This window comes from Danio aesculapii, chromosome 20 (assembly GCF_903798145.1).
Source record: "Danio aesculapii chromosome 20, fDanAes4.1, whole genome shotgun sequence".
Taxonomy (NCBI): Eukaryota; Metazoa; Chordata; class Actinopteri; order Cypriniformes; family Danionidae; genus Danio; species Danio aesculapii.
In genome coordinates, this window is record NC_079454.1 from 24,154,114 (window position 1) to 24,226,202 (window position 72,089).

At 35.0% G+C, this 72,089-nt stretch overlaps 1 protein-coding gene, 1 long non-coding RNA gene and 1 other non-coding gene across 3 annotated transcripts; 1 reads left to right on the top strand and 2 right to left on the bottom strand.

Annotated features, from left to right (window-relative positions):
- Positions 1-22,573: 22,573 nt before the first annotated feature.
- Positions 22,574-24,395, bottom strand: LOC130248004 (uncharacterized). The gene is made up of 4 exons (XR_008839584.1): positions 24,302-24,395; positions 23,732-23,792; positions 23,473-23,501; positions 22,574-23,118 (listed from the first exon to the last, which is right to left on the bottom strand). It is a non-coding gene; the product is annotated as an uncharacterized LOC130248004 (long non-coding RNA).
- LOC130213950 (small nucleolar RNA SNORA26) lies at positions 23,569-23,690 on the bottom strand. The gene has a single exon (XR_008835597.1). It is a non-coding gene; the product is annotated as a small nucleolar RNA SNORA26 (small nucleolar RNA).
- Positions 24,396-25,334: 939 nt separating the features above from the next.
- Positions 25,335-58,734, top strand: usp46 (ubiquitin specific peptidase 46). Its single transcript, XM_056481336.1, has 9 exons — positions 25,335-25,663; positions 34,851-34,931; positions 41,829-42,042; positions 45,969-46,210; positions 48,853-48,929; positions 49,047-49,130; positions 50,470-50,667; positions 50,997-51,075; positions 52,931-58,734. The coding sequence occupies exons 1-9, from the start codon at positions 25,628-25,630 to the stop codon at positions 53,030-53,032; spliced, it is 1,113 nt and encodes a 370-aa protein (XP_056337311.1). The 5' UTR covers positions 25,335-25,627; the 3' UTR covers positions 53,033-58,734.
- Positions 58,735-72,089: the final 13,355 nt, after the last annotated feature.

A 72,089-nucleotide genomic window follows, 5' to 3' on the forward strand; every position in this document is an offset into this window, starting at 1 on the left:
TCTGGTAAAACATGGTGTACCCCTTAAACCACATCAGTGCAGTGAGAGGACAGGAAACGAACATGACAGAGATGCTCATCGCACTTCTGCATCACACTCACAGCCACTGCACGTGATTCTCAAAGTCGGCTGAATTAGTCTCCTTTGTCATTTCAGCTAAATAAACTAAAGATGTTTTGTATCCTCCTGCCACTCATAAACATCTGAGGAGAACATAAAAGTAGCACACTGTTCTGCTTGCAAACCACACATTGCTAAGGTTTGTATCAAAAAAGCTTGAATTCACAGCTTTAATTCCATCAGCATATCGCTGCAGACACTGAGGTGAATGAGAAACCTGTAGAAAGTGGGACAGACTGAGAAACCACTTGACACTGTAGCTGTCCATTCAATTAAGGTTGAGTGAATGAAATTTCATAAATGATAGTAGAATTGGCTTGTGTGCTTGCAGAAAGTGGGCTGGACAGAGACGAGGAGAGTGACAGAACAAGAGCAGACGATTTGGATGGAATCGAGGTCAAAGTCATTGCTAGTAAGTGGGTTATAAAAGGTGGATGTATGAGGTGATAATCTACACTGTAAAGTACTGACAAAAGGATGGAGAGAGAGACTGAAGCACGAGACCAGCTCGAGCAGTTCAGCTTTTATGAACAGCTACTAAAATGTGCTTTTTTTTTCATACAAAATAAATGAAACGTTGTTATATTTCTGTGGAAACACTGAATTGAAGATGAGGTTGTGTTATTGTTGATGTGTTTGCCTCATAAATGTAAGGCAAGGTTTGACAATAGAGATAAAAGATGTGTTAAAAAAGGGTAAAACTGTGATCACTTGGGATTTTTCTCCTACATTTGCTTTTAAAATCACTATTGATTGGGTTTAGGGAAGGGTTTAGTTCAGTGGTTCGATATGGTCTGTACTAGAAGCCCTACTTTCTCATGGATGTATATAAGAAGGGTGTGTATCTGAAACAAACAACAAAATGTACTACAAGTTTTTTTAAGTGTTTTTTTAGATTTGCAAACATGTATACAGCACCATCTAGTGTAATTGTCATCAGAAACGTACAGTGAAATGTATTCCGAGCAACTTATTTTAATATTCATAACCGTATAGGCTGAGGCATGTATTTTCAATGAGCCTGGGCTCAATTGTACACTGTATGACTGAAGTGATGGTGTCATTCATTCATTCATTTTCCTTCGGCTTAGTTCCATTATACATCAGGGGTCACCACAGCGGAATGAACCGTCAACATTTCCAGCATATGTTTTACACAACGGATGCCATTCCAGCTGCAACCCATTACTGGGAAACACCCATTTACACTCAGACACACTCATACACCTATAGTGCATGTCTTTGCACTGTAGGGGAAACCTGAGCCACAGGAACACGGGGAGAACTTGTGAAATGTCAACTGACCCAGCTGGGGCTCGAACCAGCAACCTTCTTGCTGTGAGGCGACTGTGCTACCCACTGCGCCACCGTGTCACCCCAGTGATGGTGTCCGTTTTGCCATATCATTTTGAGCTGGTTGAGTTTATTAACTCAAACCACCGTGAACACAACATGAGCTCCAAATACAGTAAAAGTAAATGTTGTTCGCAGACGAATGCTGGCTGACATGCAGATTTGTTATGGATCTAAAAAAGTTCAGAAGTAAAGCCAATTATTTATGACTCATTTCAGGATTTCAGAATTGATTGAGACGATGATTCATTTGTCATTTACTTTGATTTCTAAAATCTTTTATTCATAAATGGCCATTATAGATGCAATAGCATATTAATATACCATAAAAGTCACAATTATTAGCCCCCCTAAATTATTAGCCCCCTGTTTATTTTTTTCCCAATTTATGTTTAACGTAGATAAAAAAAAAAATTTCAACACATTTCTAAACATAATAGTTTTGATAACTCATTTCCAATAACTGGTTTATTTTATCGTTGCCATGATGACAGTAAATAATATTTGACTAGATATTTTTCAAGACACTTCTATACAGCTTAAAGTGACATTTAAAGGCTTAACTAGGTTAACTAGGTTAACCTGGCAGGCTAGGGTAATTAGGCAAGTTATTGTATGACGATGGTTTGTTCTGTAGACTATCGGAAAAAATATATAGCTTAAAGGGGCTAATAATTTTGACCTTAAAATGTTTTTAAAAAATTAAAAACTACTTTTATTCTAGCCAAATAAAACAAATAAGACTTTCTCCAGAAGAAAAAATATTATCAGACATACTGTGAAAATGTCCTTGCTCTGTTAAACATCATTTGGGAAATACTTAAAAAAAAAAAAAAATTCTAAATGGGGGCTAATAATTCTGACTGTAACTGTATACTTTACTCTCAGTTGCCATTTACACCAATGCGTTTTTACTGTAAAGCATTTTAGAATGAAAACGCTTCTTGTAGACTGGTGTTTTCCATGTTGTCTCCTTCACGATACATAACACAATGTAGTTTCATAAAAAAACAAACAATTATAATCCATAATATGATAACATTGAGAAGCCTGCTGGTGTCTCCAGCATCCACATCCAGTACACATCAAATGCAGCACAGGTTGAATCTCTTGTAGAACATTTGTTTATATAACCATAATCATTGTAGGACTGACCCTCTTTTTTTTCTAGGCCACTAAAATGAAAAGTCAAACTGCATCATGCCCTCTAACATACAACCCTAGAATTATGCTGACCTTTATGCACTCGGGCGAAGCACTAGCATTTATTTTTATCACTTAAATTGCTGTGACATAAACTCATATTCAGCTGATTTCCACTTCCTCTTTGAGCACACACACACAGACACATGCAGTGCCACTCTTCCTCCATGTGAAATGGTCATGGTGAACTTCTGTGCCCCTTGCACACACTGACTGAACCCTTTGTTACACTGTTTCTATGGTAGCCAGTGCTGATTTCAGGTGACTGAATCTTAATGTCACATTTCAGGTGCACCACAGGAATAACACACTCCTCTCTATTCTGAAACCTATTTTCTCTCCCTTTTATTTTAATTCACCCAAGCACTTAAAAATGAAATGCTACTTGTGACACATGTTCTGCAATGTGATTTCTCCAGGTGATATTCAGCGACAAGAATATATATCTGATTTGGAACTCTATAGAAGTTTACTGCTTTAACCTCTTAAGGCCCAAGGTGTTTTTTACATGCAGTTTATTATTTCTCTTTGCTATTTGGGCTTATTAGAACCTAGTTAGAATAAAAACTTAAGTATCATGTTTTGATACGATGTACTTTGAGAAAAATGATGTCCATATATGTGGACTCGTGGTCCGAATTTACATAAAACACTTTTTCCTGGGTTTTTTTTATGCATAGTTAACATAGAATTTTTTTTCTTTTGGAACTTGCTTTGACTATCAGAGAGTAAAAACATTTTTTTTCTGGACAGTTAAAAATAGTGTTTGGGACATTTAATATGCTGCAAAACAGTTGCAGGATGACACTGTATGTCTGTAACAAAATATAAAACATTCAAAGTATTTTAAATAGCCAGTTAATAGCTAAAATGTGCTGTCCACCTATGTGGACACTCAAGCCCTAGGAGGTTAATCAAAAGCCACGTGCATGAATAAATTATATTATTCCTGTTTTTTAATTACGAAAGAATCCAATTAAAACCTTTATTTTTTATTCTTTTATTTATTTATTTATTTATTTATTGCTTTTATGTGGTTTATCCCCAAAAAAGGAATTTAGCATTTATGCTTTCCCAAAGTGCTTATAAGCATTCATAAATTCATCATTCAGTTCATAAACCAATAATATTAAAACCATTAAAATTAAAACCAATAATATTGGATTGATTAGGATTTTGGGGTACAATAAAGTCTATTTAAAATCATACACTGAAGAATGCATTTTTATTTATTTTAAACATTTATTTGTGATGATTTTCTCAAGCTTTAACAAAACATTTTGTACATTTAAAGTTGTAACTTTCCCCCCATTTTTGAACATTGCCGCCGAAATAAATTAGCAAACAAATAAAATTAAAATACAATTACAACAGGAATAAATAAAAGTATAGCAAAATTGAAAATATTGTTAATAATAGTAAATAAATAAATAAAAGTAATAAAATAATAATAATAGTAAATTAATAAAAAATAAATAAACTTAAAAAAATTTTCAAGTAAATAATTACCTACAGTACATGATAATACAAATCAATATTCTGTTACATTTATAGTGGTCTTTTACATATATATCAAACTAAACCATATTGGTGATCACAGTTAAACCTGTTTGCACAGATTTATTTATATAAATCAGTTAAAGGAGAGAGCATTTTTAATAAACATTTTTTTTAAAAAGCGGCAGTTGTGTTTGACAGAATATAACCTAAATTTATGATAAATTACAGTATTTCATTGTTTTATACGGTGTTAATATACAAATGTGTTTAAATGTAATTGCACCATTGTTACACAAACACATTCAAACCCAAAAGCAGGTGGTGAGCCAGTCAATTCTAAAAAAAAAAAGAATAAAATTAATAGTTTACAGTAAACTATCAAATTTTCTTAATTTATACAGTGTTAATAAACTAATAACATACTTGAAAATAAAGTAATGGAATAAATATTATTTATCAATAATGACACTTTTGATGTTTCCAATCGGTTTGCTGCATTTATAAAGCACCCTTGTCTTAAGGTAGTTCAGTAAGATGCGATTTACTGTCTATGTGGGATTTGATTGGAGAGGAATCACAAGATAATTTTTTTACTCAGCAAATCACCATAGATAAGAAAAAAATAAAGTAGTACCTGCAGAATGAAGGAAAATAGTGAAGTAGAAGTACTGATACAGCACTAAAAATGTACTCAATGTAAAGTAAACGTACACAGTTTTAAAACTACTTAGTAAATTACAATTCCATAGAAAGACTACTCAATTACAGTAATTTAAGTCTTTGTAATTTACACCATTGTGTATACATCATCTGAAAGCTGAATAAAAAGGTTTTCTCATTGATGTCAATATTGATTATATATATATATATATATATATATAGAGAGAGAGAGAGAGAGAGAGAGAGAGAGAGAGAGAGAGAGAGAGAGAGAGAGAGAGAGAGCACTACACAACCCAGAGTTGAGCAACGTGCTGCACAATACAAATCACAAAAAAAAAACTATATAAAATGTTTTAAATACTTCAACAATTCTCACTGATAAAACATCAAATCAAAAAGCTATGTTTTCAACAAATATTTAAAGACAGATAGCGATGACGCAGATCTAATACACATGTGTATGATTGATGATTGATCCATTGGTTTTTGTAGTGCATGGACACAAATACTCTGGGTTCATAATGAAAGACACTAACAGATGGATTGCAGATAGGTCTTGGGAACATGTTGTCTTTTAGCCATAATACCACACCTCAGAGCTGTTGACTTAGACATGCGTCATAACTCTTTCTTTCTCTCTCTCTTTGTGTTCAAGCCTCCATTTGCAACTCATTTTTATATTTCTTTGTTTAATTGATTCGTTGTTGCATATTTTATCTACCTTTTATTCATTAAACATTCAAAATGTACTCTGATTTTGGGGGACCTGGGTTGTTCATTAAAAACAAAAACAGGCCAGTCTCAAAAATGACTCTGAAAGTAATTAACTGCTTAATAGTTTATAATGTACCTTGCCCTGATTTCATTAACTGAATAAATAAAACACATTAGCTTCCAAAGCACAGCTCAACCGGCATTGTCCCATAAACCTTATTTGAGCATTCAAATTAAATACCAGTCCTTTGAATGCTGTACACTTACACAACATGACACTAACTGACCTCTGCAATTCTCTCTACTTGTTGAGCCTAAACAAGGACTATAAGGGACCTTAATTTCATCACTGTTCCTAATCAGAGCCCATTAGTCTGATTAATGTGCTGCTCATATGCAGTTATTAAGTCTGTTCTGTCTGCATTGTAAATACACATAGTACACGTAGAAGAAGATCAGATTCCTGAATTTTATTTTAGATGTGGCTACAGCAAAAAAGGTGATTTTATTTTGTGGAAAACACAGTCATGTACGTTTGAGAACCACAACTTCAGGATAATAAAGATTATAGTTAAATTAGAATCTATGCATTATGCTGTCATGGCATGCATTTGTCTTTTGTGGACAACCAGCCTTATTGGGGGACTTGATGAGTTTGTGACTATGCAATATTCTTGTAAAGAGTATTCAAATTCTAGACATCACAGATTTGGAATGATCAACTTTATTTGAGACGGTTTCCTTTAGTCTTCATCTGGACAAATTGACGTCAGAAGGTTTCAGTCAATTCAGATTTTTTTGTGTGTAAAAAAGTGACGATTGGAAAATTAGGCTGTCAGTTAAATTTGATTTGTCGGATAATTCAGAAAATCGCCTCCAAGAGTCAGATTAACCCTCTCCCATGTAGCATTGCCAAAAAATGTTATAAGCCCTGCTTTCAGTGCACGTTTCCATAAATTATTGCAACTAGTTATAATTGTCAAAAAACATCAAAGGAATAGTCCAATAGGGAGTGACTCTCACTGTCATGTGCCATTTGCAACCCAGACTCATGACTGATATGTACCCAAATATGCATTTCTGGAGATCAAGAAATATGTCCCAGGGGGTACATTTTTTTTGCTGTTTTTGTTTCTGCGAATCCACCAGAGGCCGCTGTGTATGCTTTTTTCAGATCTCATATTTCTCTCACGAGTGCCATTCACTCCTGTTGTTCTAGTATAAATCCACCAGAAGCCGCTGTCAACTTAATGACTAACTGACTGACCGACCGCCTGACTGATCCCCCCCATCCCTTTCCCTAAACCCAGCCAACAGTGTTTTCAAAAGCACAGACTGACCTGATCACCCACTTCCCTAAACCCAGCCAACGGTGTTGTCTAAAGCAATACAGAAAAAGAAAAGCCCTCGCCTGATTTTTGCCACGTTTTCAGATCTTGCCACGTTCTTACCCAGTTATTTACTTGTTTATTTCATTTTTGTCTTAGTTTTACCTGCTTTCTGGAAACTCGAGGCTCGAACCCCATCGTCACGGTCAACTTTTCTCTGTGTCTCAAGTCCGCCAACGGACATGGCAAGCTACTGAGCAGTCTGGTAACAGCGGAAAAGCCATCCACACGGAGGTAAGTGGTCAGCCGGTAGTGCGAAAAGAAACAGAAGCTGTTGGCGGCATCATACCTTCCCATAGCATTCGTTTTAAAGACAAAATGCAGCCATACATAGCTCTGGCTACATAATTTTCAACTCTCCAGAAATGTATACAGGGGTACATTTATACAATGAGCCTGTGTTAGCCATTTAAAGGTGGGGCATATTTTTCTGACACATGGACCAAGGACTGCAGAAAAAGGCAAGGTTATCTGCTTTATGAAAATGACATTAAAATGTATGTGCATGAATGTGTAGAAAAACTTTTTATTAGGTTTTATTACTCGTGTATGTAATTTTTTAATTACATAAATTCAGAATTTCTTGCAATAAGAGCTATACTTTTCAATGATGTTTTTGCTGATTGTGTTTAGTAATTATCCCATATTATCCCAAATTCAAATCAATGCAAACCAATGATGGGATTTCCATTTGTATTCCTTTTTTTTTTTTTCTTATCTTAGTTTTATTGATGTTTATTAATAATTTCACAGTTTATTTAATAATTGACACAACAATGCCAATATGCAAAAAGCAAGTGAGAAAATCATTTTTATCAATAAAATGATCCCAAATGAACCCCAAAAAATGTTGTTTCATGTACCATATAAAATAGAATATATGGTTAACAAAAAATGGGAGGTATCTAACATTCTTAGCAAATTTTTATCAGTGTTTCTTTTGAGTATCATCATTTTATTCATTTATTTATTTTATTATTATTATTATTTTTTTATTTACTTATTTACTTATTTGGATAGCTTCAAGTAGGTCTAAGCAGTGACTTATATTTAGTAAATCTGTACTTTATATATACGTAAAAGTAAATACATGTGTAAAATTATCAATAGGTTGTATTCTTTATGCATATATAGGCCATTCAGTTTTATTCATTTTAATGCAAAATCAAATTTAGTTGTGGATCATGTCATGAAAAGCATGTGCCTGTAGCATACAGAAGACCACGTGGAAAAGCCATGTAACTGGCCTATTAAATACACATAAAGAAACTCATTAATTGTCTGAAAAGCTGGCAGACATCTGTGTTACGTTCAAGCTGGGACTGAACTATCGCTCACTCTCTGACTGACACTGACAGCAAAAGATTGAACAAATGAAATCATAATCTGTGATTTTAAGGATATGTGAGTTGTGAGTACTTGTTTGTAATCCAGAGAGTTTGAATGTCAAAAAAAGTGTTCCCTTCGTTCTGCTCCTTTGAACAATCAGTGCCCCTCAGAAGGTACAGAACATGAAATCAAAACCACATGTCCAACATACACAGAGTCTGTCAACATTTCTGATGATTGACGGTGCTTGCTAATGTCCTGCATTTTGGACTTTTCGTTCTGGCAACAACTCTTTCTTTCTCAGCCAGACTTTTGTAAGGAAATAAGTCTTAACTTTCCATTCTTATATTATGAAGCAATTCATTTTTCAGCTTGTTATTTCTTTCTTTTCTAACTGTAGTTCACTTTAGATTTACATGACTTGATCACATGAACTCTATGTAAGGTCTGCACAATGGCTCAGTTCAGAATAACGCAATGCTCATTCTATTCAAATACAGTCAGTTAGAATAATAAGTCAGAATTATTAGCCCCCTGAATTATTACCCCCCCCCCCCCCCTTTATTTTTTCCCAATTTCTGTTTAACGGAGAGATTTTTTTCAACACATTTCTAAACATAATAGTTTTGATAACTAATTTCTAATAACTGGTTTATTTTGTCTTTCCCATGATGACAGTAAATAATATTTGACTAGATATTTTTCAAGCCACTTCTATACAGCTTAAAGTGACATTTAAAGGCTTAACTAGGTAAATTAGGTTAACTAGTTACTTATTGTATAACGATGGTTTGTTCTGTAGACTATCGGAAAAAAATAGCTTAAAGGGGCTAATAATTTTGACCTTAAAATGGCTTCTAAAAAATTAAAAACTGCTTTTATTCTAGCCAAAATAAAACAAATCAGACTTTCTCCAGAAGAAAAAATATTATCAGACATACTGGGAAAATTTCCTTGCTGTGTTAAACGTCATTTGGGAAATATTTCAAAAAGAAAAACAAATTCAAAGAGGGGCTAATACTTTTGACTTCAACTGTAGATGCATTGTGCACCTCCATTTTAAATACATGCCAGGTTTTTATATAATCCTTTTGCCTAGGTTTTATAAATCTTTTTGACTCATCCAAACAAAACACAAATCATTTGGCTTGACTTTGTGTGTTGTTTCATTATTTACATTATTAGTTTAGATTAAATAAAATAAAAATAAAACCTCCATTGCCCCCTCTAAAGTCAGTTGAAGTGCATTGGAAGCAGATATTGCTACAAACAAAAGCAATTCCCTGACAAATATAACAAATTAGTTTCAATATTATATTTTGCAAATAGGATACAGAATTTCCAACCCAAAATTTCCTCTTCCTACTTTATAAACAACTAACTGACTTTGTATAGGTAAATTGGATTAACTAAATTGACCATAGTGTATGAGTGCACGTGAGAATATGAATGTGTATGGGTGTTTTTCAGTACTGGGTTGCAGAATGATTGACAATTGACAAATTCCACCAAAACTCCACCTTTTAATATAAGTTGTGTATAAATACTGGAGACAGGAAAATGCAGAGTTGTTGCAAACCTTCTGAATGCAATTCTTGTATTGCATTGGTGTAACGTAACCCAGAGCTAGAGAAAAGAGCAGCAGAGACTATTATGTATGAAACTTTAACAGTTATTGAGAAAGTCCCTGTCAAAGTCTGACACAGTTCATATGGACCAGTTTTTTCTTCCTCTGGATCATAACTTGCAAGTGTAATTAACATAGTTGCCTCGTTATGTGTAGTTTGCAAAATATGTGTGTAATTGTGTGTTGTAAGTTGTAATTGCTCCACACAGCTTGTAATCACTTATCTATTATAGATCAGTGATTATACAGTATCTCTCAGGTTAAATCTGTATGGGGCTGTTCACATATTGTGTCCAAAACCACATTGAAAACTCGACGCAAGCTTCTTCCTAAACCGATTTAAATGCGTTTCTGAACTTGCGATCCTCTGTCGTTTGTTTTTGCTATGGCCACCATCAGCTGTTCCTCATGCGTAGCGCGTTTCAGACTGGGTCATTGAACCAATCACAGCAGATTAGCCTCATGCAAGGGAGAAGTTTGGGAACAAATGAATTGCTGAAGAATCATATGAAAGGGATAATTAGGTAAAAATAAATGCATATTATAAGACAATAAAAGTGTTTTTGAAGTTGCATGCATATCAGCCTGTCGTTGGAGAACAAAATATGACCTTTTATAATGCAAAATAGGGGCTCTTTAAACCATGTCCAACAACGCTTATATCTGGAAACATGGCAGAGTAAAGGCAGCTTCACTCAGCCAGCGTTACAGCTTCAGTGAGACAATGGCGCTTTTATTTTCATTCATAGAGATTTACATTTTATTTTTGAACATAAAAATATTGCAAGCTCATTCCTACGGGTCTGGTCTGACACAGTGAAGCAAGAAGCTATAATATTGTCTGTCTACACACAAATCCTGTCTGCCCACATCTCAACCTTGGCTAGGGCAAGAGGAGGTGAAGCATGCCTACATGTCTGACAGCATCCTCTCACTGAGATGAAGTTTTGTTTTGTCCTGAGCAATGCAAGGGGATCCTACATAATTCAGCTCTTTGTTCCAACTGTGACCTGGAGAAGGTCAGAAAGTTTTTTTTTCCTCCATTTACTAGCAGACTTCAAAGTACTGGGGTGTGTGTGTTTGACAGAGAATATGTAAAACTGTGGGTTGCACTGGATGAAAGCGATCATCATTCAAGTGAGAGCAACACAAAGAGACAGATAGAAGGAGAGCGGGTGGGAAAGGAAGAAGCATGTTTCAGTGTTTGAGACAGTGAGGGACTTTATTTATGTGATGGCCTAGTCTGGTCCAAGCTGCTCTGTGCTGGTTTGGTCATGGTGCAGCAATGTTGTTTGCCAGCCAAAAAAATACATTGAATAGCACCGGTAATCCTAACATTGGCCATGTTTTCTAATGAAATTGGTGAACACAGGTTAAAGGCATAATTCACACAAACAAACAAAAACATTACCATCTGACAAACAATGCTTGATTATATTTTTTCTTCAGATTTGTTTTATTCCTTTAAAATCTTCACGATGAAGATTTTAGCTTAATCTGTGGTTCTTGGTGACTCACAAAATTAAAATAAATGGCTAATTTAATAGTACAAAATACAAATAAAAACAAAGTAATGTCAGTGGCTCATGACGATGCATGTCTTATAAAGAAAAACAATCAATTCATGCAAGAAACTGAACATTATTACCTTCAACCATATTAGCCTGTTAAGAATGAAATACCTGTGCCAAGCCTCTGCTTATTTTAACTTACTATTCACTAAAATATTCAAAAACAACCAAATATATATTTTCTGACTTACTTGTACGTGTTGGAATATCCAGCCAATTCCATGTGTGTTCAATAAAAAGGTCAGGAGAGTATTTTCTTCAATGTCAAAAATATTAGTCATTTATTAGATACAAATGAATAATACACCAATGCAATACAAGAATTGCATTCAGAAGGTTTGAAACAACTCTGCATTTTCCTGTCTCCAGTATTCATAAACAACTTATTTTAAAAGGTGGAGTTTTGGTGGAATTCGTCAATTGTCAATCATTCTGCAGTCCTCTGACGGTTGCACCCAAACATACTTCCTTTTTCTGCAAACTGCTCTGTGTACATAAGTTGACATTATTCTCAGGCATGCTCTGCAACATTCTGTCTTTAAGCACATCTCATTATATAGGAACAAAAAATAAAAGTTATTGTCATATATCAATGTCGCTCTATATTTCCAATAAGCTGTATCTACTTCTGTAAAAATGCTAATTAGTATTCTAACCGTATGACACTCAGAAAAATAAATTTGGTTTAAAATATCACTCAGCAATACAAAATACAAATGTTTAATGAAAAGTGAAAGAGACCAAAATAATAAAAAAATAAATTACTATTTTTACACCATACGATAAAAGCAGCACTGTTTCTTCCCTATATAATCACAGCCAGAAGAACAGGAAGCGGTAGACATAATAAAAGCTCCACTGCTTTCATGCTGCATTGTGCCTGTCTCTCATCAGCAGTCTTTTTTGCTTCATATAAAAATCAGTTTTGAATAATTTAGCTTATCGATGAACTTGATTACCCTTAGACCCATTGGGTGTAATGAAGACGACAATCCCCATGATTCATCAAACTACACCTTTGTTTGTTGCGAATACCTGCCCTCTAGTGGCAGAAATTACATACTGTGCCTTTAATGACAACTGTTCAGTCATATCTCACATTAAAATTAATCTTTTACAACACTTTTTACACTACAGTTCAGTATCAAAATACTTTCCAAATGTAATAAACATTATGTTGATGATTTATAAAAGGAAGACTCAGCACACTTGTTTATAAGTACCATTTGTTGTTTGCTTTTAACATCTGATAGAGCACTTGGATCCAGAAATTGCGATGCCTGATTTCAGACTTAAGCAGACAAAGTCATTGGGTAGCCTGAAAGTGAATAAATTTGTGGGTGAACCATGATTTTTGGATATTATGGACATTGAAACCTCTTTCCCTAGTAAAAGCTAAAAAAAAAAAAAAAAAAACATGTAGCTCTGGCTGAATGTGGCCTGTCCTGTCCAGTGTGAGCCATATTTCACATCTGGGTCATATCAAAGTCAGCAGACATGAAGCTGGAAAACAGCCGACTGGCACTCTGTCTAGATACAGGCTCAATCTTGTGAGCAAAGTCCAACACTTATACATCTCCACATCCATAACACAGACAAAAACAGAGCACAATGTTCTTGTTTAGGTTTCAATTTCACAGCATATTGGTTATTTGTTACTGACAGAGTGCAAAGCTAAGGGAACAGAGAGAGAGAGAGAGAGAGAGATAGAGAGAGAGAGAGAGAGAGAGAGAGAGAGAGAGAGAGAGAGAAGGAGAGAGAGGTGGAAATAAAATGGAATTACAACACAAATTCTTCCTCTGATGTTCACGAACTGCTCAAATACTCTGTGTGAATTTTGTGCAATTATTCAATGCAATCAGCACTCTAATACGTTGTCTCTTTAAATGAATCCATTGAACATGAAGAACTAATCTATGTAGTTACTGACAATTACAATTAAGTCCAGTTACATACATACACATGCATTTCTTCTATATCTGTTTAATGAAAATGATGGGGATGCATTTGAAGGTAAGGCAAACAACTAAACAAACATATGGCCAACCAAAAAGTAACTGTAAAAAAAGTAAAGTTATACAAAGAGTAGCCAACACAAAATACATACATTCCTGATATGCGAGTCCCATCTCACACTCAATACACTACAATTACTATGGTATAAATAAAGCACTACAACATACAAAAGAGAGAGATGGACTTATAATATCACTCACCAATTTTATGTTTTGATCAGCTGTAGTTTGAAAATATGCCAATCTTTTCTCCTCTAAGGGCATATTATGCAGTTTCTGTCACCATCTTGTGGATGGGCAACATCAACTGTCTTTGGTCTGCTCAATGACAGGCTGATAGATGCCGATGCACTGTATCTCAGAAATTATAAATATTTTAAAATAGGCACTATCCTTTAAAATAAATTGCATATGCGATCTAAACAACATCATTTAAAAACATTTAAAAGCCTCAAAAGTACAATATGTTGTCCGACAGCTGCAATATGTGTCAAACTGTAGTGAGTTTATTGATCTGTTTATTAATCTTGAGTTTATTGATTTGTTTATTGATTGCAAGGAGGCTGTATGAGTTCTGATATTGCAGAATATTGCACAGTTATCAGATTCAAGAACCAGACAGAACTGTTGTATAAATACTAATACATTATATAATCAATAAGTCATTATGAGAATAGTTCATAATTATTACATATCAATAATGATCGATACTATCATTCATTCATTCATTCATTTTCTTGTCCCTTTATTAATCTGGGGTCCCCACAGCGGAATGAACCAACTTATCCAGCATTTGTTTTACGCAGCAGATCCCCTTCCAGCCGCAACCCATCTCTGGGAAACATCCACTCATTCACACTCATACCCTACGGCCTACCCAATTCCCCTGTACCACATGTCTTTGGACTGTGGGGGAAACCAGAGCACCCGGAGTAAACCCACGCGAACGCAGGGAGAACATGCAAACTCCACACAGAAACGCCAACTGACCCAGCTGAGGCTCGAACCAGCAACTACAGCACTACCTACTGCGCCACTGCATTGCCCATCGATACTATCAAAGTATATTAAAAGAATAAAAGTCTTATGTTACCCTGAAGACTGAAAAGTTTCTGAAAATTCAGCTTTTAGCAACAGGAATAAATAGTTTTTTCTACATTTATTTTATTTAATAGAATTTTTCCTCAGTGTGATTAACTTATTTTTGTTATTTTTGTTTTTTGAGAGTATTTTGGCTAATGTTTATTTAAATTTTGCCTTAATGTGTTTGATTGGTTAGCTAGTTGATTTTTTTTTTTTTTTTTTTTTTTTTTGATATTGATTTGTATTTATAGTTTGCCTCAATTGACCATTGCAGTGTCTCTAATACACAGGCATGGTGCTGCAGGAAAGAATTTGTGCCCCCCGACCCCTCCCAGTTTTCATAAAGGATGGTTCATTCAAAAGTGAAAATTCTTTCTGTCATTAATTACTAACACTTCCGTCATTCCAACCTTCAGAACACACATTAAGATATTTTATAATATGAAATAACAATTAAATTATGAAAATAGGCATATAGTCCAGAGTTTTGGTCCCCCGTCAGGTCAGGTGTGCCCGTATATAGCCTTTAAAACATGCACACGGACAAGAACTGGACAAGTGGATGACATGTTCATTTGTTTCTTTTAATGACAGCAGTAAAAAACAACAATTATTTGAACTGTACAAGCTAAAAATTTACATTTATTTGTATATCTTTTTTATTCACAAAGTGTGCAGCTTTTGTCACTACAGTGTATCTTGAGCTTAATTAATTCCTAAATAAAGTATACTTTTATACTTGACCTTTACTTAAGTATACTTCTTTTTCCTAAGGGTGTATTTACTGACTTACCAAGATCAGTCTTGTACACCCAGGGGAAGTATTGCTGCTCTAACAGCCAAGTTGGGTCAAAGCTAGGGATGCTCCGATCAGGATTTTTGTAGCTGATATTGAGTACCGATTCCTTGTCATGGTGATCGGCTGATACTGAGCACCGATTATAATGCTTCAAGCTTTATAATGCATTGAGCAAAATTTCCCTCTAAGTATGAACCTTAAGAGAAGATCTTGTCTTACCTAAGAGAATAAATGAAGGATGCTGCATATATACCTTAAACAAGTCTCTTCTAACCATCTTATAATCGGGTGTGAACGTCTCATGGCCAGAAGCAGCTTTACAGAAAATAATTTATCCATTTATTTTACTCTAACTTAGTCCCTTATTTATCAGGGGTCGTCACAGCGGAATGAACCGCCACAGAAAATAATATAACACAGATATAAAAATTGTTATGAAAAATTTCAATGCAATTTGGAAACACTGCAAATGATGAAAGAAGAATTCATCATGACTCAATCAAGAACAAGTTTGGAGCGTATGTTTGATGCATAAGAATTAAAATGCACACCTATAAATCTAATACTTCTTTACTAAAAGAAAAGAGGTCTATAAACTACTGTTTATAGCAATGAGTGTATTACAAGAATTTCTATTATTAAATATTCATGTTAAAAAATAACATTTTATTTATCTAATAATTCCAGCCAGCTTTTAGTGAACTTGCAATATTGTCAAAACAGAACTGTCAGTTGTTATAAAAGGCCTAAATACATGCAGGACCATTCAAATATTTTGCTGGTCTGCAACTATTGACAGCAGATTGCTCAGAGATAGAGGGATTTGCACTCACGATATCTTTACTGCTCTATTCATTTAACCGAAGAAATGTAATGCTGAGAACATTACTGTGCCTCTTGCGATCTCTTGTCTTGCTCATTCACTCTCGTCGCCATGATTTCCGAGTATTTTAACTCATTTTGGGGGATCAAAGGGCCGGTATAAATGAATATATATATATAAATAATATATATAAATAAACTAATTCGTACGAATTAGCCACTAAACTGTCAAAACGTAAAATACTTACGTTTTCTCGTGAGATCAGGCTGCATATGTGGCCCGCTGTCTCATTCCCATACAGCAGAGAGTGGCTGTGTAGAACTCCACATGTCGTTGTGTAAATAAGATATTACATACGGCTATTCAGCTTGTTTATTAAAAGAAGTTATCTGGTCCTATATATAAAATAAAATTAACTTGACTTCGGGGGCAGGGCGCCCTCTCTAATATAATGGTGGGGGAAACACTGAAATGTATGCCCAAAACTGGAATATCGCATAAAAGACATGCGAATAAAGCAGCGGTTCTGTCCAACAAGTCAAAGAGAACAAAATCGCCACTTCCTGATTAACTGGCGACAAATATCAAAAGTAAAAAGGGAATTTGCTGCGGTAGGAGAAGCTGTGTGAATATATTATCTTCATTTAATAAATGACTAGCACCTCAGAAGCAATCCTAACGCGAAGCAGTGAACGTGCGCTGCCATTTCAAGGCACGAGACTTATGAAAGCCTAAGATAAATCTTTATTTTTACCTTTAAAATGATGAAAAAAGTGCCTTAAAATGTAACAAAATAATTTTTTAAATGACATTAGATTGTAACATTTAACCTTTAAGCTTGCATGTGTGGGCATAGTTTGACGTCTTTACCTAAAACTTTAAACATTTATAGGCCTATTATTTGAAATAAAACAGAAAGAAATAAGGAGAATTAAATATAATTTAAAGCACTCGTTTGGCGCTGAAGCCATGATCTGTCTGCGTTTAAATAAACGGTATCGTTGCATAACCTTCATTGATAAAATCAGTTATTGCAAAACTGTGCATATTATTATTGCTATAAAAAGTATATTACTGCCTTAAGTCAGTAACTTAGGCAGTAATGCAAAGTAATAATAAATGTGAATAAATAGCCTGAATGAAAGGAACAAGAGGGACCAAAATCAGTCACCAGGTCTAGTGCGCCCCTATGGGATTAAAATGCCCCCTCAGTTATCACATCCTGGCGCCAGGCCTGCTGCTACATATTGTTTAAACATTATGGCCACAGCCATATCACCCTGCAGCCCAAGACCGGTTACTCACTGACGCTAAGTAGGGCTGAGCCTGTTCAGTACCTGGGAAAACTAGGTTGCTGTTGAAAGTGGTGTAGGTGAGGCCAGCAGGGGGCGCTCAACCTGAAGTCTGTGTGAGTCCTAATGCCTCAGTATAATGAAGGGGACACCATACTGTCAGCTGTCGGATGAGACATTAAACCAAGGTCCTGACTCTCTGTGGTGAATTAAATTCCCATGACACTTCTTGTAAAGAGTAGGAGTGTAACCCTGGTGTCCTAGACAAATTCCCTCCATCGGCCCTTACCCATCATGGCCTCCCCATCCACCGAATTGGCTCTATCACTGTCTCTCCACTCCACCAATAGCTGGTGTGTGGTGAACGCACTGGCTGCCGTCGCATCATCCAAGTGGATCATGATTGTGAAGCACATTGAGTGCATGGCCTTACACGATAAATGCGCTATATAAATAGACATTACAGTAAATAAATGCTTTATGGACCAGAGCAAACACAAATTAACAATGAAAGGTAGAATTTTTATACGTTTTAATAAAGATCAATAAATACTCTAATAAATGTGTCAGTCAGTGTTAGTTAATGAGTTATATAACTAAAGGGGCTTTATTGTAATCATCTTACCATTTATTTTGTAAAATCATTATAGATATAAACATTAGACAGGATCCTGTTACTGAAGAGCTGTTGCTAGCAATTACTATAAGCTGCATTCACAACATTCAGTTGAACAAAACCCAAATTGGTTCATAATTGTGGTCCATTACTCCATCCAGCCTGTTGAAAACACCATGTACTCTGACACAGTGTTTCCAGACATCTTAATTGTTTATGCGTCTATGAAGTGTTTCACAAACAAAGCCACAAGCCAATCACAAAAGACTTAAATAGATAATTGGAACATTCCGTAACATCCAGCACTGTAGCAAGATATTCAACACATTTTTTTTCTTAAATTTAACACACCATTTCTTCACAATATGTGTCTTGATGAGACATGCTGAATGTTAAAGTGTTTGGGTGCTGTGCTCACGGATTTGCGCAAATCCTGTGGTTTCATTCTAAAAAAAACCTCATCGGTCTCTGTCTTTTTGAAAATGGTTTAATATCTCAATTATCATAATGTTTGAATTGTAATTTCCTATTCCCTCTGTCTGTTCCTTCAATCACAATGAATTCATAATGCGTAAAAACTGTGAGTAAGGAACCATTCTATGTAATGGAGCTATTAATCGGTTATGTGCACTTAACCCGGCATGTTAGATAACCAGTCTAGTGTGTCATTGAGTTATGCAGACATCAGGCCATTCTGTCTTAATGTCGTTCATAGTGTCGTCAGTCAGACCTCCATATGGGAAACCTACATCAACCCAGACGGAAGTATGTAGATACATTGTGTTGCTCATATGAACAGAATAACTAACTTGACTTCATTTTAATTGTTTATTTTTACTTCAGGTGCTTTAAGAAGTCAATTTTAAACTAACCTATTAGGGTATAGAAAACTTTTCTGTTGTGTTATATAAAGGGAAACTCATTTGCTTTCCACATTTCAAAATATGAAAACAAATTGTAAATTAATACCACAATAAAAACATTGTCAAATAAATTTGAAGTCTGAATTATTAGCCCCCTGTTTATTTTTGCCCCAATCTCTGTTTAACAAGAGAATTTTTCAACATTTCTAAACATAATAGTTTTAATAACTCATTTCTAATAACTGATTTATTTTAACTTTGTCATGATGACAGTAAATAATATTTGACTATATATTTTTCAAGACCCTTCTATACAGCTTAAAGTGACATTTAAAGACTTAACTTGGTTAATTAGGTTAAGTAGGCAGGTTAGGGTAATTAGACAAGTTATTATATAATGATGGTTTGCTCTGTAGACAGTCGGAAAAATATATAGCTTAAAGGGGCTAATAATTCTGACCTTAAAATGGTTTTTAAAAAAATGAAAACTGCTTTTATTCTAGCCAAAATAAAATAAATAAAACTTTATCCAAAAGAAAAAATATTATCAAACATACTGAGAAATGTCCTTGCTTTGTTAAACATTATTTGAGAAATATTTTTAAAAGCTTATAATTCTGACTTGAACTGTATGTTAACCCCGTGTTGGGTAGATTTTTGTTAATTTAATTAAAATTATACTTTTTAAGCCAACTGTTGGTTACAAAAACTTAGCATTTTAGTGCATGAATACGTTGGGTCAAAAACAAAACTTTATTATTATTAATTTGTATCTGATCGCAGTATTGACTATCATGTAGTTGAGTCATTTAAAGAACACACCCACTAAAACGTGGTGTAAGAACTTGAATCTTGTCAGCCATTTTGCAAGAATCATTTAATGACATATTAAATATTTAAGATTATTTAACAGATTATTACAGTGCAGCCCCAAAATACAATCCAAATGTAACTTTAAATCTTCATACTTTGCCACTATCCTTCAAACAACTAAAGATTTTAATGATTTAAAATATAAGTGAGAGGGGCGACACAGTGGCTCAGAGGTTAGCACTGTCACCTCATAGCAAGAAGGTCGTGGAGTTTGCATGTTGCTCATGTGGTTTACTGCTCCGGTTTCCCTCCGGCCCAGTCCAAAGACGTGCTATAGGTGAATTGGATGAACTAAAATTGTCTGTAGTGTATGTGTGTGAAAGAGTGTATTGATGTTTCCCAGTACTGAGTTGCAGCTGGAAGGGCATCCACTGTGTAAAACTTTTGCTGGATAAGTTGGCAGTTCATTCTGTTGTGGCAAGACATGATAAATAAGGGACTAAGCTGAAGGAAAATGAATGAATGAATGAATAAAAGTTAGAATTATAACATTATATATTTTAGTATAGATTAACTTGTTTGGTATTTTCATAAATATATTTGTGCTGAATAATGATGGGACATTATTTTATTCAAATTTTCACTCAAAACTTTTTTGAAAAATTTGTATCTCTTTGCCTTTGCAAACGCATTTTGATGTGGACGTTGTTTTCTTTGACTCATTTGCTAATTAAAAAATGTAGCCTTAGCAAGGCAGAAAATTCAGATGTCCAAACTAAATTAATTCATTCATTTTCCTTTGGCTTAGTCTGATTAATCAGAGGCCGCCACAATAGAATGAACCACCAACTATTCCAGCATATTATTTACGCAGCGGATTCCCTTCCAGCTGCAACCTAGTACTGGGGAAACACCCACACAATCATACACTACAGCCAATTTAGTTTATTCAATTCACCTATTCACCTTATTCTCCGCGTACGAGAGGGCGCAGCCATTTGAATCATTTTGGCTCGAGACTTCCGGTCTCATTCACTTCCATTCATTTTTAGAAGTTAAAAACAGCTCGTTTTGTTGCTTGATGTTGCAAACTGATATTTTCTTATTATATTATTCTATTTTGTCTGTATTGTCATGAAAATACTTGTTTGTAGAGTAAGTAGTTCAACCGTTTTCTGCCGTTTATTATTCATAATCATTTCTCCCATTGGCAGCTGAATCGGAAGTTCTAAAACAATCGCAAAAACGAGCGCACTTCCGCATTGTAGAATAAGCTCAATAGAACATGTGGGGGGGGGGGGGTGACATTCTTGCTGTTGAGATGAAAGTGCTAACCACTGAGCCGCCGTGTTGCCCCCTCAAACTAAATTTAACCTCAAAATTGATAAACAAAAAAAATCTTTTGATATTTACAAAGGTGACATAATGCTCATGCAATGTGTGCTGTCCACTGTTAGACATGGTTTGTGTATGTTATAAACATCCAGTCTTGTTAACTCATCCAGCGCTATCCTTACATATTAGCAGTCACCATTTATCTTGCTTTTCTGTGCACAAGCTAATATCAACAAGCGGAGGGCACATAGAGGACAGACCTACATGGCCATGTGTCTGTCTGAGCTCTATGTTGTACAATAGACCGACTGAGCCTTTCCTTGTGTGGTAAATGCTAGCTGTGCTGTGGAGCTCTTGAGCCTTGTTTAGTTACTTCAGATAATGTTCTGTCCCCTTATCAGGTGCTGTAATTCAGGCGTCCTGTTATTTTAATATCTGCATTCAAACTTACATCAGTTTCTATTTTAGAAGTGGTTGTAAACTGTTGGGTCATGATGCAAATAGAGTCATAGGTGTGTTCTGGTGGTTGCTGGCAGCAGGAGAAAATAATGCTACATGTAGCCTAGAAATAAATATGCAAGTAAATCTGAACATAGTTACAGTTAGGGCTGCTCGATTATAGGAAAAATCATAAATCACCATTATCAGATGAAGTCAAAATTATTACTTTAATCTGAATGCTTGTATTTTGAAAAGTATCTAGTAAAATATGTGCTGTCATCATTACACAAATGAGGATTAATATGAATAATCACTAAACACCGTGTTGACACCTATTTGACCATTAAAGCGCTCGCATTAAGATGACTTTAGATGTGTGTGCTCTGCTCGTCTAAGCGCACACACACACACCAGCATGTGGTCTCATTCGCGCTTTTAAAAACATGTATGATTCTAATGTACGTCAATGAATTTTGCACTTCCCATGCTGTCATTTTCACATGAAACTGAGCTTTGCAGAGCAACAAATGCGTACAACTGTAAAGGGGCTGTATATGATACAACAATTACTTTCTTGATTCAGGTTCTCATAATTAGAAGCTGAAATAGAACTTTCGATTAATTGCAGTTACAGTGCAAGTTTTCAAAATACTCCAAACTGAAGACCCTGACAATTTATGTGAATTATAAATTTGTGGCCAGCTGCCTCATGTAAACAAGCAACACAACCACACTAGGCAACTCTGGGGTGACCTTACCATTATTTGCAAAAGACTAGAATTAAAACATTATGTAAATCCAATGCATAGTTACAAATTCATCCATCACAATATTAGTCTCATTACATTAAAATAATATTTTCCCAAATTTTTAGTTTAATACATCTTGCCATCTTCTAGTCATTTTTATCCCCTAAAATGCACATATAGGTGAATGAAAACATATGGAGGTGATGCCATTGTTTATTTTTGTGGACGAACAGCGAAATCTTAACGTTGACCATTCAAAAGTAGAAAAGACAAGCTCCATTATAATTGATATATGGTTTTAGACAAACCACCAACAAAACTATAAAGAATTGACTTATTCCACTTTGTCAAGCACTCATGGAGTGATTAATATATTCACCAAGCTTACACCTGGAAGACAGGTTCTGCCGAAACTTTTCCAAATAGAAGCCAAAAAAAAAAAAAAAAGCCAAACTAACTTTGCGTGGTGGACAATCTATGACTGTTATTAAAAATTTGTATCTTTATTAAATTATAGCAGTAGTCACCAAATTGTTCTTGGAAGCGAAGAGTCCTGCAAAGTTAAGCTTCAAGTCTCCAATCCTAAAATCAAACAAACGATTCACAAGTCTTATTTGGTTTTATTTGAAACTTCCAGATAGGGGTGTTGAGGAGAGTTGGAGAAACTCTGAAAGCATTTATGTAATCATGTCCTTTACAACAAACTCCAGCACTTATTACGGAGTCTCCAAACAGATTAAATTCTTAATTCATTCTCCACCACAGGTACAGGCAAGCCATCAGATCACCGAACACATAAGGTCCAGAAATGCAACCATCGTGACCTGGTAATGAGGAAAAACAACTTTTAATTTAAGTTACCAAATTAAGCACTGCATTTGACATTAAACTTTTTATTCGCATGTGCCTTGTGACAGGATCCAGACTCAGAGAAATGTCCTCTGGCCTGTGTTTTAACAAGAGCAGCTCAATATACCCCCCTGTTATGGCCACTAGAGACACAAACAGCCTCCAGTGGGCAAAGCATAGAAGGGAACACCGGAATGGTTAACAGCCTGAACTTACAGATGCAGCCAATTGCATGGACAGATAAAAAAGGTGCTGCTCTATGTATTATCTGTGGTCTCCTTTCAGGTTCTTATATGTTAAACTAGCTCATGCAAATTAAAGTTACTCACCTAATGACTGCAGATATTTCACTTCCTAGCTGCAAACAAAAGAAAATAGACTAAATATGCATCTTTTTACACAGAAGTAATAAATATTGTCGTAAAAGTTGTTTCTCCCGACAGGATCCGAAGCATGGAATATCAAAGCCAGTACTTCAGGTTTTTGAGAGAATTCTTCTGCCCCCCTGTGTTATTCACTCAAGACATCAAAGGACTTGAATGTGCAATAAAAGGGGCTGACAAAACTAGAAAGAGGCACCACACTCACCAAGTAACTGTGGAAGAATTCATGAACAACTGCAGACTCTGGGACAAGCCAATCTTCAAGCCTAAACAAGAACAATCAAGTTATTTTTTGGGTTATGGCCAAGCCTCCTAGTGAATGAGAACTGACCCCAAGATTTATCTGGTTAAAAAAAAAAAGTTTAATGTAAATAAAAATTGCAGATACTTGAAGGGAACAGAACACTACATATAAAAATGTTAACAATTTAATTCACATTTGATCCAATCCTAATTTTACAAACAGGAACACAAAAACATGGGCATAACTTGTAACATTAATGTTTTCCTCAGCTTTTGTATAAATGCTGAAAAGTCTAAAGATGATTCATTTAGATAGACAAGGTACATTTAATCCTGACTAAAACACGAACTCCCGTTGAGAAACAAACGAGCAAGTGAATGCAACATTTAATGCATTTGACTTTATAAATGTAAGGATTTTATGCTTCGTTTTAGAATTGTGCAAGGGTGGACAAAGACATCTTGAAACGAACACAAAAAGCTAAAACTTATCCTTTTAGATCATAAAAATATATATAAAATACTTCCTTACCTTTATATTTCAGACATTGTAGTAATTGGTGATTTCCTCTTCAGTCAGGGGGCTCAGATGGCCACTCTGTAAAAATAAACATTGTTTAACGCGAGGCTAAACATTAGCAGATAGGCCGCAAACGCACCACGTGCTGTCTAGAGAACACGTGGCCTCTCTTTAACAATTAAAAAAAAGCTACTAGTGTTTAATACTAACTGTAACGTGACTTAATAAAACCCATAGCTTTATTATTTAAAAACTATTTATTATAAGAATATTTCCCTAGCCTTCTAAACACTTCTTAAAAGCCCACTATAACTGTTCAGGTAAAATAATCTGAACATTTAAAGTCCAAGTTGTAAATACATAAGTGAAACAAAACCTACCGTCTAATAAAGAAAAAACATACAAATGTGCATAAATCTGAGTGTTTTAACTCACCAGAGCTTATCTTGCCTCCGCTCATGCTTACTGCGTCCGATAGCAGAGACTGTGCAAAAGTAAAAGAATGAACACGTGTGACTGGTGCGAGGAATTCTGGGACATTTAAGAGGTCCGCCTCCAAATTCAATTTGCCTCTTCAGATGATTTGGGGAGTCACTTTGATCTGATTCACTCTGATGATTCAGTCGGATCAGCAAACAAATCGTTCTCACCGGTTTTGAGAAATGAACCGGCTCAGTAGAACTATTAATCATGAATCACACACGCTGTTTTAAATGGCTGCAGAGCACACGAGGCATTATTGTTTAAAACCAGATAAAAAGTTTGACGAATATTTTGTCAAAACAGACCTTTGTTGTCATAAATTCTATTAGAAAAGTAAAAATACATTTACTTTATATCTTGTGCATTATTATGGGCTTCGGAAGTGGATATGTGTGTTGTTTGATGCAACCCCTTTATCTATGTAATCCAAATTCTATTGGCCACAGCGAATGTTCGAACTGATGTTCTCGCCATTCATTGGTGAATCACCTGTCCATCAACTGACCAGCGTTTCGTGTCGTACTTCCCAAACACACCAATCGGGGCTCAATGGGCGGGGTTTGACCGCTAATCCAGGATGTGAATGTTTCGTTTAGGACGTGCAACTGGCAAAGATGTTTACAATAAATTTATCCAGCATTTTTATTCTCATTTGCAGTGGCCCTGAAGAAAACATCTAGATGAAAGCCGCAGACGTTTATCTCACGCTTTGTTTGCACTTTGCATGAGCGGCGGGAATTGAATGGTCACTGATTGCTGTCCTCCGTTGGGATTGCAGCTTGGCCTGTCAGTGTTCCGCTGTTACAATCATGTTTATTTCATAAAGATGGCAACGAGGGGCACCTTATAAACTAAATGACTGTCAGAAACATCGCCTCCATTTGTAATATGGTAAGTAGAAGTGTTTGGATAGCATGCTGGCTAGCTCTTACGTAATGATGATGGTTGAATGGCTTTCCTCAAAATCAGGTGCATGACCTCATTTATGAGCTGATGTATGCTTGGATCACTTCTCAAGTAAATGCAGCTATCATAACTAGACATGTTTACCTGCTCACGTAGTAAACTGTGACTGAAAGCTTAATTGCCCAAAAATGAGTTTTACAGTCAGTGATGTCCGCTTTGTTTTGTGATAGTATATGTGGTGTTAATCTTGTAGTTTTTAAACAATCAAGCAAGCTCAGTGAAAAATATCTGTACTGTTTTTGTTGCAGTAACTCTCTTTGTACACTTTGCAAGTATTTGTTTAGCATGTAAACAACGTGTTCCTTGCATAGTCGTTTCTGATTCTGACGTCATTTTGAATGTATACTAATATAAACAAGTGCTACAGGTTGGTCTTCATACAGAAACATTTTAACATTTTGGAGTTGCCCCCATAGACTGTAAAATATAGGTTGCCCCTTATAGCAAGCTGTTTTGACATTTAATCGATAGCCCGTACTAGTGTGTATTTGTATGTTACTAGTACTACTTTTTTAGATACTAGTATATTTTCCATTAAGTACTAGTGCTTATTCATTATACTGGTGCTTTTTGATTAGAAACTAGTGCTTTTTCTTTAGCTACTAGCGTATTTTTTTAAGTTATTAGTACTTATTCATTAGATACTAGTTCTTATTCATTAGATACTAGCACCTATTAAATAGACACTAGTACTTATTCATTAGGTACCAGTACTTGTTCATTAGATACTAGTACTTATTTATATAGTCACTAGTAACTATTATGTAGTAATACATTTAAAATATTTCCATTGGTTTCTATGGGATCTGTCATTGAGATATCAACTATTCAGTTTTGACTAGTGTGTATTCTGGGTGGGCCTAGTACATCTAAAAACAAAACAAAATGTGCTACAGGTCAAATGAACGGGCACTGGGTCCTTCAAATGTGAAACATACTGTAAAAGAAACAACAATTTAACTGAACATGTCTGGTTCATTCTGGCATTTGTGAATTAGGTGTAATAATTTAGTAATTATGAGCATCACAATGGCACAGTGGGTAGCACGATCTCCTTACAGCAAGAAGGTCACTGGTTTGAGCCCTGGCTGGGTCAGTGACATTTCGGTGTGGAGTTTGCATGTTCTCCTCATGTTTGAGGGGGTTTTCTTCTGGGTGCTCTGGTTTCCCCCACAGTCCAAAGACATGCGCTATAGGTGAATTGAATAAGCTAAATTGGCCTTAGTGTACGTTTGAAAGAGTGTGTATGGATGTTTCCCAGTACTGGGTTTTAGCTGGAAGGGCATCCGCTGAGTAAAACATATGCTGGATAAGTTGGCGGTTCATTCCGCTGTGGTGACCCCAGATTAAGCCGAAAAGGAAATGAATGAATGAATTCAGTAATTAATTTACTACAGTGTAATTATAGTATAATACAACATGCTTAATTTGCATTCATTTTTTCTAAGCATTGTCATTGACATGTTTTTATTTTAATTTGAGTAGATTTTTTTGTTTAAGTACGAAGTATTAATAATTCAAATTAATTATCTTCTAAAATGTCAGAGTTACATTGAAAAATTGTTGTAGAGAGGATTTGCATCTTATGCAGAATAATTTATTGTAACCACTATAGTCAAGTCAGATCAAGTCAGTTTTATTGTCAAATATGCTATACATTTAATATATACAGCACAGATAAAATTACAGTCCTCCCAGCCTACGGTGCAAACAAGCAATATATAAATAAATATACAAAACAGAGAATACAACAAAAGTGACAATAGTGCAAAAGCAGGTAAGTGAGGTAGTGTGTAGTTGTGCAAAATGGGGGGGGGGGGGGGGGGGGTCCTTAGTCTGTGTTTATAGTAGCTGGGGTTAGGAGAAGAGAAGGTAGAGCTTGTAAAGGCATAATTTACATAGTAACGGCATGTAATGTCAAGGATGCTGCAAAATAAAACTTTGTATTTTAAAGTTGCATGGTATCATGGATAATTCCATGATTAATGAATTAACAATAACACCTCTTTGCTCAGAAAAATGAGTTTAGTGTTTCATGTAATTTTCCTGATGTTTGTTTCAAAAGTTTGCAATGTTGTGATTCATCTCTGGTTGAATGTCTTTAAAGGACATTTTTCTTTTTTTAAGAAAAAAATATTGCGACAGTCAGTGCTGCTGAAAAGAGAATATGTGCTAATGCAATCTATGGGATCAGAGCCCATTGTTTTATGTAATACTTTAGTTTCTGCGGGATATCTGACATTGCATGAATATTTCAGTGCCTGAAACTGGCCTGAAGCCTGTAACCACAGTCAGCTCATCCTTAGATATCTGCAGGTGCTGTGTCAGCCTGGGCTAGATGTGGTTAGGAACATGAAGAGTGAATTATTGCCAGCGTGAGGGGGCTTAGACTTAACGTCTGACTGCTGTTTAGTGCTAGTTATGTAACCCATGTCCGGACAGGGTTCATTTGTTCGTTGGTGTGTTTGGGGCCACATCTTGTAGTGGCTCATTGGCCATGGATTCAAGGCAAGCTAATGAAATGTTCTCCTTTATGTCTTCCAGGTTCAGTCCTGTTAAATGAACTCATTATTGCGTGTTTGGCGTGCACAACTGTAGGCCTGACCTTCAGTTTGAAAACATGCGTCTTTTATTACATGTACTTTAGGTTGAGAACATTGGTGTGTTAGTTGCTTTAGTCAGGCAATATATTGTCTCATATGTTTGATTTGTGTATGTGACCTTTTATATATGGAATGTTGTTGTTGGAGTTGTTGGAGCAGTTGTTTAAGAAATGTATCCCACAAATCTGACTTTCTCCTATTTATGAATTTACATCTCACAATTATTTTCTTCTTAAATGGTGAGTTTATATTTAATAATTGCAAGCTATATTCTCTCACTGAGTACATATCTGCAATTCTTGACCTTTGCAAAAAAGACATCTCACAGTTTTGCACATAATGTCGCAATTTCAAAAAGTTTTAAAGAAGTTTAAAGAAAACGTTTTTATGAGAATCACTCAAATGATTCCGTCTGCTTGGTGAACAAATTGTTGTTATCAGTTTCTGCAAAAGATCAGCTTTAAGTGGAAATTCAACAGACAGGGTATATACAGAAATCACAGTGTGAAATTCAATACCTTTTAAGACCGTTTTTACGACTCTTTCCATACATTTTAAGACCTCATCACTAGGCATGGGACGATAACCGTTTTCAATATATACCGCAGTTTGGAAAAGTTAAGGTTTTAAAACCACCAAAATATTCTGTAATACCGTTCCTAAGGTATGCATAAATATTTTTCAACATTTTTTTAAAAAGTAAAAAAATATATGTATGCAAAGATGCCGTTTTAAATTGTAAATAAATCTGTTTTTGAAACAAATGAAGACAGCAGAAGTGAATGATTCATTTGAATGATTAATCCTGACATGTTTACTGCTCCAAAATATTATAAATCTTTCAAAAAATAAAATATATCGTTTTTAATGGGGAAAAAGTTTTAGTTTTTTTACCCAGACATTTAAAAAGAATATATTTTAGAGCAGTAATCACAATACCGTGGTACTGTGATATTTTTATCCAAGGTTATCATACCGTCAGAATCTTAGACCGGCCCATGCCTACTCATCACTACTTTAGGTTTCAACCAGTAACATTGGCGACATTTTAACTTGCAGCATATTTATTAAATACTGGTTGTAAGAAACGAATCCTCAATCAAAACTTTGTTTATATACTGAACCAAAAGCTTATCCAGCAGGTGGCACCTATAGAACAGCGGGAAAAAACAGTGTCGCCTTGGTTACTGCAGTAAACAAAGCAGTGTGATGTGAAATCTAGCAGGATTTAATTTATTTTATAAAGTACGCAGCATCCCGATATTCACAGATTAAATTCAGGCAAACTTTAGCATGCTGATACGAAATGTATATACCTTATAAAATAGCAGTTAAGACTTTTAATACTTTTTAAGGACCTTAAATTTCTATAAATTGACTTACCAACTTTTACTACTTAAGACCTCGCCGACACCCTGAACAGAGTATGCATGAATCTGGTGTTGCACTATAAGTTTTCTGCCACTGAATTTTTAAAGATTTTAAAGGAATTTATCTTACAATTCTGACTTTGTTTCTTGGAATTATGAATTTGCATTTCAATTCAGATTTTCTAGTCTGAACTTTGACTTTATGTTTCATGATTGCAAGCTATTCATTAGATTAAAAAAAATGCTGTGTTGAATTAACAAAAATTGTGACAGATTTTTAATGCTACATTTTTAACGTAACTGTTGATCCAGAAATGTTTATTGAGTGTATATATGTGTATATATCTGAGTGTATATTTCTGACAACTTTAAGTTACAGTTCAGACTTGGTGACCTCTGGAAAAAAAACATGTTTTTCACATTTTGACACTCCACATTAATATATTTAAGACTTATTTGGAAATTTCAGTGTGATTATTAAAATTGCTTCTATTGGTTTTGGAAGGAATTAATTTGTGACAAATAGAGAGACAAAAACTCAGAATTCTGGGAAGAAAAAGCAAAACTTTAACTCTTCAGATTTTTACAAATATATTACTAATTATAAGTATAATGCAAATATGTCTGAATTACCCAATTCACGTATATTATGAGATTAATATTTTAAAAATTGTGAAGAAAAAAAAGCCACAATAAATATATACATGCATTTTTTTAACCTGTAGAGGAAAAGGGCTTCCATATATATGTGCTGTGGAAGTTGTCAAAGCAGAAATGAAAATGACTAAGCTGACAATTGTGTAGACTATGAGAAAAATAACCCATATTTAGACAAATGTTGGTTGAAAAAAAAAATCTTGACTTTGTTTAGCCAATATAATATCACTTCATTGTTTTGGAGACTATGAGCTCAGAGGATTTGATAGCCCCCACAAGTGAATGCAGCCCCCTTCATTCACCTGTTAATTATTATGGCCTAAAATTGCTCAGGCTCCTAAGTCTGTCTTTGCACAATGCTCTATTTATATTTTAATAGGTAATACAGATCTATTAGTGCTGGAAATGAAGGTCTTCTGGGAATTATATTTCCTCCAGATAAAAAGCTTGCTGTCTCAGTCGGGTTAATAACACTAAACCAGACAATGCTTAGATAGAGAGAGCAGCTATTTCCTATCTTTCTGCTGTCATTCATGGCCTTGAATTGACCAGTGCTTGACTTTGATCCCTGGATCCAATTGTGGTGTTTAGTCATTATACCCGATCTACTCATTCAGAGAGACTCAGCTTCTAAAGATATGTGCTGTACTATAAGGGCAGCCATTTATACTACTATTCAGAAGTTTGGGGTCAGTAAGGTGCGAGTATTTAAGAGCATTATGCTTACTTACAGCTGTGATTGTTAAAAATACAACACTAATACAGAAACTAAAGAAAAATTATTAGAAATTAAACTGTATTAGAACCTCCAAAATAAACAAAAGTAGCTTCAGGGGTAAGTCATGTACTGGTGCTCTTTGGATACAGGATTCTTTTAAATATGCAAACAAATCATCAGTCCAATGCACTCAAATGTACATGTTAAACATTTTAAAACAAAGAGTTTTTTTTTGGATATACCCGTTTTCCACATTTAAATGGAGATCTAGTTTTTTTCTTGCATTTTTTTTGTACTGCTTCCATGTTGTTGATATTGTAATAGATTTTTCTCCTTTTCCGCATTATCTGTTTTACTTTGGAATTATGCTGTATTATAATGATTCTTTTTCTCCATCTCTCTTCTTACTCCATTAACTATTAATCTGATGATTGAGTCTTAATATTGATGTTTATCTTATCCTGTCATCTATTGATTATTTAAATGTATATGTTGTCATCCTTATGATAGCTGCAGTAGGTGAACATGCGTGCTGTTTCTAATGTACAAGTCAAGTCAAGTCTAATGTACGAGTCAAGTATTGTCGTTCCGCTACATGTGGAAATACAGAGGAACAAAATGTCATGTCTCACAGGACAATGGTGCTACATAAATTAATCATAAATATAAACGCAACACTGGACATAAGAGCTATTTTAAAAACCTATGCATAACTAACGTACTATACTTAACTATACACATAAGACAGGCTATACAAGTTCTTTTACATGAGACTGAATAATGTGCAAAATATGGTGTAGGTATTAATGGTGAATATTGTGCAAAAGAGGTATTTAAGGTTGGTTATTGTGCGAACGAGTTATTTGAGGTTGAAGCAAGCATTTATAGTAAACAATGTTTACGCTGTTGAGTCTGTGTAAGATGGCGTTTAAATAAAGTGTCAGGTGCATAAGATAGAAGAGTTTTTCTACAGCGTTTCTACAGGTGGTTTGTCAAGCTCGCCTCTATAAAGCACAATTTCACATGAACAATGTTTCTAAGAGACGTGGAGTGATCAAGAATGTGTCTATTGTGCAAAGGTGCAGGTAATGAAAATAAAAGCTTTTTAACTCTTTTCACTACATTTCAAGTGCCTTGTTTCTGTACTGGCATTGTTATTATGTTCTTTGATGGTGAAGTTAAACAGGGTCCTTCAGAAATCAGTTGTAATCTGCCATCTTTAAAGGATGCAGAGTCTGAATTGGGACACAGATTATAATCGTCTTCATTTTCACTTTAGATCTAATGTCCTGAAAAAGACACGGCTGTTAAAACAAAATTAATTCTTACTGATTAGGCCTGCACAATATATCATTTCGACATCAATATCAGAATGTGCGTGTCTGCAATAGTCACATCGCAGGATATGCAATGTTGAGTTGGGTTATAATTAATCAGTCACAGCAAAGTATAACCATAACAGAGTAAAACTTTATTATTTGCATCTATTATAGGAATTTCAAGAGAGTTTAAATCATTCTGGTGCAAAAAATACATTTGTAAATTTAAAGAGAAATTCTTGTACTGAATTAATACAATAAAGACCATACAGTGTTATTTTCATTTTATTTTGTAATTCAGCTTTTAGACTTGAATACTGTTTGACTCTACTGAAAAACATTAGGCACTGTTTATTTACTTTATATTACTTTTTCGTTGCTCTATTGTAATTATTTTTGCTCACAATATGTTTGTTAGTATTTATACATGATCCACACCCTTAGGAATTCACCCAAATCAATCCTAATTAAGGATTTTCTTTCCAAGCAGAGCTATTCAACCCATCTGGTGAAATTGTATTCATATTGCAAAATATATCACAAAAAACGAAATATCGCAATGTCACATTTTTTCTATATCATGCAGCACTATTACTGATGTTAAACCTTAAATTAGCCTGTTCAGTGAATGTGTCTTGGTTGTAATCTGTCACTGCTTTACACTGAAGAGAAAACTGCTCAATTGTACTGAGGCCAAAGTGAAACTCTGAGCTTCTCCTGCTGATTCAGTTACATTCTGTGATGGATTCTTATCCTGCTTCACATCTTGGTTAGTTGTTCTTTCCATTATTAAAGCTTTGTGTAGCTCTGTTACAACTTCAATGTCATGTCACTTAGTTGCTGGTAAAATTAGACCATTACAACACTTGATCCTTGAGTATCAATTGGACTCCAAAATCAAATGCCTAAAACTGCTGAAACTTAAAAAGAAAGGTAACTGTAAGTTTATGTTGTCTTAACTTTACCTTTGGTGACAACTAACTGAAATAAATTTGTAGTACTAAAACAAGTAAAGAAATTTGTAGTACTAAAACAAGTAAAGAAATTTGTAGTACTAAAACAAGTAAGGTAAGTGTAAATTTAAAGGAAACTACATATAATAATGTCGAAGTTCTGTAACTTGTAATTGGAAAATTAAAATAAATAAAAACGAAATTTTGTTCGCCTCGCAACAAGAAGGTCGCTGGTTCGAGCCTTGGCTGGGTCAGTTGGCATTTCTGTGTGGAGTTTGCATGTTCTCCCCGTGTTTGCGTGGGTTTCCTCCGGATGCTCCGGTTTCCCACGCAGTCCAAAGACATGCGGTACAGGTGAATTGGGTAAGCTAAATTGTCAGTGGATGTGTGTGAATGGGAGTGTATAGGTGTTTCCCAGTTATGGCTTGCAGCTGGAAGGGCATCTGCTGCGTAAAACATGTGCTGGATAAGTTAGCGGTTCATTCCGCAGTGGCGACCCTAGATTAATAAAAGAAAATGATTTAATGAATGAAAACGAAATTTATTGTACTACATAAATAATGTTGATATATAATAATATAATGCTGATTTAAAGAAATCAAGGGAAATTATAATGTTAAAAATAAACATTATTTGGTTGTATACACAATGTTGAATTTGTCATACAATACAATACAATTAATGGACATGAAAGCAATCTGATTTCTGTAGGAATCTCCTGGGTGTAAAACGTATTTTAATAGAATGATCGTTTAGAAGGACCAGATGCTTTAATTCTGAAAATGTGTTGATGGATATATTTAAAAAAGGTTTCTCCCTCAATAATATTAGGATTTTATTGTTATTTGATTGTTATTACTATTGCGTGTGTCAACATTTGAAGTGGATCAAAAACCTAATAGAGTAAAAGTATTTTGAAATACGTTTTCAATTTGAGTGAAAGTTGTCGACTTTGATGAAGGCTCTCGATCCACTTCAAATGTTGATTACTGTGTATTTAATTATGTTTTTTATGCTGCCCATTTTAAAGACTAAATTGGTCAATTGTGATATTTTATTGAAATGATTTTTCTTGAATAGGAAAACAGAACTTTTTTCCCATTAAGATATCCATTGCTACTGAGAGGTGCTTTTAATGCTTTAAACTATTTGTAAAACAAACAGCAGGTGTCATTCATCGTATCACTTGTAGCGTCATATTCAATATGAGTCTTTCTCCAGCTCTCATCTCATAAAAATATGAAAGTACATTGTGTTCTAATTTTCCATACAAGTGGCTTAATGTGAGGAATATTTCACGTGTCACTGCATGAAGTTTTAAAGAAAAAAAAGGCTTTTTATAAATAAACCTAAATGACTTGGTGGAAATTTAATTATAGCTTTGAGTGTTCTCACTTAGTCTTAAAAGCTCACGTAATGTATGAGAGTATTGCATTTAAATGGAAGTGCTGTAATTAACAGATTCTTTTTCTCTTTGTTTCTGTCGTTTCAGGGCACCAATGCCTCTGCTCTGGAGAAAGACATCGGTCCAGAGCAGTTCCCCATTAATGAACACTATTTTGGATTGGTCAACGTAAGTATCAAAACTCTCCAAACTAATCCTTAAAGGGATAGCTCACTGAAAATTCTGTCACCGTTAGCTCACTCTTCATTTGTTCCAAAAAGCTTTTTCTTTTGTTGAACACAAAAAATATATTTTAATTTATATTTTTCTACCCCTTAGCCCTTCCCCTTACCCCTACCCCTCGTTTTGCGCGTTCACGTCAAGGTGTGGGGGTGTCTCAATTCTCTTTAGCTTGAAGGCGTAGGGCTAAGGGGAAGGGGTGAATAGCCCTTCGAACAAAGATTTTTCAGGACCACACTCGAAACCAAAGGGTAAGAAAATTTCCCAGAATACACCAGCCACAATAACAGAATCGCTGCACCTGGAGTAAGGAGATCCACAAATTAGTATTTTTTTTTGTCATTATTACAAATTTTTCCAACAAACAAGCACATGTTTTAATATATTCATAAACGCGTTCGTGTTTTACCATCATGCTTTAAAAAAATGCTAAAATAAAAACAGCTAAATTTTGCACTCTTTAATCCCTAATAATAACTCCTGTACAGCAGTCCCACAACATTCTGACACTCAAATACCCTGTCAGTAAAGTCTAGTGGCTGGAAATGAGCTTTTTACAGTGTCTGCTATAATTTTAATGTTGTTTTTGGTGTGTTTACATAGATGAATATGGCCACTGTGTAAATACACAGTATAGTTACGATCTTATTGTCACATTATATCATTATGATAACATGATATATGCCTTCAGTGATTTACTGAAGATAAATACCAAAAAATAACACAACTGGAATAACTACAGCAGTTGCGATCGTCTGATCTCATAAGAAGCATGAGATCGCGATGACACGATGACATGTGCAGGTGCTGTAGTGGTGTCCCAAATCTTAGTGGTAAATTTTAAAGCCCTTCCCCTTCACCCTCGGTTTTAAGCAGGGGCGTAGCGGACATTTTAAAAGTGGGGAGGACGGCTGTATGAGATCAAACGTTCATATAACTATTAATCACCTTTTTCTAAATGGTCTGTCTCTAAAAGTGAGGGGGACATAACCCCCCCCCCCTTTATTTGTTTCAAGAGAAGCGAGTGGTTTATTTATGTTGTTCTGCAAAATATATTTGCACGTGATTTTCACATCAAAACAGGGCAGCTTGACAACATAGAATTCAGTCCTGTTTCCATTAGTGCAGCTTGGATGATTAATGAACTGTTCAGTGTTAAGTATTTCAGGTCAAGCTGCCTCTAGTTTTGGCAGAACGATTTATTCAGCTTTTCACTGAATCATCAGGAGATCCACAGAAATCAGTTTACAGTTATTGTTTTTTTTACTGCCTCTTATTTATATTGGAAGGATCCTCAAAATGTAGGTCACAGTTATTGTTATATATTGTTCCTTTATTTCAGTTCAAATGAGAAATGTAATAAAAATCATCACGGGATTTAATTATGATTTTACTGCCATTTTGAGGTGACAGTAAAGCAAAACAATGATCATTTTAAAGAGAGCATGCTGCTCATGAGGAAAATTGTTCTGTTATGATCTTGGCATGAGAGTCAGAGAGGATGACAGTTAAACTATTTTTGATTAAAATGTGCTTCTACCTAGATGAATCCACAAGTAATATTGCAAAATAATAATAAGTGAAAATTAACTGCTGTGTAAACCTAAAATTTAAAAAAACTGACCTAATAGTTTTTGAATTTTAGCTTCACACAGCAGTTAATATCACATTTAAAATTGTCAAAAATATGAACACTTATTCTAGCATAGGTTTTAACCCAGCAAGCACAATTTGTCAATCAAAATGACAAATAGATAGCATTACACAATGTTTTCTTTCGTCACATTTCACCAAAAAATAACATTCTTTTTAATTCACTGCAGTTTGTGTTACATGGTACATGATTTCAGTATGTTTTTTTCTTTATAAAATGGCATTACATTGCCTGTAAGTTAATTGATTACAGTTGTAAGAAATATTTTAATATGGTGTTACTATAAATGTTGTCTTTTATCACATTTCTCTACAAAAAAAAGACTCTTTTTATTTTACAACAGTTTGTTGCAGTGGTGTAGTCCGAAAAAAAAAAGGTGGTGTACTATAACACTCGAACCAAATTTTAAATGAACGCGGGCAAAGAAACGACGAAAGTCAATGTTTCTTTGATTCATTAGCTCTATATATATATATATATATATATTTTTTTTTTTTTTTTTTTTTTATGTATATATATATATACATACATACATATACATATATATATATATATATATACATACATACATGCATACACACATACATATATACATTTTTAAGTAAGTATTTAAAATAATACACTAAAATTACGGACGTTTAATCAGAAAAATAAGTGAGTATACCAAGGGTATATACAATTATTGATCCTCAGAAGTGGTAATACCCAAACAGCTTGTGGAAAAAAGTAGGCATACTGAGTATACGTGCGTGTAGCAAGGACTACACCACTGGTTTGTTGCATAGTCCAGGGATGTGATTCTTCCGTATAAATATAAATTTCCATATGTTCCAAACTCAATGGGATGACCCCTGTAATTTGCGTAAATCAGTTTTTTTTTTGTTTGTTTGTTTTGAGGAGAGGGGGATAACATAATCATATGGTATAGTCCTATATATAATGTGACGAAGCCGCTGACAATATGCAAGATTATGAAATCGCTTTGAAAGTGTACACGGCTGTGCACTTTTCACATTTGCATGTCACAACCATGTGCGCTCTATCTACATTATAAGTAAAGCCGCAGGACGCACATTTGTTATTATTCTCTGCAAGTCATTTGTCCTTATGTCTTCATTAATCCAGTACAGCCTAGCATCTCAAATTTAATACATGAAAGTGTCATTAGTTTAGATGATATTACAAATTTATAAAAATATATTGTATAATTAATTAACTAAAAACAGGGACTAAGCTGAGGGAAAGTGAAAGTGATAAACTCTAATTAGTGATGGATGATTTTTTTTTTTTTCAGGGTGAAATGTTAAAGAAGCTGCTCATTTCAACTGGATTTAATATTTTTAGTCCAAATTGTAGACTGACTATTAGTTTATTTATCACGCTGGAATAAAGAGTTGAGTAAATTACAGGGAAAGTTATATTCTGTGGACACAAAAGAACTAACCGATTTAGTGGCGCCATCTAGCGGCAGTGTTTGGATCTGTTCCGACATTGAAGTACGAAGTATAAACCTATTACATATTTTACTTAGGTCATTATTAAACTGCTAAACATTTAAACCGATAAAACAAAAAATGTATCTTAAATTGTGTGGCAAATATCAAATATTCATATAAAGAATATTATATTATTATTTTTTATTATTATTATTATTTCTATTATTTAAAAACACACAGGCACACGTCTTCCTTCTTTTTTCTTCTCTGCTGATTGCATTGCCTGTAATTTAATTGATTACAGTTAAATGTAATGTTTCAATATGGTGTTCCTGTAAAAAAAATCTTTAGTTTTGTATTAACAAAAGTTAAACAGTTATAAATGTCAAGTTGCCCTGTCTGTACATAGACTTTTAGTAGTGTTTGTGGGAACATTTAAAGTTTTTAATTTTCAAGTTTACTGAGTTAACTATTCAGACTGGTACAAGTTCCAATTTTGAAGATTGTTTGTTCTTTTTGGGTTTATTATGTGTTTGTTCTTGTTTGCAATTATTATTTTTTTAGATCTGGCAACTCTAATGAGTCAAGACATGCCTCATTACCTGTGATTTCTTGCACCGCACATCCAGAATAGAAAGATATATCTGATAGCTTTTCAAGTACTTCATGAACAACTAGTTCTTCAGTACAGTTCAGTACACACACGGTGTATTATTTCCGCAGTTGTGGTTAACTCTGCCTGCAGTTTTAAGGAGTTAATTAGAACGCAGTCTTGCTCCTGTAAATTATTGAACTGTGTGTGTACAAAACAGGATTAAACTCTGAAAGGAGAACTGGAATACAGGACTTTTAAATGACAAATCAATTCCAAGTCGATTCCAAACAATGTTGCAATTCTTTTTTTGGTTCTTTTTTTTCCCCATTCCATTAATACATATGGAAAAAAGCCTTAATTAATGCTCGTTAAATGCAGCAGGCATTTAGCACAATTTCTTTCAGAGGTACAAAAAGCGGGGAAAGTAGGTCAGCATTTTAATTAAAATGAAAAGTCTTTCACGTCATGCTCATTCATGGAATTTGACTAAACCTAATCATTTTTTATATACTTTAGATACACGGTACAAAGGCGCATTTGTATGAATTGAGCCCATTAGGTGCAGAACTTGTCCAAAATATTAGTGTGTTTTAGGATGCAGTACTCAATAGAATTTAGTTTCAACCGTTGTATAGATGGGCATTGACTCCCAGCCCTGCTGACATTCAAATTTAGTTTGTAACCAATAAGTATGGAGCCAAATCAGTCTCAAAAATAGTATATTTACAAAATAAAATTCATGCAGCTACATGACAATTACATTGTGACACAGTGGCTCAATGGTTAGCACTGTCGCCGCACAGCAAGAAGGTCGCTGGTTTGAGTCCCGGCTGAGTCAATTGGCATTTCTGTTTGCATGTTCTCCCCATGTACATGTGGGTTTCCACCGGGTGCTCCGGTTTACCCCACAGTCCAAAGATGCAGTATAGGTGAATTGAATAAACTAAACTTGGCCATAGTGTATGCGCGTACATGTGAGAGTGTATGGATGTTTCCCAGTACTGGGTTGCAGCTGGAAGGGCATCCGCTGTGTAAAACATACGCTGGAAAAGTTAGCGGTTCATTCCACTGCGGTGACCTTGATGAATAAAGGGACTAAGCTGAAGGAAACTGAATGAATGAAAATCCGATTTGTAACTTCAAACCACTATTCAAAAATACATAAAGCCAATTCGTAAATTCAAAACATGATTTAAAAGTACGCAGATTCAATTCGTGAATTCAAAACATGATTCAAAAATACACCAATCCAATTTGTAATTTCAAAACAAGATTTAAAAATACACAAAGCCAATTCATAAATTCAAAACACGATTCAAAAATACACATTGTCACATCCCCGGCTCGTTCATGCTGCTCCAATCACCGCTCACTCTCTCCAGTCACCTCCCATCACATCCGTGCGCAATCACCTTAGTTCTAATTACACACAACTGCACCAGCAATCACCTCTCCCTATAAAGAATCACCTTTTCCAGTCGTACAACAGCTGTAATGGAGGTCAGATGGTTTCTCCTAACCTGTGGATGCACATGAGATTAAGGGAAGTGACTTTATACTCTGATGGTTACATGAAGATCCTTGTTTACATTGTGAACAGCTTACAAGTCAACTCTCCATCCAAGAATGTCACTTACCTGCTTCTCCTGTTGAACTATCCACTTTGTTTTGAATGAATTACAAAAAAAGATAACCGTCCTTATCTTCATTGTGTGACCGTAACACAAATCCAATTCTTGAATTAAAAATACGATTAAAAAATACACAAATCCAATTTGTGAATTCAAAACACGATTCTAAATAACACAAATCCAATTCGTAAATTCAAAACATGATTCAAAAATACACACATCCAATCTGTATATTCAAAAAACGATCCAAAAACACATAAATACAATTTGTGAATTCAAAACACGATTCAATACACAAATCCAATTTGTAAATTCAAAACACGATTCATTTCCCAGAGATGGGTTGCGGCTGGAAGGACATCCACTGCATAAAACAAATGCTGGATTTTGGCGGTTCATTCCGCTGTAGCGACCCCAGATTAATAAAGGGACTAAGCTGACAAGAAAATTAATGAATGAAACACGATTCAAAAGTATGCAGATCCAATTCGAGAATTCAAAACACGATTCAAAAGTACACAAATCCAATTCGGAATTTCAAAGCATGATTCATAAATACACATATCCAATTCGTGAATTCAAAATACGATTCAAAAATGGACAAATCCAATTTGTGAATTCAAAGCATGATTTAAAATTACACAAATTCAATTCTTAAATTCAAAGCATGATTTAAAAGTACGCAGATCCAAATGGTAAATTAAAAACATGATTCAAAATTACACATCCAATTCATAAATTCAAAATAAAAATTCAAAATACGCAAATTAAATTTACAAATTACATTTGGCGAAAATATTTATGATCTTTATTTGTGAATTCACAAATAAACAAATTGGATTTTGTAAATGTGAATTGAGCTGTGCATGTATGAATTTTATTTTGTAAATGTATTGTTTTTGAGACTGATCTGGCTCCATAAATAAGTTGTTCACTTTCCAGTTGGTGTAAATCTAAGGTGTTTATGTGATCCATTAATGCTGTAATTTTTGAATACTCGTGAGATCTTTATCCTAATCCGGTTCCTCCCTTTTCCTCTGGTTATTATGTATCATCTCTCAGCTTACACTGTCAATAAAAATACCAAAAAGCATATAAAACAACTCTATTGTCAGTGTGGGCAGAAAGGAACGACCTTTTTGGGAAGGGAAACGATGCTCTGCTGTCAGAGTAACAGCGAGTGCTGCTCTTTCAGCCTGTGCCGGTCATGATTTTAAAGGGCTTTTGATTTCACAATTAGTCTTCCAGCCCTTTGATTTGCTTTTAGCAGTGAGCAGGGAGGTTTTTCTTTGCCATTTTTATTGTCAATCTCTTGTGTAGATGATCCACATTTGGTCAGCATCTCTGTTTTTGACCCATGAGTGATGCTTCTCTGGTGCACCTCCAGCATGCACTGTTCCAGATTGTATCTCTTGGTTTCATAGATCAGTTTTAATTGCATCCAAAGTGTGCTTTGTTTGTTTCCCGCTCAAGAATTTATTAGCTCAACCTAAATTAATTCCCCTCTCTGTGTATATGTTTTTCTTCTAGTTTGGAAACACATGCTACTGCAACTCAGTGTTGCAGGCTCTGTATTTCTGCCGGCCTTTCAGGGAGAATGTGTTGGCGTATAAAGTCCAGCAGAAGAAGAAGGAGAATCTTCTCACCTGTCTGGCCGACCTCTTCCACAGCATCGCCACGCAGAAGAAGAAGGTGGGCGTGATTCCTCCCAAGAAGTTCATCTCACGGCTGCGCAAGGAGAATGGTGAGGGAGACAAAGGGTCCAGGTGTGGCTGGTTAACATGGCATAGTTAAGCCTTGTTTGCTACTATGAACTATCAACAATCCATATTAGATTTTTTAATTTACTGTATACCGCAACACTTATTATGGCCATGACTAACTCGTTTTCAGAGTAAGATCAGGTCAGAAATCTAAGGTGAACTTTTACCTGTGATTTAGGTGAACTCTTTTTGTACAGAATAACTCTGTGTACAATATCCCTTAGTACGTTAAACAGTGCTTCAGTGCAGGGTCTAATACCACAGGATCTAATTCCCTTCTGGTAACACAACTGATTCACATTAGACTTAGTAAAATGAAAGTAAAATACACAAAAAATGAGAAGTTATGGCATAAATTGATTAGTCTTGTTTTATATATTTGTGAAAATATATGAAAAAGGAAGTTACTTATTTATTGTGACACCAATCTTAATTCAGTGTCTGCTCTATTAATTCTTTTTCTTTACAATATCGCTCCCAAGATCCATTCAAATGTAGAAATAAATGTGTTGCATCACATATTATAAAAAGTTTGGCGTCAGTAAAATGTATTGTGTGTATAAATGTAATGCATATATTCAGTTGAACTCAGAATTATTAGCCCCCCTGAATTATTAGTCCCCTGTTTATTTTTCTCCTCAATTTCTGTTTAACAGAGAAGATTTTTTTCAATGCATTTTTAAACATAATAGTTTTAATAACTTATTTCTAAAATTTTTACTTTTTATTTTATCTTTGCCATGATGACAGTAAATAATATTCTATTAGATATTTTTCAAGACACTTCTATACAGCTTAAAGTGACATTTAAAGGCTTAACTAGGTTAATTAGGTTAACTAGGCAGGTTAGGGTAATTAGGCAAGTTTTTGTATAACGATGGTTTGTTCTGTAGACTATCGAGAAAAAAAATAGCTTAAAGGGGCTAATAATTTAGACATTAAAATGGTTTTTAAAAACTGCTTTGATTCTAGCAAAAATTAAAACAAATAAGACTTTTTCCAGAAGAAAAATTATTATCAGACATAGTGTGAAAATATCCTTGCTCTGATTAACATCATTTGGGAAATATTTAAAAAAGGAAAAAAAAATCAAAGGGGGGCTAATAATTCTGACTTCAACTGCATATCTTTTTTGTTTTTGCACTTTTATTCAGTAAGGATTCATTAGAAAATTTATAGTTAACATTTTGTAGATGTTTTAAAATCTTTATTAATCAAAGAATCTTGGGGGGGGGGGGGGGGGGGGTACAAATCCGGCATTGAAAGTAGTAGTGTTTTCTATGTTGGACTACAATCATCGACAACCTTTTAGTAATAAATGGTTTTTAAAATGGATACTTTTGAATATATAATTCCATCTCTATAAATGCCTCCACAAAGAAAGTGAAATAGCGCTGAAGATAAATGTGTGGTTGCTCCTAGTTTAGAACCCTTAATGAAAAATTATCTTGTGACAAAAATATTTGTTTGTTTCTGTCAGCTTCATGAACATATAATTTTTGCTTTCTCATGTCTCAAGCTTTATATATGCAGCTGAAGTAGATAACAAATGCATAAAAATGTTCAACCGGTTATAAACAACCTTATTTTGATGCAAATGAGACCTCTCATCTTTGATGGAAATGAGACATCTCATCTTTGAGCCAAATATGTCCTAATTAACAAGTTTGACCAAGTTTAAATATATATTATTAAATATTTGTGTATGCAAGGTGTGTTTGATGGTAAAGATGGTAGGCAACTACTAGAGTTGTAGCTGGAGTTTAGACAGGAGACTGTGAAAAATCAAATCTGTGCGCACTAACAGTAAGCCTCTGTGTGAAATGCTGAATGAGAAGCAGGTGTAACGGATCAGGTGTGTGTTTTGAGGGAGAAGGGAGGGATAATATGTGGCATAAAAGAGGATTTGTTCTTCCGTCTCATTCCAAAAAATGCCCTTGCTCTAAATTAACAATACAGACCTCTATCAGAGAGAGATACGTCACTTCACCAGATACACGACTGCACAGGCTGTGGCATTTACTGGCAGTGTGCTCAAGTGTGTGACCAGAGAGTTTCTCTCAGTTCATATGACAACATTGCAAAATACTGCCTCCACTACACTAGAGAAATTGCATTTCTCTAGTCCTGCATTTCAGTAGGATTTCAATTGATTACTTTTTGAAATAGAGTTTGTCGTTTACTCTAGCACACACAAGCAGAGTGATGCAGCGATATAGAAATAACACTTTATATTTGAAAGCTGATAACTGATATATGTATGTGTTTCGTAACATCTAATTTTTTCATTAGCCCAAAGCTCAATCCCCAACCTGAAGGACCATGACATGCACACATACACTACGGACAATGTAGCTTACCCAATTCACCTATAACGCATGTCTTTGGACTTGTAGGGGAAACCGGAGCACCCAGAGGAAACCCACTCAAACACGGGCAGAGCATGCAAACTCCATACAGAAATGCCAACTGACCCAGCCGGGACACGAACCAGCGACCTTCTTGCTGTGAAGCGACAGTGCTACCCACTGTGCCACCATAAAATTTTTTTTTTTTTAAAAAGAGTAAATCCCGTCAGTTATCTTTTTTTCAGTGTACAGTGCGGTTCCACCACTTTTGTTTTGGTTTTCAAATATTCACAGATGCTTGTAGACTGAACACATGCTGCAATACATATTTCCATATGGATCAAAGTTTACGCTAAATCTTGTTCCCGTAGATCCCATAGACCAATGTTCAATTTTCCATTGTTTTTATTTATAGGCTCCCAAAATGCCAATGCAGTGTTAATAATTAGCCAAAACATGTGAAAGGTTTTTCATTTTTAGTGTTACATTAGAGCTGTGTGACTATTCGAAATCGAATCGCAATTTGAAACGTTGCGATTAGCTAAAAATATTTACAGTTGAAATCAAAATTATTAGCCCTCCTTTGAATTTTTTAAAAATATTTCCCAAATGATGTTTAACAGAGCAAGGAAATTTTCACAGTATGTCTGATCATATTTTTTTCTTCTGGAGAAAATCTTAGTTGAATAGAATAGAATAAAAGCAGTTTTAAGGTCAAAATAATTAGCCCCTTTAAGCTATATTTGTTTTTGATAGTCTACAGGACAAACCATCATTATACAATAACTTGCCTAATTACCCTAACCTGCCAAGTTAAGCTAATTAACCTAGTTAAGCCTTTAAATGTCATTTTAAGCTGTATAGAAAAATATCTAGTCAAATATTATTTAGTCATCATGGCAAAGATAAAATAAATCAGTTATTAGAACTGAGTTATTAAAACTATTATGTTTACAAATGTGTTAAAGAAATCTTCTCTCCGTTAAACAGAAATTGGGAAAAAAAAATAAATACTGGGCGAATAGTTCAGGGGGCTAATAATTTTGACTTCAACTTTATCTATAATTTAATTTCCCCCACCCAGAGCAAATGCGTGACTGCTGTCTGTGTGTGACAGTCTTACTAGCCAATTGAGTGAGCACACTTTTGTTCTGCCCAATCAGAATTGTGCAACCGAACTATGCAGAACGCCTACAAAAAAAAAAAAACAGGAACTTGCAGACAAGTGGGATTATAGCTGCTGCTTCATTAATAGACAAATTAACATCAAAGAAAAACAGCATTAGTAATATGGGAAAGTTACAGACAAAGTCACAATTCACAGTCACAGACTCTGAACAAAAATAAGTAATTTTTAAGAGCTGTCGCAGAATTGTTGCCATGGCTGACAGATTATTGAGCTGAAGCTTGACTACAAAATTAATTCGCAATTGCAAAACCTGTCCAAAAAATCTCAATCAGATATTTTCCCCAAATCGCACAGCCCTACACTACATAAATGGCTAGTTAGTCTAAAGATTCTAGCTAATGTAGCATTTTCTGTCTGGCTCCTCCTGTAGACCTGTTTGATAACTACATGCAGCAGGACGCGCACGAGTTTCTGAACTACCTGCTGAACACGGTGGCTGATATCCTGCAGGAGGAGAAGAAACAAGAGAAGCAGAATGGACGATTGAAGAACAACGGCACTGCCATCGCCACAGACACCGAGCCGGAGCAGAACAAGACCGAGCCCACCTGGGTTCACGAGATCTTCCAGGGCACACTGACCAATGAGACGCGCTGTCTCAACTGTGAGACGGTACGAGGGTCCTGATACATCGAGGGTTCACTAAAGTTAATTCGTGTAATGTAGGAATTCTGGCAGATTGTGCAAGGTTTTTATAATTTTAGGGGCCGATCACACCGAACGTGCTTCTATGTTCTAAAAACGCGAGGCGCACCTCACTGCCTTTTTGTTGACAAAAAAAAGTGTGGTGCGCTTTTTATGTCGCTAGGCAATGACTGAATCAGCTGTGTATTGTGCGCGAGTGTTGCTGTTGACATTAAAGGTGCAGTAGGTGATCTGTCAAAATACTAACCGGCTAGCATATTATCTATGGACAGCAGGGGAGTGACTGTGTTTCAAAGCCGCACCTCCTGAAATCGCAAACCCGCACACCGCGACATGACAGCAGACAATGTCATGTCATTCGCCAGTTAGAAATGTAGTTAGTGGTTGGCCAGTGGCATGCAGGAATTACATTCATTACTAAGCCATACTTACATGCTATTTCAGAGCGAATATTCTGAGTAGCATGGTAAACAGCAAGGGAGGCTGTCATTGTTCATAACTGAACCAATGTGATGTGAATATAAAACCAACGTCACCTCAGTAAAGCAGACTAAGTGGAACAGCGCTATTTACTGATGTTTTGTTATTAAACTGAATAAAAATCTACATTATCGATGCTGTAAAAGGACCTCATGAAACTGAAAGTCACATCAATATTTCGCCGGGAGATTTCAGTGGCTGAACAACACTTCTGTGCATATAACCCATTTATAACAACACAATCTACATAAGCTTTGCATGACTAAAATAGTTTTAAAACAGATCCTTACCTGTCTAAAAGAAATACTTCAGTCATGGTGTCATCGTCCTCCAACGTGCAAAAGTAACTCCAATGTTGATTCAGGATTTTTAAATGTTTCAATTCAGCATTTGATTTTACCGCGACTGTAATTGTCTACGCTAATGGCGGATATGCATGAACAGAGATGCGCAGAAGCCTAAATCTACATTTGTTGACAGACAGTCAGTTTGGGCTACTTACCGGAATAATGGGAAATGTCGGCCCGACATTAATTAATTGGATGAACATTTTTTTAGTTTTTGCCTTACTCAGAATATAAAATTACATATAAATAGATTTAGATCATTTACTTAAATCATTACTATTAGAATGTGAAGAGACTTTCAACCAGCACAACAAAAAATGTTTCTGAAGACAATCACCTACTGCACCATTAATATAATTTTTAAATTTACTAATATTGTGATATTCAAGATTTGTGAGTCGTACAGCACCGGATAACTCAAAACAGTAACCACAAATCTCTCCTTCATCTTCAAAAGTCTCCGTAGTTGTCTTGACAACACAAACACTGCTGTTACCTCAACAGAAACCCCGCCTCTGCTTTCATTTGATTGGAGAATGAAAAGGTTGCGACTGACATAACACATTTTTTTCCACTCAGAGTTTACTTTTTTTCAACAGCGAGCGTGCAGCACAACTTTTCTCAACGAGAACATCGCGTTCGGTGTGATTGGCCCCTTAGGATGTTTATAAAAACATAAAAAGTATGATAAGTGATGATTTTAGAGATAATATTCATATTTTATCATGCATTTTTAATGGCAGTTTAAAATTCTGTCGCTTTATGGTTCTGTTATCCTATCTGTTGTGCATGTTTGTGATTTTTATAATTTAAAGTAACCTGTGATTGTTTCGTTAGTTGCCGTAGTGTATGTAGACACACACAGATTTGAATAATTTTTCAGATTTCACTTTGAAGATTTAGTCATGGGTCTGTGTGTTTGGTAATATAATTTTATTTAGATTATTTGCCAAAGAAGTATTTTAATTTAGTCTAACTTAAAAAAAAGAATAAAAAAAAAAAATATATATATATATATATATATATATATATATATATATATATATATATATATATATATATATATATATATATATATATTTTTTTTTTTTTTTTTTTTTTATATTTATATATATATTTATTTTTATTTATGGGCTTTATATTGTTTTAAAAAGCCACAAATTACTACTATTCTAACTAAAATTAAATCTGAACAATCAATTACTTTAATGAAAACCATCATTTAAATAATAAAAACTAGTCACTCATATTCAAATAGTAATGCTGATATGTAACGTCTTCAGGGAAGCAGCAAATAAAACTTAAAGTATTTATAAATAATTAAGAAACAAATGTGATCGTATGTTAGATAGCCACAGTAATGCTCTTTGGTTTTTGCTAAATCATCATGAGTGGTCCTTATACAACACCATTCAATCATTCGTTTGAACTTTGCTATTTGATGAAAGTAACTTCGGTCTCTCTGCCGTGTGGCCCACTTTCCAGTCTTCATTTAACCCACTTTTTTCCACTCTACCGCTCAAGTACAGTGGAGTGCTAACACCATATCACACCTTCGCTCGCATCTTTCTGCAATAAGTGCAAAACAACAGGAGACAATCAGGTCATCAGAGTTCAGTCCATTCTGATGAAATGCTTCATAGAAAAAGGTTTACGCAGAAATGACTTTCCCCGCTAACACTCAAAGACAGCTAATATTGTCTCTGTGGGAAAGAAGATCATAATTTCTGAAGAGATGTGTTTTCTCTTCTTTGTGAACTTGCATGCTCTCTGTTTTTGCAGGTCAGTAGCAAGGATGAGGACTTTTTGGATTTGTCTGTAGATGTTGAGCAGAACACTTCAATAACACACTGTCTCAGGTAGACATTTGCACACACACAAAACACAAAACAGTAATCACACACGCTGATGTGCATAACTAGCCCAGTTATTTCCACCGGGTTCATGTGTGTTTTGTCTTATGATGTTGTTTACAGGGACTTCAGTAATACAGAGACCCTGTGCAGCGAGTATAAATACTACTGTGAGATGTGCTGTAGCAAACAAGAGGCACAGAAACGGTGAGTAATATTACAAATCAGCCTTTTAACAACTATAGCTAACTGCTTAGATCAGGAGTGCCCAAACTTTTTCGTATGAACGTTGCCATGGGTAATTTCCTATTTTATTTCATAATATTTCAAATAAATAAAAAACCTTACTTTAAATTGTATTAACTAATGCAGTATAACTGTTTAAATGATAACTTATTGCAATAAAAACATAATCACATTTATAACACAGTGGAGTTTAATGCTTAATACATCAGTAAAGCAGAATCTGCCTTTGACTTGATTTGCTCACCAAAGTCTATGCATTGTCAGGTGACCGAATGTACATTTAAACTAAGTCTGATTAATTTACACCATTTAATTGAAACAATTAATTTTAACTAACTTTTAATGATAAATCAAACAAACATTTTGCATAAAATTTGAATAGAAAGAAAAGACAGATGTTGTCAAGCCTGCCATTAGAGAAAATAACTTGCATGCTAAAAGCTAAACAGCATATATTTGAAAACATATGGAGTCATAAAAACATATGTGAAATTAAGAGGAAGAAGTTGATGAATCATTTTTATGTGGACCATGTAGTTCCAGTCTTACTGGAACTTACTTTGCAGTTCTATTTTGATACACTCTTCAATCTATATATTTATATATATGTATGTATATATATATATACATACATACATACATACATACATACATACATACATACTTACATACATACATACATACATACATACATACATACACATATATATATATATATATATATATATATATATATATATATATATATATATATATATATATATATATATATATATATATATGTGTGTGTGTGTGTATGTATATGTGAATATATATATGTATATTAGCGCTTGGACCCGAAACTACTTTGTGTGACATCACACTTAACAAGTGGATAGGCTAGTAAGCACTAAAATACCTAAGAAGAAATATGCATGCAAAACGTAGTCTCAATTATTCATAATAAAATTATGACTCAGTTATTTTGATAACCTCATTCTGCACTTCAGCTAATCATCAGATTTCCTGTTCGGTCAAAAGCTCTCTAGAATTTGAAGTGTCCTGACCCAACACTATAAATAAATACTAAAGCTGCAGTTAAAATAACTCTGTTGATCACAGTTACTATTTTTGTTTTGTAAATTAACTTGCATATATAACTTGCGTATAAAGGCAGATCATATACTATTATATATATATATATATATATATATGCTGAATCCCACACAGAATTCTATATTTTAAAGCACATTAAAGGAGATTGGGAGACACTGTTAGACTCGCTCTCTTCAAACAAGCAGTGTGTTTGTGTGTGTTGCAGTATGCGTGTGAAGAAATTACCTATGATCTTGGCTCTTCATCTGAAGCGCTTTAAGTACATGGAGCAGCTTCATCGGTACACTAAACTGAGTTATCGTGTGGTCTTTCCACTGGAGCTACGCCTCTTCAACACCTCCGGGGACGCCATCAACCTCGACCGCATGTACGACCTCGTCGCTGTGGTGGTCCACTGTGGCAGGTATGAGAACTGTCAAACACGCACATCTGCAACGTATAAACACAGACGCTGCTAACACTGTCTGCCAGTTAGGTACATTAAATCATGTGTTGTAAATGCTGACCATATAAGCAGTTGGGAGTCTCAACATTCAGTGATGCCAATGTATTTTCAGTAGTAGATTATAATATCTTTTTTTTCTTCTTTAAGTGTAACACTTAATGTGTTATTCATGAAACATTACATTTGGGTTTTGTGTTTTATTTATATGGAAAATATTGTGGAAAATATTCAGTGTTTGCATTTTTAAAATAGAAACTGAATATAAACACTGTAATCATGTGTATTAGTGGCCCAAACAGAGGGCATTACATCACCATTGTGAAGAGCCATGGCTTCTGGCTGCTGTTTGATGACGACATTGTGGAGGTATGCAACTATATTTATTTATTATGTAATTATAGTCATTGTTATAGATTTATTATAAAATTTATATTATATTAGTTATATTTTTACAGATTTATTATAAAATGTTAATTATATTAGTTATATTATTGTAGTTAAATAGTATTATAGTGATAATAATTGGAGACTTGGTAAACATTAAAAAAATTCTCTCAAATGAAGGAGCGTACTCACACCATATTGTACTTGTGAAGGGTTACATAATACACACCACCAGTCAAAAGTTTGGAATCAGTAAAAATGTTTTAATGTTTTATAATGAGTTTATTTTGCACACAAAAGTTGCATTTATTTTATAAAAAACAAAGAACCATTAAAAATACATTTACTTTTATTCGTCAGCGTGAACCTGATTTCATCAATTAGGACATGTTCCTGGATCAACATCTATGTTGATCCTGGAACAACTTTACAATCAGCCAATCAGATTTAAGGGAAACGTTTACAGTTTATGTTAAGTTTAGGCTTACGGCTAGGTTTATGCACTTCTACTCGATTGTTATCCAACTATTATTCCCCGCTGATTTTTGGAATAGTTTACAGTTATGGTTGGGGTTACAGTTAGGGGTAGGGAATTAGGTATGGGTTACATTTTTGAACAAAATGATGTTCCAGGATCAACATAGATGTTAATCCAGAATCACATTGTACTTGGCAAAATCAGACTGTGCTATCCATCACAATAAATTGTTCAAGCATGAAAGTGTATACATTTATAATGTAAAAAAAAAAGATTGCAAATAAAAGCTATTATTTTGAACTTTGTTTTTAGAAACTAATCCTAAAAGTAAAATTATCAGGCTTCCACAATAACTAGAAGCAATACAAAAAACAAAATCAGCATTGTTAATAATCATTATTAGTGAAATCATCATATTATAACGATTTATAAAGGATCATGCAACACAGAAGACTGGAGTAATAATATTGAAAATTCAGTTTTGAATCGCAGAAATAAATTACATTTGAAACTACAGTCAATAAGAAAACAGTTATTTAAAATTGTAATTAGGTCTGTCACAATAATAAATGTATCAAATTATCGCACAACACATGGATATGACCTTAATCATTTTTGGTGATGCAATATATATCGCCCATACATAAAAAATCATTCTAGCTACATTTTAGCTGATTGCTCTACATCTCTATTGGAAGTGTCAGTAAAAAAAACACTATAGTATTTATTATAAATAACTAGTATATAAATAACTTGGTGTTATTTATTTAGGATATGCGTTTTCACATTCTGATTGCAATGCCTAATTAGGAAAGGTTTGGAAGAGTGTATTTGCTTCTGATTATATTATATTATTATTTTGGAATTATATAATGGTGGCATAAAATGGTCTTAAAATTACAATATTATTGTATATTGCAGTAAATCTTGGTGCAATATATCGTACAACAAAAAATAGATGTTGTGACAGGCCTAATTGTAATAATATTTCACAATTTAACAGTTTTTATCATATTTTTGATCAAATAAATGCAGCCTTGGTGCGATTCTATTAAAACATAAAAAAATATTACGTTTGGCAAGTACTGTACATAAAATAAAAACTCTTCTCCATGTACACTGTAAAAAATGCTGTGCTTCACACAATTCCTTCATATTGTCCCAACACAAGTCGATTAAATTAACTTTAAAAAATGTATATATTTTTAAAAATTTAAGAGGATTGAACTTAAAACTATCAAGTAGATGTTTCCACTCATTTTAAATAAGTAGTTTGAACAAGTAGCAAAAATAATTTTTTGAGTGTAGAATGTAACCTACTCTCTTATTTTCCCCATCCATCCTTCCGTTTCTCCACAGAAAATTGATGCGCAGGCGATAGAGGAATTCTACGGTTTGACCTCTGACATTTCCAAGAACTCTGAGTCGGGATACATTTTGTTTTATCAGTCCAGAGAATGAAGGAGCAAAGGGGAACAAATGAAAAGCAGAGGAAGAACAGAGAGAGAAGAGATCAAATAGAGCGTATATGTGAAGATGACATCCGCTAGATTCCCTTTCCACATCCCTCTCCTTTTCCTCATCTCATCCTCAGGGTCTCCAGCTGAGACTGAGTGCCAAAAGCCCTCTGTTACCCCATTTGCCAATATGATCTTCAAATCTGACCATTAAGTCAGTCACCTGCATCTGAAAGGCACTTTATAAACAAAAAAACGACAATAAGGAACACAAAAGCAACATGAAGAGGAAAGAAATATTCAACTACAATACTTGTGAAAACTTGAAGGAATCAAAAAGCTACAAAAGGAGCGACGAGTCCTAGTACTTTAGCAAGAGTCACTGCTTCTGTTCTGCCCAGGAAAGTGCCTCTCATCCTGGGTATCTGAAACAAGGAGAAGGGTTTCTCTCTCTCTCCCTATCTCAAACCCTGGCTAAAGGTCAGGGACCCATTTCTCGACACTTTAGATGTTTTATACTGTGATGCCCACCCATCAGTCTTCATTCATACTCAACTCTTAGGGGCTGTTCACACAGAATTTGTTTTTGCATTACATCAAGCTGCTTTTCCATTGTTTTTCTTTGTCCAGATGAGCTAGATGTTTAACTGTTGCATTCAAGTTTTGCTCTCGAGTTAAAAGAAGTTCAACTTTTTATGCGTGGGTGGCACGGTGGCTCAGTGGTTAGCACTGTCGCCTCACAGCAAGAAGGTTGCTGGTTCGAGTCCCGGCTGGGCCAGTTGGCATTTCTGTATGAAGTTTGCGTGTTCTTCCCATGTTCTTGTGGGTTTCCTCTGGGTGATCCGGGTTCCCCCACAGTCCAAAGACATGCGCTATAGATGAATTGGATTAACTAAAATTACCACAGTGTATGAGTGCATATGTGAATGTGAGAGTGTTTTGTGTTTCCCAGTACTGCATTGAGGCTGGAAGGACATTCGCTGCATAAAACATATACTGCAATAGTTGGCGATTCATTCCACCGTGGCGACCCCTGATAAATAAGGGACGAAGCCGAAGGAAAATTAATGAATGGACTTGAATCCATCAATTTTTTTTGTTTTGTAACATTAATATTACAGAATTTAATAATAAAATAATCCCAGAATTCCAAAAAAAAAATTATGAGTTGCGATATTGTTTAAATGTAATTAAAACATGTTCAATTTAAAATTTTCATGAGATTGATTATTTATACAAGATGTTGAATGATAATTTAGTGAAGCCATTTAAAATATGGATTAGTTACAAATTCATATTGAAAAAAATTGTATATTTAGCCTTTTTTATACCCCATTTAAACCAAAAAAAACTTGTTCTGTGTGAATTGCCCCTTATATAGTAGCTGGTGAATCCATACATCCTTGTTTAGTCCAGGTCATCTGATGGGCTGTTTGCACTGTGTGACCATTTGTTGTGGATTTTGGTATGTTGGTCTTACATGAGCAAGTGTATTTGTGTGTGTTTGTGTCTGCATTTAGACAGTAAATGCAGACAGCTGCTTTGAAATGACTTTGAATTTCAGTCAGAAATAGTTACTGAGAGATTTTTCACAGGATGTCCAATATTGAATTCTTTGCTCTTCTCTAGTAACAAAGAAAAAGGACAGCATTGCAGGGCTGAATCACTGCTTTAGTCTCTATTGCATCCTTATCTAGCATTGTTGTTATCTAACTTCCACTGTAGGTAATGGCCTTACACAGACGTGTCTGATAACAACTTTGTGGTTTGCTGTTGGTGCGTAGTTCAACAAAATCTGCCTGTCCTGACAGACAATCCCACAAATTTTTCACTTTCACTTTTACCTTTAGTTTTTACCCCAGCTGGGTTGAATGAAGCAATTCTAATTAACTATTTGGCATATTGTGGCGGCTAATTTGTATGAGTACATTTGTACATTACACTCTTATATGCCCCAGTCATAGTTATGTTTAGGGTTTGAGTTAGTATAGTCAAGCTTACTATTTTTTTTTTCTTAAACATCTCATATTTTTGAAATGAATTCCTGAATGGCATATGAATTCATACGCTTTCTTGTGGTATGGTCGGTGACTCGGCTGTGGATGTGCGATATTTACGTTACAATGCCCATTAGCCACTACCAACATAGATACCCATTAGCCACTACCAACATAGTGGCTATTCTTCCTGGGTTCCAACAAAAAAAATGACAAATTTACATCAAATCATTATCAAAATTCATACAATATATACATTAAATTAAAACGACAGTAACAAATACCAAAACCAAAAGAGGAAAATTTACACTAAACCATAACAATAGACACCAATACCACAACCAAACAGACAAATTTACATTAAGCCATAATTATAGAAACAATACAAAAAACATAATTTGGAATTAGTTTAAAGCATCAGAAGTATCAATTAACTAAAATACTATGAGTTGGCATTGTCAAGTACGTCAAATACTTTACAAAAAAAACACTTCTTAATGCATTCACTGCACATTAAGGTCAATCAGAATGCAGTTTGAATGACTCTGTAATACTAATCGTGAAAGGAAAAGAGAGATTTGTTTGGGTTTGTGTTTTTTAATTCATTGTAAGATTTGAAATAGTTCAATAATACCAAACAAGCAACAATGCTGCTTTCCTAAATATCAGCATGCGAATACAACTGCTAGACCGATACAGTATATGATACCCATTTTATTCAACAGTTCTACAAACAAGTTAATATTAAGTTCATAATTGAGTTATGATTTCAGAGATAACACTGAGTAAGTTTACATGGACACTAATAATCAGATTTTAATATGATTAAGACAATACTCTGAATAAAAGTCTACCATGTAAACAGATTTTTTTTTGATTACCTTAATTCGAGTGAAGTCGTAATCAAAATAAAAATAAATCGAAGTAAGACGTGGAGTATTCCTATTTTAGTCGCATTATTGAAGTTCAGTACAGTCATGTAAACACCTTGATCAAACTATTACCATCATGTAGGACTTTTGGCAGTGTTTTGCGACAGGATTTTCCATACACACATGGCTGTTTGACACTATTTTCTGCACCTACCGAGTCAGTTTGACACAGAGGCATGAATGAAATATTTCTTAATAAAAGTGTAAGTGCCGAACTGCAGTTTAAAAATTTAAAATGAAACACCGAAATTACTTGAAACTCTGGAGGAAACGTGGATATCGTGGTGATGCAATGACGTTAAGTGATCTATGTGCTGTAACATGTAAAATGGGATCATAAAAGGAACATTCAAAAAGCAACTCATGTAAACACCTTAATCATATTATAGTCTAATTAAGCTTAAGGCTAATAATTTGATAACTGATGTCCATGTAAATGTAGTCACTGTCTCAGTAGTTTCGCCAATGAAAATAGCTCCAAGCCAGGCTGGAGTGGAACATTTTTACCAACTCAAAATTATTAAAATAATTGGAAAAAAAATGTATGATCCAATAAATATTGAAAAACAACAATATTGTTAGTATCGCACACCCCTAGTCTCAGCTTCACTTTTCCCCTCTGCCTCAATTTTCTCTCTGTCCTCAATTCTGCTACCTTTTCTAGATGAAGCCGGAAAAAAATAATACACACACACACAAAAATCCCCTTGTAAACTTGCTTTTTTTACATGAAGTTGGGTTGGTTGAGTCCATGATTTAAATTCACCTTTTCTTCCCCTTAATAGATATTTTATACACAAGATGATGTGGCATTTCATTTTATCAATACTTGTTAAAATATGGAAGGTCAAGGACATTTTAGAAGAAACTTGAAATGCAACCACAGCCTTGACATTACTGCAATGCGGTATGTAAAGTATCTGATATAGGATGTTGCTTAAGAACATGCACACAATTATTGTGGCATTAATCTGAGAGGGCTTTTAATATTTAATATACATTGTACTGTTAGGAGAGCGTCTGCCTTTGGATAAATTAGGAGTTTTATCGAAGGCAGTGCAGGGAAGTGTACGAACATTTCATTTTGTATATATATATATATGGAAGTGGCTGACTTAAGATGAAGGGAAATGATGTGCAATATAGGGATAAAATAAACATTCCATGCTCAATGTTTTTAGCACATTTAGATTTTTTATTTCATTTGTAATTAATCTCACAGCAACACTAATGACGAGTACTCCGCTTTTTTTAATGTATAGCTTTTTATGTGTAATTTAGGTAACATTTACTAATTTATTCTCTCAGAAATACCTTTAATTAAGTAACTGTACTCTGAGTGGAAATAGCCCATGACTGAAGTACATTTTGTTTTTTCTACCTTTTCTGCACATTCATCATGACACTATAGATAAGCAGAAAAGAAACTGGTGGACAGGTGTTTTCTAGATTCGTTCATTACTCCACATGTGCTCTAGTACCCTTTGTAGGGCTGTATTTTTACACTCCTCTACGTCATTATATGTTAAAGCCAAACTACATGCAATACCGATGTATGAACACTGTAACAACACGATGTGAGATTGACTATGCAGTGTTTGTCCTGTTGTTTCTCAAGGCTTGACAGATGCTGACTTTATTTTTTTTGGGGGGGGGGATGATAGCTTTTTTATTTTTCATTTGCATTTCCCAAATGGCTGGTTCTCAAAATAGGCAGCGTATGTTGCTGTTTTGGGTTGTTTTATTGGTACCTAGGCCATTGCTGCATTCCAATTCACATACTGTACTTATGTACATATTCTAGTTGGCTATTCTAGTTGGCTAGATATTGATTAACAGTCATTCTAACAACTTTACCGAAGCCTCTGTATTTGACGGTTAGTCTCGCGCGTCCGCCATGTTTGTAGTTTGTTTACACTTTTCAGCCGCGTTTGTAGTTCCACCTCCAGGTACAACGTGCAATGTTAGCGGTTAGAGTATGGACGCTTTAACACTTAGTATAACACAGTAAACCATCCTAGAACCTTTGGCATACTCTTTTACTTTGATTTGGGACATACTAATTCAATTTTCGAATACTTTTTAGGACGAATAGTGTGCGAATTGGGACGCAGCAACTGTTTCTCTTCCCATGGCTGTTGTTTTGGAGATCAAAAATGTGCCAAAATTGTTGTGGGAATCTCACACTCCTTGGAACTGGAAAACGGAAGAGATATATTTGTGTCATGAACTGTACATAAATATTATGTAGACACGTTAAGTTATATTTTGTAAAACACTAGATGATTCTGTTTTTAAAAAATGACCTGTTATTTGCATGGGGAAGCCACGGATGCAAATAAAGGAAGAGTTTTGTCACAGATGATTTCGATCAGGTCCCTTGTGGTGACCTGGTTGGTTTTGTTGTTCTGTAGCATAGCCTGAACTAAAAGTACTGTAACTGCTTAATACTGTGGATCGAATCCTCACACAAGAACATCTGGGTTTATGTCACTTTTTACAGTTACACACCATGTATGCAAAAAACACACCTATCTGTTTTGTCCTCCTTTTAATGTGTGTGTTTTTAGGTCCAGAAGAAGAGATGTACAATGTGTGTGTTTGTGTGTCTGAGAGAGAAACACCAGGACTCGAACTCTACGGTGTGATAACTGGTGTGATAACTGTAAGTGCACTTTATCATAGCAGAACCAAAAAGGTTTCTCATGGGAACTGGAATCCTGACTGAGATTCTTTTGGTTTGTTTTCCTTTCCTCAATAAATGAAACACGACTTTACCAGCTGTGACTCAACCATGCTTTTTTATTCCCTCGATTGCTTATTGCTTGTTTGTTCTCTGTGTGTTCATTTTAATTATTCCCCTGCTTCATGTGCCTGGCACAAATCTTTTTGTTTTCCTCTCCAGTGATTAACAACATGGCAATTTTATACAGACACAGAAGAAGGCCTTGGGGAGGAGGAGTGACGGAAAAGAATAGACTCATCAAACTAGCAAAATGACAAGAATTTGAAATGACAGTAAGCCCATTATTTGCCTGATGCATCAACACCAGCGAACATATTGTTGGATTTCCTGAAGGAGATGTTTGATATCCTGTGTGTGTAAAAGCAAGGTAAATTTGTGACGTCTTTCTGCACAAAAAAACAAGCAACTTCTGCAACAGAGAGAGTTAAGTGTCATGATTATCTAGAAAATCAATGTGTGCGTGTGTAAGACCTTAACATTTGTGGGAACATATATGCATCACACTATGTGCGTCACAAACTGATCAGCTTGAAGTGTGCAAGACATTGTCTACTGTTTCTCTTATATTTGCGCTTGTTTGTGAAACAAAACCTAGTTTTTTTTTATCTACACTACCAGACAAAAGTCTTGTCAATTCCAGTTGTAAGAGCAACAAATAATAACTTGACTTTAGTTAATCTTTTGGAAATGTGGCAGAAGGTAGAATTTTCTGATGAATCGTCTGTTGAGCTGCATCTCAATCATCACAAATACTGCAGTAGATCTATTGGAACCCACGTGGACCCAATATTTACAAAGAAAGCAGTCAAGTTTGGTGATGGAAAAATCATGGTTTGGGGTTACATTCAGTATGGGAAAGTGCGAGAAATCTGCAGAGTGGACGGCAACATCAACAGCCTGAGGTGTCAAGACATTTGTGCTGCCCATTACATTACAAACCACATAAGAGGGCAAATTCATCAGCAGGATAGTGCTCCTTCTCACACTTCAGCCTCCACACCAAAGTTCCTGAAAGCAAAGAAGATCAAGATGCTCCAGGATTGGCCACACTGTATAAAAAATATCCTTAAATTAGCAGGTTTCTGTATTTTGTGATTCATGTTTCTATTTTTTATTATTTATAAGACCTTGATAATTCTTCTGACAACTTTTAACCTTAAAACGTTGGAAAATGTGACTTATTAACATTTTTAATGGTTTACAGTGATATGTTCTCTGCGTTGATGTTGTATATTACAGTACGAAAACCCTATAATAAGCTGCTAGTACATTTTCTGTTATTTTACAGATTTATTTATATATTATTTCTTAAACGTAATATTATTTCAAACTACTAAAATGTCAATAAAAGTCACTGTGTTAAACTGTAGAGTTGAAATTTCAACATCAAAAGTCGACAGAGCAGAGATCAAGCTCCCATCATGCAATTCCCAACTGTAAATTGTGAACACAAAATACGGAAACTGTAAATTAACAGATATTTTTAGTGTACATTCCATATGCTTAGAAACTTACGGAATCCTTTTTGTTTCCTTCTTTCACTGAATAAAATAAGATTTCTCATAATTTACAATTACAAAATAAGAAGCAAATCTGTTTTTGTTTTTTTTCTTAAAATTCCCTGATACAAACTCGCATTTGCTAATTAATACAGAATTGCTTCATGGAGTTGTGTATTAAGATACTTGCTCAAGCTTGTGAGACCTACTTTACTCAACTTTGCTATTCTAGGTACTACCAGAAGCCCTGAGTTTTGAGACCTTAAAGAGCGAGTTGGATTGTAGCGAGACAAAAGGTTGGTTAGATAAACAGGAGCTAGATTATTTAAAGCTTTGTAGGTAAGAAGCAATATTTTAAATTCAATACGAAACTTAACAGGCAGCCAGTGTAAGGAGGATAAAATTGGGGTGATGTGATCAAATTTTCTAGACCTGGTAAGAACTCTGGCAGCTGCATTTTGTACTAATTGAAGTTTGTTAATAGAGGATGCTGGGCAGCCAGCAAACAGAGCATTACAGTAATCCAGCCTAGAAGTCATAAAAGCATGGACTAGCTTTTCTGCATCTGAGATGGATAGCATACTTCGTAACTTAGCAATATTTCTCAGATGAAAGAAAGCAGTTTTTGTGACATGGGATATATGATCAACTATTAAATGTTTTACGGTGGACCACTGTGCTTCCCTATCGTCATAAGGGCACCTCACAGCCACTTTACAGTAAATTTAAGACAGTGTAAGACCTTAATTTCCTAGATTTAAATTTAAGACATTTTAAGGTTTTTTCAAGGGACTATGTCTCTCAGCTGGCCTGGGAACGCCTCCAGATCCCCCCGGAGGAGCTGGAGGAAGTGTCTGGGGAGAGGGAAGTCTGGGGTTCTCTCCTAAGACTGCTGCCCCCGCGACCCTGGCCCCGGAAAAGCGGCAGAAAATGAATGAATGAATCAATTTATCTGAGCTTGTAGATTGTTTCTTACATTTTATGCTTACAGATTCTCTCTTACAGAATCTTCCCAATCAATCTAAGATTATAAATTGTTTCATAATAATTATTCAACACATCTAGTGAAATTCATATCACAATATACTGTATATCGCAGAATAAAAAAAGTATTGCAATGTTAAATATTTCCAATATCGTGCAGCCCTATATTAAACGCTTCTTATTTAGAATGATCAAAGAGCAGGATTGCAGTTATACTGGATGAATGTTAAGAATGTAGTTTGCCCCTTTTAAACGTCTAGGTTAATTGCATCTGACTCAGTTAAAGTATGAATGTTATCTATATGGACAGACAGCTAACATTCCACAGACATTTTCATTTAAAATCTCAAAACATTTTCCCCCTCCATTCCATTTCTGGGTTCATTCATGATTCCGTTCAGTCCCCAGATGATCTCGTTTGATTCATTCATGTCTCATTCAGAAACTACTAAGAGTTCTTTCCATAAACTCAAACCAATGCAGATCCCCCTGTGTGGGTTAATGTGATTGCCCTTAAATTATCTCACTCTGTTTGTGTGTGTTCGTAGGAGAGATGAATGAATGTGTGTGGTTTAAAAAGGAAATCAGAAGAAATACAGCCTTGTGGGTTTTGTTATATAATTCACAACTGCAGCTCCATTGAAACTTGCTGTTGACAGCGGAAATGTCTTCATTGATCCGCACTGATCTAGTGACACCCCTCACACATTTACTGGCTAATAAAACTTCCGATCTCTTAAGCAAGTTTCTCAATAAGTAAACATGATTTCCTCTCAGCAAAAGGTCGTGTTGGCCTGAAAAGGGAGGTGTTTTGGTCTGTGATGCAGCTGTCTCTCTGTTTATGTATGATTCAGTGAGTAATATGACTTGGTGCAGCTACATTTTCATCTAGTAATCACATCACCGCAATAGAACTCATCATCGGACCAATCAAAAGCAATATTTATAGCAGTATGCATCATTAAGCAAATAATCTGTGTGATTATTAAAAGAAAATAAGCATTTAAATGTCAAGCGGAGGCCAGTGTTTTCAGACTGATGACCAAACAGAACGGGACTTTGATGCGTCCAGTACATGTTTGTAATTACCTTGATTGGACATAATCAGCTGTAGTTTCTCTCTAAAGAAAAGGATAAGCTATCAAAGGTAATTCACTGCAAAAGAAAACGATCATAACTGAAATAACTTCTAAACAATAACTTCTAAATACTTCTTACTTCTGAAATAATCATCTTCTAATGCTGTAAAAATCTTTGATTCATTTTCTGAAAAAAACATGGGTTTATAGGTCTAATCGTGCAATTAGTTGTGTGCAAGGAAAATGTTTGTGCTTAGAATTGGTTTATTGGAATATGGTTGCATCTTGTGACACCAGGTCTTGTTTTTGGCTTCATTCACATATTTATTTGACATGCACAGCCAAAACTAGCATAGCATAACTGCAGTTTTTTTAAAGTTTACTGCTATGTCCATATGAAGTAGGGCTGCACAATATATCGTTTTAGCTTCAATATCGCAGTGTGCACATTGCAAAGATATGCAATGTCCAGTCTGAATTATAGTTGAGTAGGAGCTACAGAATTGTATTTAATCACTGTATTTATATAGAATTTATATGATTTATGCAAAAAAAACATCTTTCTTAGAATTTTGGTCTTGTTTCTAGTTCAAATATCTACATGTCAAAGTGAAAACAAGATTATTTCACTTACCACACTGGCAGATACTTTCCTTGAAATAAGCAAAAAAAAAAAAAAACTCTTAATTTTTAATTATTTCTTCTGACGGTGAAAACTTAACTTTTTTTTTTTTTTACCTGATCTAAGATTTTTTGGGGGAAATTAGAAACAAAAGACAAAAAGTAAGAAAAGCATTTTTTTTCATTGTGATTATTCCATTTCTGTACCTGAATACTGTTAGACTTCCCAGAAAACTGTCAAATCATGCTATTGAAACCATCTTCTGAAACTTTATTCATATCACAATATTTATTGCAGAAAAATAAAATATCGCAAAATCAGATTTTTTCAATATCGTACAGACTTACTATGAAGTGTACTTTAAAGACTGAATTTACCTAGATATAAACTGAAGTCGAATGAATGGAGAAATACAGGTTTGTTATATTATCTTCCGGAAAAATCCTCCTCCTCACCCCCTCCTCTGGTGAGGATGAAAGACCAATAAATGATTTTATCCAGTCTCAAGGCTGAGAGCACCGTCAGACTGAGAGCTGTGTTGCTGAATGAATGAAATTAAAAGAGAGGTGAACGCAGGAAAAAACGTATTACTTTTTCAACCCAACTCAACTTTGTTAAGCCTTTCTCTGCTGCATGCATGTGAAAAAATGAGCTCAGATTTGCAGTATCGTGACAGTTTGTGTCCACTATGCATGCCAAAAAGTGCCTGGTTCAGTCTAGAAGTTGTAACTTCTTCCTCGTAATCTCAGCTCCATCTGATTGTGGTTTGAATACGTAATGCTTTAATCTGTTACTGGTTATTTGACGTTTTTATTATGTAGCTCATTCCTTCTAGCTAAAATAAACCTTTCTGCCGCTTCAGTTGAAAAGATTGCCATTCAACAAAGAACCTGTCAACTGAAGTATGATTATTTTGTGTATTTCAGAGCACATCACACTGTGTGTGAGCTTCAGACACTGACAGCACCTGCAGGAGCATTAGAGCAGTGCTCATTAATATTCATGACCATTCCAAATACGGTCAAAGCCAACCATCTCATCTTAAGGTTGGAAATAGACCTTTTTATGACCATTTCTGGAGAATTTTTGCACTTACCCAACCCACATGTCTATTATTTAGATATCTGAGAACAGTTTAACATTATGTATCAGTGCATTCTCTTAATATCTAAGCAGAGGGTAATTTTGAGCTAAACCATTCTGGTGACACCAAAGATTTATTTTATGATATTATTATAAAGGGCATATATGTCCCATTTAATGAGGCAATACACCGATCCTATTATTCAAATTCATTACACACATGCATAAAGATCAGAGAGCTGTTGTGTCTGTATTAGATGCTAAAAAGCTCATCATTAAATGTTAATGCGTGCAGTCTTTGAATTGTAATTTCATAGTAGCACCGCTCTGATAAGCAATCAGTGTTCTGACCTGAACCATGTGTCATGTAGGAAGCGCTGAACTTTCCAGTAATGCGCTTTTGGCATTTGTTGTTCTAGTTCCCAGAAATCCACAAAAAAGGGAAAAGAATTGGCTTTTATACTTTACAAAGTGCATTTTTGTGAGGACACTGTAGTCCAGAGTGGCTCTACCTATTAAGAGAAAGAAGTCCAGAAACTGAATTGTAAAAAGCTTTAGTTTACCAGTTTTTCCCCCTCTTATGTCTGCGCACAAAACCTCCTGAGACCATTTACAACTTAGATTTATAAAAATGATGTTTGATTGCATAAGAATGTTTATTTCCCTGTAACAACACATTAAGCTTTTGTTTACTTGCATAGAGAAATCTGAAGAAAAACAAACTGTGAAATGCAGACCACACTTATATAACTTTTTCAGTCCTTTTTAAAAGCCATTTATTTTATTTTTGCAGTGCAGATTAGTGCTTGCATTTCATAAATAATCAGCTTTTTTCAATGTTTGTATTTGCATCTAAGTATTAAACGACATTCAGTATTTTAATGCTATTTTCAATTTCAATTCATCATTATTTCTATAGCGCTTTTACAATGCAGATTGTGTCAAAGCAGTTTAACATAGAAGTTCTAGTAAATTGAAACTCTGTCCGTTCAGTTTAGTTCATTTCAGTGTGGTTTATTTTTCACTGCTGAAAAGGACCAAATCCATCAATGCGCAGCCTCACAAGTCCCTAACCAATGCAGCCAGTGGCAACAGCGGCAAGGAACAAACTTCACCAATTGACAAAAGTGAAGGAAAAAAACCTAGAGAGAAATCAGGCTCAGTTGGGCACGACCAATTCTCCTTTGGCCAAACTTCTTATGCAGAGCTGCAATCTAGGCGCTGGAGGCTGGAGAAAGCTGGACGTCCATCGTGGAGTAGCTGCAGGTGGGAGAGGTTAATACTAACAAATTAGTTGGAAGTATTCAGAGACATTTGTTTAAATCATACCTGTCAATTCTCCCATTTTTCGCAGGATTCTCTTGTATTTTACAAGTCTATCCCGCCATCATCCCATAAAGGTATTTGCCTGTAATTCTCTCATATTTTGAATCTTTCTATGAAGGGTGGCAATAAACATTAAAGAGACGATCTTCCCAAAACGCAACCCATACCACCGAACCACCAGGGGATGCCCCTTGCTCTTAAACGTGAATCTGTTCTGTTCTTTCATTTTATTTAGGCATGAAAACACTTTGAAATGAATATAAAAATGGTGGGATTCCCTTCCTTTTTATTACAGGCACCTTTGCACCTCCTATGCAATCCTCAATACAGTTAGTTCATCTAGTGGTGCGTGACTGTCAGAGTCGCTCCAGTGACAAAACAGACGCTGTTTTCCAAATGGATCCTGTACATGTGATTTGAAGCCGAGCGAAAGTGGACACTTTGGGTTTTTTGTGCATGTTTGAACAGACATATACACATAATAATAACAATAAAAATATATGAATGTTTTCAATATAGATGTGTGCAATTTTAAAGTGACACCTCTGTTATTTAATGTAATCAAACAAAAAATTGAAATGAGAGATTCATTCGCTGCAGAATGTTTAAATTATACAGTGAAGAAAAGATGAATCAGATTTGATAACGTGATTCAAATTCTTTATAACTAATGATTTAATAGGGTAACCTTTAATTTTTTGCAGCATTTTCTAATGTTTGCTACTTATTGTATCCTTTGCAACCAAACAGCTCCAAATGAACAGATTTAGTAATTTGAGGATACTTTTTTGGGGTGGGGAGGTAACTTTACAAGTCCAAAGTTACAAAATCAGTGGCTGGCATTGTGTGACCTCACAGTATAATGGGTTGACCACAAGCCATCATAAAGTACTGACATCTTCACAGGAATGTTCAGGTCTACTCTGTATTTATATTTAATCTGCTGTTCTTGAGGTGTCTGTTCAGTGAAACACCTCAAAGATTCTTGAGCTATCTTGAGCTATCAGCTCTGCATGCATTTAGGTACGTGGAACTAATGAGTCTATGTTTATGCCGCTAATGAACAACAGCTAGTGTCATCTGCTGAAAATGAAGGCAAGCATGAGGGCTCATTTATCATTAATTAGAAAAAGAAAAAAGTACTGTATGTAAATTTGTAGGCTGACTGACAGCTTGTTTATCATCTTCTAACAAGGTCACACATTAAGAGTTCGGTAGACAAATGTAAGAAAACAAGCAGTTCTCATAATTAATGTGTTGGATCCAGAAGAAATGGACAGGAATGAAGATTTGAGTGACTTTGACATGGGCCAAAATGGTATGGAAGGGTTACTGGATCAGAGAATCTATAAAGTGCCAAGGTTTGTGGGTTTCTACCAGTCAGGAGTGATGCGAATTCGCCATCAGAGGCACACTATTGTCACAGAAGTCTCACCAATATTTTAATGATGGTTTTGGGAGGAAAAGTGTTATGAGTGCAAACCAAATAGATGACACCTGTCCACTGTCAAAAGGCCACGTGAGCATTTCAACTAGACTTTGAAGTAGTACAAAATGGTCCCCTGCTCCAGTGAGTCCCATTTTCTAGTTCATTATGTGGATGGCTGTGCACGTTTGCAAGTTTACTTGGAAAAGTAATTGCACCAGGATCCTCTATGGGATGAAACAAACTGGTGGAGTGAGTGCGATGCTATGGGCAATGATATTCTGGAAAACCCTGTGTGTGTGCCATTCATGTAGATGCAAATTTGGCACATGCTTCCAACTTAAACAGTGCTGCAGATAAGGTATGTATAGAGGGCAGTTGAGGCCTAATAGTTGGTGAGTTGTGGGAGTGAATGTACCACACTCTCTCCATCTTCAATGCTGAGGTGCCCTTGAGCAAGTTACATAACCCGGGTGCTGGAAGCAATAGCTGCCCACTGCTCTGGGTGTATACTCACTGAGTGTGTTTGTGTGTGTGTGTTCTCACTCCTCACTCAAAATGTGTGTGTGCAAAGTAGAGGACCAATTTCAAATATGGGTAAAACCATACTTGACAAGGCTCACTTCACTTCATACAAGGTCATGGCAATGGTGTTCCCTGGTGGAAGTGGCCTCTTTCAGCAGGATAATCCAGTGCACACATTGTTCAGAAATGGTTTGAGGATCGTAATGAAGTCTTCAAGGTGTTGCCCTGACCTCCACATACCTCAAATCTCAATCCATGCGAGCATCTGTAAAATATGCTGGGCCAGCAAGTTTGATCTAAAACGGCTCCAACTTGTAATCTACAGGACTGTTGGCCTTGATGTTGGACGACACGGGACAGCATCGGGAGTCTTGTAGAGTCCTTGTCTCAGCAGGTTGTGCTGTTTTGGCATGTGCATAGAGGATTAGCTGCAAATTAGGGAGATTTCACATCGGGCTGGTTGTTTAGGCGTATGTGAACAAGGTCATTGTTCTTGGATCTATGCCAAAGCAGTTGGTCTGAAATTGCCTGAATGAGGTGATGAGAAAGCAGTCCAACCCAATGGACCAATGAACAAGGCTTTCTTACAATATATGTTATTACTTAACACTGCATGTAAACTAGCAGTGTTCATGTAAACTAGCAGTGTTTGTTTTTAATGCCTGTGTTGGAATTAATTGGTAAATCTCCAGCAATGACAATGTGACATGCCAAACTGAAACTCAGAAGAACATACAGTATGGATGAAGAGTGGTTCACAACACAAAAAAACAACAACTGAAGCCTTGACTCTTATTAAAAATAAAAAATATATATATAAAATTAGCTACAAAGAAACTAAGCAGGCACAGGACGTCAACATGACATTAGATTAACGTTGCACCCCAACATCGTGGGGACGTTGCATTTTGTCTGAAAATAAAAATCAGGTTGAAGTCAGATCCCAATGTCAGGCTGACATCATTGTCCAATGTTCAACCTAAAATCAACCAAATATCAACGTCTTATGATGTTACAGCTTGACATTGTGTGAACGTTACCACTACGTCTATCAGATGTTGATTTTTGGTTGCCATACCTGAAAAATAAATGTCAGTATTTGTCATCAATATGACGTTGGTTTCAGATGTTGGCTCGATGTTGGATTTTGGTCACTTTCCAACACAACCTAAAATCAACCAAATATCAACAACATTTGACGTCATTATTGGACATCAAAATAACGTTGCTCTTAGACGCTGGCTAGACATTGAATTTTGTCACAACCTATCACAACCTAAATCTAACCTAATATAAATGTCTTAAGCATTTTGTGCAAACAACATCATAAGCACACATCTATTATAATGTATGACTGATATGAGCAGTATAAACACTTTGACTATTAAGATGCATTTACTTGCATGTGACAAACTTGCATGTGACAAACTCATGACCCATTGGTGTATATAATTATAACCAACATTTTATAATTTTATATGTAAGGCTTATTGTACTTTTATTGTGTTTTAACTTTCATTATTTTGCTTCTCTCATTTCTGAGCCACTTTGGATGCTCGGTGAATATTAGTTTAGTCTACAAAGCTTATTTATTCATTTGAGTATTAAAGCCTAATGAATGGTGTGGCTATGGTTAATTTTGCATTTCTGCTAAATGTGGTCATAAGTATTGTTAGAAAAGATCGTGACCATAAAAAGTTACCCCAATCCATTATAAGAATGCTAAGTAATGTCAATGAATCATTGCAGTATACTAATCAAATAGAGCTTCCTCACCTAATGAGTGGCCATACTATTTTGAGGCTGTGTGCTCATTTGTAGCTCCCTGTACCATTTTTCTTATCTCTGCACTTCCCTTGAAATGCTCTGAGCTCCATCAGGCAGGCTTCAGTCCTGACTCGTGCCTATTTCAGTGCCACTTAAACATTCACAAACATAACCTGTGACATTACAGTAATAAGGCTATAAATGGCTTACACAGACAGCTTGAAACTTCTCTGAACTTCCTCTAAGCACAAACTACTGGGAATGTTTACTCCATGACGATTTTTTCCAATTGTCCAAAACTAAACCTGCTGTCGTGTTTTTATTGGATTATGCGCGCCCTCTATAGGATAAACTCTGCATCTACATGATTGTTCATGTCGTTGCTGTTTACATTAACTACTTAAATTGATATTATCATATATTTCAGTTTGAGTAAATTTATTATCATATACGCCTATCATCTAAGTCTATTCATCTCTGTTACTTTAACAGCTAGGTCTGAATTTTTATACATTAGCTACTGACTGTTTCATTTCTTTATGCATTATAAATTGTCTTTTCATTAGCCTCTTAAAAGGAAAAAAGGAAATATTACAGGTATCTCTTCCTCGTTTTCAGTCTTCTATGATGAAATAGTTTAAAGTTGTGTTACTGGCAACGTGTGACAATCAGTTACAAAGATTTCCTGTGCCCTTAATTTTATTTACCATGTTAGTCATTCATAATATCCTTTATGACATCATCCTCCAGGATGTGACATCATTTCGGTAGGAAAACAACAACAGGAATATCGGTAAGTATTAGCATGGATTTGATGAATTCTGTCTTATCACATTTTTTGATTTTCACCTCACTGTAAAATAATGATCAGAGAATCACAGACCATCAAAATACAAGTATCACGATTAACATTTCAAGATTCATATCAATAGTAAAATAAAACAAAATAAGGTTCACCTTCTGTAACCTTGTCTATATTCACTGGCAATATATATATATATATATATATATATATATATATATATATATATATATATATATATATATATATATATATATATATATATATATATATATAAAGGGGCGTAGTGGACATTTTAAGTGGGGACGACGACTGTATGAGATCATACGTTCATATAATTATTAATCACCTGTTTCTAAATGGTCTGTCTCTAAAAGAGATATATATATATATATATATATGAAGAGTTGCAAAAACCTCTAAGTGCCAACAGCAATTTCCATCGAAAATGAACATTTTTCTCAGTCTTCTTTGTTTATGTTGAGATATTTCACTTAAAAGACGAGGACAATTACTTATTCCTTGCCATAAAAGTGATATTAATTAACATAAACACAGGAGCCTGATAAAAATGCTCATTTTAGAGGAAAATGTCAAATGGCATTTAGAGGTTTTTGCATCTAAACTCATCACACACACACACAAACACACACACACAGTTTTTAAACTCAGTGTTGAAGGTAATGAGTTAATTAAATACCTCATTGCTTCAACTTAAATGGACTACGTTCACAGTACTCATAGATTAGAACTCAAATGGTTTGCAGCAATCAGTTTCCTCAAATGGTTTGAGTTGAGACTTAACTTGTTGGGTTTTACAGTACTCAGTTGGTTTGAGTTATCTTCATTTATTGGGTTTTACTTTGCTCAAATTTAATTGAACTTAAATGGTTTGTTGCAATTGATTTCCTCAAATGGTTTGAGTTACCTTGACTTTTTGGGATTTACAGCGTAGGATAATATTTTAAGCATTATTTATACAGACAGGTCTTAGAAATACAGCACTAATAATTAACATAAACAACAGTAATCAAAAAGTGTGCATGGTAGACTTTAATACACTAAATTTGTTTTTTATCGCCCTCTGATGATTTTAGGTTAGTATTGCTGCTGATGTTTTGGTGTGACGCAACACATTCGGTCCGCGAAGAGTCACATTGTCATCTTCATCTGTACGGTGTCACGGTGTGCATAACGTGACTGAACAGAACAGGATGACAATAATCCAGTTCTTTTATTTTGGCATCATGTACTTATACCCTCAACAGTTTTCTCATGCTCCACAGGGAGGAAAATGGGTTCTGGACATTATGATGGTGAGTAAATAATGACAGGATTTCTTTTTTGGGGTATCTAAATATCCCTTTAAGCTGGAATAGAAACCCACAAGTGCAGCTTTATGAAAACTTTTCCTGCCTTTACATTTGAAATTAAACATACAGTGACATTGGCATGGTTATTTTCAGAAAAGCAGATTTAGATCAAAGATTTTTAATGGCAGTCGTGTCCCAGGACAGGGATGTGAACAGTATTTTGGTAGAATGATCTGTTATTTTATGATGAAGTCACAGGAAATGGGACTTGATGTGATTTCCAAAGTAGGTCTATGGAATACAGAGATCCATAAAACACCCTGGAGTTATTGAGGAAGAAATGCAATCATCGCTGGCACTGTTAACTGTGTTAACATGAACAAGACTCCAATGTAAACACTTTCTAGGAAATTACATTATCTGATACTTGAGCTGTAGTAAAAATTGAGGCAAATTGCACGTGGATTCAATTGAAAGGCTTCATAATTACCTCCAGAATTGGACTGCTGGGTTGACATAGAAACTGGGTTTTGCATGATTGCAGGTGTTTTGTGTTCTTCTGAACTCTAGTTCTGCTGTGTCCTACATCGGGCCAGTAAAAACACAACCCACCCATCAGTGTGTTTGTGTTCAGGCACAGGCTGCTGGCCTGCCGACTGACAGTCTGATCTGGGATCAGATCCAGTCCAATGAACTTTAAGACCCCTTTTACACAGTGAGTTCAGATGTCTGGAATGCAATAATCCATCTATTCATCACATTCACTCACTGGTCACTTTATTAGGTACACCTATGCTGATTGGATATATATTTGGATATGCATGTGGCCTTTAAAGAGTTTTTTTTTTTACTCTTTTTGCAGGTCAGAAGTAATATGACAAGCTAATTAAACATAAAAAGATTATGTCCTTCAAAGTAAATTTTCATGATCATGGTTTACTGATTTTGTTCAATCTAGTA

What these genes read in the sequence shown, in the direction of transcription:
- usp46 (XM_056481336.1), top strand. Translation starts at nt 25,628, where the DNA reads ATGACTGTCAGAAACATCGCCTCCATTTGTAATATG. An exon ending in TCGCCTCCATTTGTAATATG is followed by an intron (nt 25,664 to 34,850) that starts GTAAGTAGAAGT and finishes CTGTCGTTTCAG; the next exon opens with GGCACCAATGCCTCTGCTCT. An exon ending in TTGATGACGACATTGTGGAG is followed by an intron (nt 51,076 to 52,930) that starts GTATGCAACTAT and finishes GTTTCTCCACAG; the next exon opens with AAAATTGATGCGCAGGCGAT.